General features: G+C 43.6%; 1 protein-coding gene across 4 annotated transcripts; it reads right to left on the reverse strand.

Annotated features, from left to right (window-relative positions):
* Nucleotides 1-2,165: 2,165 nt before the first annotated feature.
* LOC118512434 lies at nucleotides 2,166-42,161 on the reverse strand. Of its 4 annotated transcripts, XM_036056893.1 has the most exons (4): nucleotides 42,110-42,161; nucleotides 41,769-41,960; nucleotides 39,139-39,311; nucleotides 2,166-11,455 (listed from the first exon to the last, which is right to left on the reverse strand). In XM_036056893.1, the coding sequence occupies exon 4, from the start codon at nucleotides 10,358-10,360 to the stop codon at nucleotides 7,766-7,768; it is 2,595 nt and encodes an 864-aa protein (XP_035912786.1). In that variant the 5' UTR covers nucleotides 10,361-11,455; nucleotides 39,139-39,311; nucleotides 41,769-41,960; nucleotides 42,110-42,161; the 3' UTR covers nucleotides 2,166-7,765. The 4 variants fall into 4 exon arrangements, with proteins under 4 accessions (XP_035912786.1, XP_035912787.1, XP_035912785.1 ...); XM_036056894.1 differs by having other exon boundaries at nucleotides 41,939-42,155; XM_036056892.1 differs by having other exon boundaries at nucleotides 41,769-42,155.
* Between the last annotated feature and the right edge of the window lie 29,928 nt (nucleotides 42,162-72,089).

The raw sequence follows: 72,089 nt of genomic DNA on the forward strand, positions 1-72,089 counted from the left end.
TTTCGCCTGTTTGCTGCACCAAAAGCGGACAGGCGTGCTGTACATGTTCGTGGGGATGAAAAGGTTGCTTACCGTAATATCAGTATCCGAAGTACTGCTAATTCCTGAAATCTTGTTAGCAAAGCCGTTGAGATCCGGCCACAGCTGTCTTCCCACACACACACATCGTTAGTAGCCGGTAGCGAGCCTTTCTTAGCTGGCTGTGTGTCGGTGTGCTTTCATCATTGTTTGTGCTAAAGATCCGATGCTCTTTAGATAGGGCGATGTATGGGGCGATATGTGCAATGAAGAACTCGTCTCCTCGCCCAACCGCTCTTCAGCCATCCTCTTCCCTTTTGAGTAACTCGACGGAAGCACATACATGGGTGATGAGTTTAATCCTTGCGTTCGCCAGCTTCCTCTCCCTGTTAACCTGCACAACTTCAACATCAAACGAGAGCTTCAAGTCTTAGATCTTCCGATTGTGTAGGGCCTGGTTGGACCAGCTTTCCTGCACGATCATCGCTTCTCTATCGTCAGCTCGTAATCAAATTCATCAACACACAACAGCCAACCAACCTTCGCCATGCGCTCATTGTTGTAATTTATCGTCGTCCAAACGCACGCACCGCATGCGAAAAACCATAAACCCCAACACCGAGCCGAACCAACAGTGTTGCGGTGATTACTTCAAAAGGACTCACTGTTTAGCTTTTCTGCGGCGGAAAAGAAACTCCACGATAAGCGAAACGACGCAAATGGTACGATTGTTTGCGTACGGGTCTGCTTTTTTCTCCTTTCTCACTTTCTTCTATTTAAATCTCGATAGATCTTTACCATTGTCGGAATTTGCTTCCCCCCTTTTTTTTGGCCAGCGGTGATAGAAGAAGCCAGATTGTTGTTTTTGTTCATGATGAAGCTTTATTTGTCGCGTTTCGCAAACGCTTTATCTTTCGCTTTACGCAACCCCATTGTCTTTGTTGATGATTTTTACATTCACTGGTTCCGGGGCGTGGGGGTTTTCCGGTTGATCTGACGCTCGGCAGAATCTGCGCTAGCTCGAAGGCGAATGTCTTGGTGTGCCTTTCCATGGGAATGTATGTATATATTTTATGTCAGTCGAAAGTAGGCAGATTTAATGAGCTCATTTTCTGGGTTTTCGAGGAGCTGGTAGGGCAATTTTTTCCACTCAGTGTCTCAGAGTGGCGTTTATGCTTTGTTGCATCAATTTGTGAAACTGCTGCACGTTTTTACAAGCGTCGTTAGCTTCGAGGAGGAATTTGCTAACCAACCAGTGAGAGAGAGAGAGAGAGAGAGAGAGAGAGAGAGAGAGAGGGGGGGGGAAAGAGAGAGAGATAAAACAATCACAAAAAGACGATCCATTCCGTACAGATGTTTTAAAACCCCTAAATCGAGCTCCCAAAAAAGACAACACTCAGTGTGTGTCTTTGTTTAGAGCAATTTTTTCATTTTTATCTCACAAAATAGCTCTGGTTTCTTCTGTATTCAAATACCCAACCCCGGGGTCGATAAGATTCCCGGAGAGGCTGGCAGCCGCGTGGCTGAGCTCCAGACCACGCAGCACAACTTCATTATCGAGCAGAGGCGAAAATTGAGACATAAACCATCGACGGCGTAGGTATCGGGCCAATAAAACAAAGCACGCCAACGAAACGAAAGCACCAAACCAAAGCTTTTGCCGTAGCCATTTTGTACACTCGATTGCGAAGAATGGGAAACAGATTAAATCGTAAATGGATGCGAATTGGGCGGTTGGAAAAACATCATTTGCCTTGCGGGGAACGCCAACAGAAAAGGCAAATGGCTAAAGCGAGAGAGAGAGAGATAGACAGAGAGAGAGAGAGAGAGAGAGAGAGAGAGAGAGAGAGAGAGAGAGGTACTGCTAAATGATTCTTCCCATGTGGTAGTAAAAATGCGTATAATTTAGAGAGGCAAAGAAAAAATCGGCAGCTTCTTCACGCTTACAAAGCGATGGAAAATGAAAACTGAGGTGGAAAAAGGGAAAAACTAAGAGAGACCAGCTTTTAACGACGAACCGAACCATTTGTTTGATATGGGCATGCGATGATGCAATGAGCAGGTGGGGCAGAGCGAGACACAGCATCCATATAACCCAAGCATAAAAGTGAACGAAAGTGAAATGAAACATTAAAACACGGAAAACATAAAACAGTATTTTTTATGTATATTTTGTTTCCATTTTTTGTGTTTCAGTTTGTCTTTTTTTTTGTTTTCCTTTTCCTTCAATAAAAATTACCTTTGTTTTATAACCTATTTATAATTTGTGTTCAATTTTATCGTTCACTTCTCCGCACGCCACAACATTTTTCTTCCTTCTTCTCGTTTGCTTTTTCTTACTCATCTTTTTTAACTTTCCTCTCTTTTCATTTGTGTATCTTTTTTTTTTGTTGGTTTTCAATGTTTATTTTGTTCTTTCATTTTACTCGGTTTTGTTGTTATCGTCTGTTAGCTGTTTTTTTTTTATTTTGTTAATTCTATGTCCTACGCTTTGCAACACTTTTCAACCGTTGTTCTGTTGTTCATGATTTGTTTTATTCCCCCATCTCCTATGGTTTTTTGGTTTTACAAGTGTTGTGTTTGTCTTTTGTTTGTTTTTTTCTTTCTGTTATTTCATCGCTTAGTTTTACTTCCCTCTCCGAGAGCAGCAGAAACGATTTTTATAACCGTTTTATTGATTTTCCTAAAGTTTTTGAATGTTTTTTGACTCGTTTTTGTTTTTGTTTTCTATACGCGATTGAAACTCTTTTTCCATCGGCATCGAATTATCGTTTCAGTTTCACTTGATTTATATGTGCTTCCGTTTCCCGTTTCATTCCATCAAGCGTTTCCCTCCCTACCCTCTCTCTCTCTCTCGGCGAGCTGTTTGATAGCTAATTTCGAATTGCGTTTGATTACCATCTGCTACGGAGGATTTGACGTTCAGGGTGAGTCTGGGTGTGTGTTTGTGTGTGTGGGTATGGATTTTTGCTTCTCTTTTCGTTTCTTTTTATTTCCTCATTTTCCATCCTCTTATTTTATTACCAAATATATTAACAGTAAGGGATTTCTTCTCTGTGAGTGTATGTGTGTGTGTCGGTGCCAGTGTGCTCGCGCCATCTTTGCAGCGGTTGTTTTATTTTCTTTTCGCTTCATTTTATATCATCACCATTATCAACGCTACCGTTATCGTTACGGAGATCATTCTGATCTGCTTATCCTTTAGCTCGTGTGTTCAACCCCCCGCCAAAACACCAGACCCCACTCATCCCACCTATACAGATTGATTTACCGAAACGAGCGTTGTTTTATTCGACTACCAGCGTGCTTACCGTCAGAGGTCAATTGCTCATAATTTCTGTCAGAATAATAATCAGCAGGAGTTTGAAAGGGAATCAAATCCCGGACAGTGGGTCGATCGAGCTGCTATTCCTTGTGTGTATGTGTGCAAGCAAGTTGGTGAAACTTAAGTGGACCGTAAGTTTACCCCGTAAGCTTCTCGGCGTCGAAAAGGATCGCAATCGGGCATTCGCAATCAGCCATAAACGCCGCGCGTATGTGTGCCTGTGCGTTCGTTTACGCTCGGTACGCATTTATGGAGGACTGTGCTGTGCCTTCTTGCCTTATCCCCAACTTTTTGCCCAGCCGGCGTAATCATTCACACGTAAATGCTGCCAATTTGAGAAGCATTCCAAAAGTCCATATATCTCGTCGGCCCTGGCCAAACCTTCGCCTGCCGGAGTATGCTTTTTTCCCATCTAATAATATCTTTCCACCCTGTTTTTCTTCCTCCTTTTACAACCGTACCAGGCGGTTTCGGGACGAGAGAATCTCTAATCGTACCCGGTGTGCTGTTTTCGGGTTTCGATAGGAAAAAATGCTCCCTGGAAACGCACAAATCAACAGCATGTGAGCAGCTTCACACAGCCACACACGAGTTCATCCTTTCGACCGAGCTCGGAAGGTCATTCGGAAGCGGGGTACTCTTTTACCGTGGCTGCTCCCGGCCCTGCCAAATGTGTGTTCATGTTTTATGCCCGATCCCGGGGTAAGTGCGTTTGCAGAAAGCAATTGGTATCTGCAGCTAACAACTGTCGAACAACCATCGCGCGTTGAGTTGAGTATTTCAGTTGCTTGCACATGGCCGGAACAGCGACCAAGAAACAAACATACGAGCGGTTGGCACAAGAATAAGCATTTTTATGGCAATTGGCCATTTGGTTTGTTTTGTTGGGACCAAACAAGAAGGGAGCATAGAAAGAACTGGAGCTGGCTTTGAAGGTTTCTGTGAGAAAGCAAACGAGCTGGACAGAAACAACATGCTGCGGGACGTTAAATGTTATTAGGAGCTTTTCCAAAGAACAACAGCCCGGTAACAGTTGCGCGAAATTAAATACATTTCAACCCATGACCACCAGGCCCGGACTCTTCAAGGGCCAGTTTAAAAACATACATTGTTTACTGCTGCTGATTTAATGTTCACACCAACAAACATCACGCTATTGGGGTTTGTGTGTTCAGATATGTGTTACGGAAAGGTTTTCCTGAGCCCGATTACAATTGCCAGACACGATGTGTTTTCCATATTTACACCGGTGCGTATTACCCTCGGCGCTGGTACCGGGAATCCTATTTGCGTTAGAATTAGTGCAATAAATCAGCTAAAAGCATTCGCGTTAATTATTGGCAGCTGTCCTGCCGTTAATGACGTTCGGCTTGATGCAATTATGTAGATGCATCGCCGGCCAAGCTAACATCGGTCCACCGTTGCCTACGCAACTAAACATGGCGCACCGAACTGATGGCACTCGGTGAAGCCACCGAACCGTCAACAAATTTAAATATGATTGCAAACCTCCAGCTTCCAATCAAATGCTGTGCTGTGAGCATTATTCCAAATCGAATGCATGTACCTCAATTTATTGTGGGTCTTTATTTTTTCGCTCAGCAAATCAGCCATTGAAAATGTGTACTCATCCGACGGGCACAAGCGCAGGCACCGGTGTGTAATGCTTGCGTATAACAAAATAATTATTACCGCTTAGCACTCACAAACATTAACAGAAACCAAACCCGAACACCACTCAGCACCACTTTCAATCAACATATTGCACCTTTTATGCGTGTGCGGGTTCATGCATTTTAAAAGCCTAAAAGGTAGCACTTTTTTGCTGCTCGCCCGTTTGCTCGCAATCGCATACGGTGTTACGGGTGTTTACTCTAATGGAACGCACAAACAAATCGCTAAATCGCATTAAAAAGAATTAATTCACCCTCCGTTCCTGCCGTGAAAGTGTACCGTGCATGGATGCGTTTAATGATTATCCGTATCGAAATAATATTAGTTTTGCGTTGGTAAGGTGTTTGCGAGATGCTCCCAGCCAGGTTAGCTGGTGCGTATAATAATTAATATGGAATTCTAGTACGAGTGGATCCGGTTGTTAAATAAATTTCCATTTAAAGGGTCGTGAAAATGTGATTGTGAGGTTTGAATCAATTAAAGTCAAGAGACGAAAAATGCATAAAAACTCGCACACATACACACTGAGGGATAGTTCTCAGCTAGGGTTCAGTATTGGTTTAGTTTGCAACAACGGTATAATACCTGATTACTGATACTTCACAGCATGTTATTGATGTGTTGCCTCCAGTATCGAAGCAAAAAATGTGATACTTTAATTAGCGTTTTGTCCTGCAATGCTTAGATCAAAGCTTAATCAAATCAAAATGGCCTGAAAATAAAAACCAAACCATAAAGGTAATTAAACGAACATACTTTACACAATCAACCATCAATTGAGCACTCCAAACAGCAACACATTCTAGGTAGCATTTGAATTTTATTTTTTCTTCCGTTTTTTCACGCAGCTTATCTACAATCTTCGAATCCTCTATTTACAGTCACTGCCATATGCATCGATTCATCGATTGCGCGAGCCTTTCCCTTTGCAAAACCATGCCCTGTCAATCTCGATCCGCATTTTTGTTTTAATAATGACCGATTTTCCTTACGATTATGCACTTTTCCGCTTGCTTTTTTGCTCCTATTCAAACGCGCGCACACACACACGCACCCTTACATTCCTATTCACACTACCATTACACGCAGCATTTCCTCCTCACTTTACCAGCTTTATCACTCACCCGGGGAAAATTCCATAACAAAGGTTTACCTCTCAGTTCGACCTACGCTGCACAATTCCACACGCCTTCCCGCGCTACCAGGCTAAATGTGAACCATTTACATTCTATCGTACGCATTCACTCACACAACCACACACACACAAACCCAACCTCCGTGTACCAGAGAGATCCGTCCAAACAACAGAACCAAACTGTAAACGCAATTTTGTTTTAAATATGCCCCTTTTTTATTTGCAATTTACACGCTTTCGAACGACAAACAAGGCTCACTGTTTTCACGTTCCTTTCCATCCGGTTTCCTATTGGGTACTTCTGCTTTTTTTTTTGCTTTGCTCCGTTTGCCAAGGGTTTCCATTTTGTTGTCAATTACAGGCAGCATGAAATTAGTGTGTGTGGTGGTCTGTGTGTGTATTTTTTTGTTTGTCCCATTTGCACATGTTTTTGTGTGCAAAACTTTTCACTTCACGAAACTCATGTCCGTTTCACCCAGGCAAATGGCTACTTTCAATCAATCAACTTCTATTAAGGACAACCCGCCATTCGGCTCATTTCATACAATGACCCTGTTGTTTGTTTGTTGCCGTTGTGTGGCTTTTTGGGAGCTTTGCATGGTAGCAGAAAATCAGTTTTGTTTACCCACTCCGTCGGATTAAACTGGACACTATCTTGTTCCTTTTGTTTTTCTACCTTGAGTGGAAGGGCGGCGAGAGAGTTTGGTATGAAGTGTTACAAACGAGTTGGTAAGAATTCAACAAATGCCCTGAAAACCTTTTCTTACTGTGCTTTTGTGTGTGTTTTTTTTAAACTAGAAGAAGCTGGACCGTTTGTTCGAAACGCCTGAAACTATGCAATGTATTTTGAACGGAGCATTGGTAGGTAACAACATATTTAGACACAGCTTGGCTCACTTTTGAAAAGGTGTCACAGTTGAGGAGACTTGAGATTTTAAACCTCACATTGCATAATAACAGGCGTAGCGACACAAAAAAAAGTCGAACAGAAACGTAATCTTTCGCTTGCTAAAAAAAATAATAATGGTACATCGTGCCAACATGGTTCTCTCAGCGTCGTATCTCTTCTACAGGGTGAATACGTTAAACGGTTTCTTCCTATTTTTGACATGTTATCTACATCTTTAGTGACATTCCATTGTGCACACAACACACAGCTGCATCGATCAGAAAAACTTTCCCCCCCCCTCCCAAAGCTTCGCACCGATGAAGCAAGTAGGGAAGTGTGGCGCTGTGTGAAACCTGTAGGAAGTAGTGAAAAGCACGACGGCGGCGTGAAAGAGCTTGCCACCATTAAAGAACTGTGTCTCGTTTGCTCCTGGAGAACTGTCTCTGGAGTTACCTCACACTTAACTCATATCAACAAGCACTCTCAATACCCATTTACACCGCATGGAAACAAATATCTTCTGTAGCAGAAGATCGCACTCGTGCCGCGTGACTCTTACTAATTTATACTACAAATGTACAAAACACAAACCGGAAGGATCTAACGCATCTCACTAGTCTTATAACGGCACATCGTCCGACTCGAGCTGCTGGTGTTGGTGGTGTTGTTGTTGGTGCCGGTGGAGCTGGTGATGGTGCAGCGCCGGATCCAGTTTGGGCTGCTGTCAAATGTCACTCGTTTCGTGACTGTCCCCGACGTAACCCTCGTCCGGACTGTCCGCCAGCGGGCCGGTGAGATGCCGCAACTTCACCGCGCTGCCACCATTCTCGTGTTCTTCCTCCTCTTCCTCCTCCTCCTCGCGTTGCTCCGGTATGACGTCCTTGTCCAGCTCGGAAGTCTGCGCACCGACGGAACATTTCTTGAGCGCAGTGCCTGGCTGGGTCTGTGGACTACTTAGTTGCTGTTGCTGCTGCTGCTGCTGCTGCACTTGCTGCGGTGGACCACCGGGGGAGGCCATCATGGGGGAGGCGAGCAGTGCACCATTGGCCGGTGCCATAATGGGGATAAGCTGCGGGTGGAACCCGGGCAGGAAGGTGGGCCACTGTTGGGGTGGTGCGGGCCCAACGCAGAACGCAGCTGCTGCTGCCGCCGTCGAGCTCATGTAGGCCACGGGATGCACCTCCCCCTTGTAACCGTCCGGGGGCGAAGGAAACTGGGTGTGGTCATTCTGCTGACCCTGGGGGTAGCCCTCGGCCGTGTACCGCACGTCGGTCGGGGCGTACATCTGATAGGCAGCTGGTGATTGTGTGCGGCTTATGAACTCGGCATCGTTCGCGTACCGTGCGATCGCCTTGCCCGGACCCGGTTGCTGTTGCTGCTGCTGTTGGTGCTGCTGCTGGTGCTTCTTGTGCGGTAACGTACGGTAGTAGTTGACGGGTGGCCCACTCGGTGCTGCCATCAGGCTCAGATCGATCGGATAGCCGTTCTGATCGAGGAAGCACCCCGGGCTCAGATGGATGTCCACCTGATGCTGGTAGGCCGAAAGGTCTTTGCCGGCTAGGGCTGCCGTTCCGCCGCGCGGTAAGGTTGAGAGTGCGGAGGACGTGAAGCGTGGTCCGCGTAGAACCATCGGAGGATAGTACGCACCCGATTGCTGCTGCTGTTGGAAGCTAGCTTCACTGCTACCGTCCTGCACACTGCTCTGTTCATCCGAGTCTTTCTCACCTAGATCGGAATCGATCGCGTCGGGTCGTGGACGCGTTTTGTGCTGACCACTCTCGGCATCGTTGATCAGATCCGGGTTCTGATCCTGATAGCTACGTGCCGACGGCGGACTGCAGAATTGAGCCATCGCTGTCATGTTGTTGAGGGTGGCCTTGTCAAGCCCGTTCGGATTCGCGTTCAGGTAGAGCACAATGTCCTGTGGATTGCCACCATCACCCAGCGCTAGTGCACCGTTCATTTTGGCCGCCGTCAGTGGTTCACCGATGTCGTTCGTTATCGAGGCACACTTTTGCTGGCTAGGAGCACCGGACCCATGGTCGGAGGGACCCTTGGAACTACGGTTCTTCTTTCCACCGGCTGACGAACGTCGCGATCGGGCACACTTGCACGCGATGATGCAGCACAGCAGACAGAGCAGCACAGCCGATGCGGCACTGGCGGCCACTATCGCAAGGAAGTACTCCTCCGAGAAGGTGACCTGCTCGACGACGGGTTCCTCCTTCACGATCACGTGCAGTGTGTAGTTAGTTTGCACGCGGCCGGCAGAGTTTTCCGCCACACAGGAGTACGTCCCATTGTCGTCTGCGTTGATGTTGTAGATGAATAGTTCGCTGTGCTTCGCACCATCAACATCGTCTATGTAGTAGTATAGGTGTAGGTTGGGCGATAGTAAGCTATCGTTCAGAAGCACCTGTCCCTGGAATAGCCACGCCACCGTGGGCTCTGGGATGGCCGCTATCCGACAGTCGAGCGAGATGTTTCGACCTTCCGCAATCTCCCGGTAGGAGGTTTCCGGTGTCACCACCGGCAAACAGGCAAGATCGTCTAGCGTGAGCGTCTTGACCGTTTCACCCGCTAGTCGCGGTGGTCCGCTACACTTGATTTCCTCCCGCTGCGGCACGTTGAAGCTGTTCAGCCAGGTGTACACGTCCGTAAGGTGACAGTCACAGTGCCACCGGTTGCTTTGCAGATTGATGCCGTGCAGCGACTCGGGCAGTACGTGTGCGCCACGGATGGTGGTGATGCGGTTACCGTCCAGCCGCAACCACTCGAGATTGTCCATGCCGATGAACGCTTCGTCCTCGACCAGTTCAATCTGACAGTTGCTTAGCTCGAGCGTCGTCAGGTACGACAGCTGCTTGAAGGCGTTCGAGCGCAGTGCCCGTATCGGGTTGCCGCTCAGCGAGAGACGCATCAGAGCCGCGTAGTCCTGGAACGTCTCCGTCGGAACCTCCGACAGCGTGTTGTCGGAGAGATCGAGCTCCACCAGATTAGTGAGCCCTCGGAATGCGCGGTCGTGTATCTTCATGATCTGGTTGCGGGCCAGATAGATCTTCTGCAGATTGATCAGATCCATCTTGCGGAACCGTTCGCTCTGCAGTATCGTGAGACTGTTGCCGGAAAAGTTGAGCACCTGCGTGCCAGGATCCATACCGTCCGGCAGATAGTTCAGAAAGCGTCCACCACACTCGACCGTCTGTTTGCCACCCTTCCACTTGCACACGCACACCTCCGCCGGGCAGCCCTCCGTCGAGGGTAGCGAGCTCCAACCGAGCAGCGCCATCAGTATCAATGCTGCGTCCCACCGGGACATACTGGCAAACAGTGGCGCACACACACACAGACACGCACGTACACAAATTAAAAAATAACACACGCACGCACACACATACACTAACACCGAATAAAGCTACTTCTGCTCAATCCGCCGACCACTCACTGACCTGCCCAGCGAGTGTTTTCTGCCTGCCTGTAGCACGTCACCGTTCAGCTATCTTCAACGGAATGCTCCGAACCTAACTGGGCCCTCATCCTACGGGGTAAGCAAGCTAGTGTCCGCGTACCGGCACGCTGCGACACATTCATCGCACAAGATTTTACACTCTCGATCACGGTCGTGTCCCCGGTTCGTTAGAGCCCGGCACCATCGTTTTCTTCCACGCCACGTCCTCGGTCCGACTTTGAAGAAGTAATTATGAATGACATCTCCGGTAGGGACGGGCGTGATTTGCACACTTGGTGCGATCCGACACGTTCGCACACACCACCGTGTTTTGATTCACGTTTGATGCCGTTTTCACTCACACACACACTCGCGCTCGCACACTGGACACTGCTTAAGGATGGGCACGTACCGCGGGTTCACAGTTCTCTGGGCGCGCTCGTCCCCGGCGGCAATAAAGTGATTTTAATTCGTGCACGCCGTCCAATCTCACCACCGTGATGCCTCACTAGCACTGGCAATTAGGCGCGTGCATAAAACACGAACCACGGGAACGTGATGAACCGGAACTCCTCGGGCGTGGAGCGTGGTGTTTCGTTTTTTCGTGTCTATGGTGTTTAATTCCGGTGTCACTCGAACCGTGCCCCCGTCCACCGGATGGCGTGCAACGGTCTGCTCGAAAACATCCCCGGATCCCGATAACACTGCGTCTCACTCCCGCTGGGACTGTGAGTACGGGAAGAGGACGCGCTTTTCCGTGTCAAGAAGCCGCTCCCGGAAATGGTGGGCCGGTGCCGGTGAGAATTGTTTCTGGACGCGATGAAGCGCACCAGCTGGCGATAATTTGTTGTTTGTTGTTGTTGTTGTTGTTTCGTCTATGCCATCATCAACACCCTTCAGAGCAGGTGCCGGCGATGGTGGAGCAAGCACTCCAGAATGAGGTCGAGCTGCATGAATACGCGGACACTGTAAAGAAGAGATGGAGAGAAATGGCGAGATATAAATAAATATTGTGTCAGTGAGAGGGAAAGATTTTTCTGGACCGCTTGTGGAAACCCCCTGGGAGGTGAAATGATCTTTTTGCGACCATTTTAACACCCCAGGAAAACGCGGAAATGAGTGACAAAAGAAGGAGGAAAGTTTTCCAGGTCACTCGGCAGTCGGATTTGTCGCCTGGTCAGGATGTCGCCAACATTCTGGTGTCCAGCCAAGTACGAAATGCTAAAGAATATGTGCCACTGAAGTTGGCAAGCATGAAATTAAGGGGAAAGCATAAGAATTCCATCTTTGTCCGAAAACTCGATTAGGGTCGAATTTATTTACACTGGTTGACAGCTTTCCACCGCTGAATGGGGGTCGTGGAATTGCTGAGGTGTTGTTTGTGTGGTGTTGTAATTTGCTGTGGGTGGCAAATGTCAAACGATGGCAAACAGTCTCGCCCAAGATCGTTTTCGACCCTTGGAACCAGCGTGGGAAGTGTTGGGTGAAAATTCAATTCCATTTAGTAGTAGGAGGTTTTCAAGAGCTACCTGCGCGAGTGTGTTGGTGCGTCCCGTTGAGTGATTTTCTAATCAGGAGTAATTTTCTCATAATAGTAAAGCTTTTGTGCGTCGGTAGGATAATTACTTGCGCTTCCATTTCCCATTCTCTTTACGGTTGAGGATGGTTGGGAATCGATTTTAACGGATCAATAGCTATAAATCCCCCCTCCTTTTGCTCTGTTGCGAATGTTTGATTATGCGACCTTTCGATCACTGAGCCCGGTGCCGGTGCCTCCTGCATAAGCACGCAGCCACATGCAATCATACGAAGAAGTGATAAATTTTCCCATTGAATGCTGTTCACCATGGCACAAAGTTCTATCCACATTAGTTACAGTGCATCGATAATAGGATTATTCGGTGCACTCACACACACATGCATAGAGTTGCAATTTGGTACGTTTCGAGGGTGGTCGAAATTGTTGCACTGGAAGGATTTAACGCATTTGACCTGCCAGAAGGAAAGGAAAAATGTGGCCCACATACGATGCAGTGTCTATGCACCAAAAGGGACGACGTACGGCGTCTGTAATCGATACTCGGTGGGGTTGCACCAAACGCGCGCGTGTGTGCGTGTGTGTGGGTTGCACCAATCGGTAATTGTTATTAAGAACGGTGCAATAAATAATCAATCGGATGTGAATAATGGTATTTGCATTGAAATTGGGTTACTTGCGCAACAATGCTTTGTGCAGCGGACTTACAGCGTGGTATTGAACTGAATAAATTATGGCTAAGAATGTGTTTCAAAAATGTTGCACCAAAGAGTGCCTGACATTCCCATTAATTTTAAATAATTATCTCCACTAGAATCTGGTGCTCTTCCAGCTCAGCTCTGGCAAAAAAAAAACCCGGGTTCTTTCTGTTTGTGTCTACTGCCGAGCCCTACAAAACTCATTACAGCAAACCGGCTTACGCTTAATCACCTCTTCACATCCTACTCCGAAACCGCTGGATGCAAACATGGATGGGCTCGTTAATTGAGTTAACTTTAATACGGAGTTTCTGCACGGTACGGCACATCGCTCGGTAGCAGTGCATTAGGCAGAAACACTTGCACACTAGCACCAGTAGAGCCTGTGGAACACGAGATTCTTACGGCTAGACGTAAATCTGTACGGTACCGTAATTGTGCCTTCTTCCATTACAAACGACATTGCCCAACCGGTAATTCTGTGTTTGCGAGAGCGAAAGAGAGAGAGAGAGGCATAGACAGAGCGAGCAAAAGAAAGGGGAATATCAACCTGAAATGAGGACACAGACTACCGGGTTCTACCATATCACAGGATACGCTGACTTAATCACGCAATCCCATTATCGACATTTGCATCTCCTGTGCCCCGGCGCTCGAACACCGGGCACAGTGTGTTTGAATGCGCGTGACATGTGGGTCGCCATAACACCTGCATATCCACCTTTCACTACCGATTTTGGGCCGAAAAGCTGGATGTAGGTATGTGTACGGTCGAGGTTGGTGACATCAGAAGAGGTTTTCCCCGGTAGCCAGCATCGAACGGCGTACGATAGTGATGAGATTCACATAGAAACAGTACACCAACCAAGCTGAACTACTCCTGCCTGAAGTGACTTGAAGTGGAGTCTGGGGTGCAAAAAATGTTTTCACCCAACACACACTTATACACCGACAGACAGACGACCGCCTAGCAACACACAGGTGGCAGCAGTTCGAAATCTGGTGTTTTTGCACTGCATTCTCGATTCGGTTCGACCGCTTCGGGGTGATGATGGTTTGTCGGGAAAAGTATCGTTGTCCAAACGTCAAAAGCAGACGATCGGGCACACAGAATGTAACGATAAAACTGAGCCGAGGTTGGAAGATTTTTTGTCCCTTCCAAGCTGGCTAAAAAACGCGCACGGAGCGCGCGAAGGATTACGTTAAACATGTACGCTGGGCCTGGATGCATATAGCCGGTGGATTGGGTTGAAATCGATAGTGCGGACATAGGCACTTCCAATATGCTTATGGGTGGGGTTTTGAGAACACATTTTTGATACTCTTAAGAGATTGAAGGAAATTGGTCTTAAGACCTCATTGAGTTGTCGTTTTGGAATAATAACTGATACAAGCGATTGTTTAACACAAATCTTAAATAAAATGGTATATTCTTTAATACAAGTTAAAATACTTAGTATAAAATCCCGAATGTGATGAGTTTCAGTTTTGACTCGATTTTTTGAAAAAAAAAATCTGCAACGTACAGGGTGTTTGGGATTTATAAACAGTTTGATAAGCGAAAAGAAAATCTTCTTAGTAAATAAAAATCCTCACTTGAAATAACTACTCTAAGCCCGGGGTGGCCTGATGGTAGTTGCGACTGCGGCACCGGTCTTAACACGGCAGCACTGGGGTTCAAGTCTCATCTGGGCCGTTCCCTCAAAGTGAGGACTGAGCCAAAAATGGCAGGCATGAAGTTAAGAGGTCGTTAGATCAGAAAAGAAGAAAGAAGAGAACCACCACTCTTAGCATCGATCACAGCTTCTATCCTGTTTCGCAAACACAGACAACAGTCTGTCGGGAAAAGTCCTCAAAAACTATTGAAATTTCGTTCATGCACTAGACTTTTGCTTTACTGAAAGTGCAATTAACTTTTTTTAACTGCATTTCAAACAAAATCATCCATGATGTTGTGGTGTGAGGAGTTGGGAGGGCAAGCATTTCAACTGGTGAAGTCTTAACTGTACATAAGACATGTCTACAGTGTTAAGCAACGTCAGCTTTAGGACATGCATGTTCAAAAACCCCTAACAGTTTGGGAAATTTTATTTGGAATAACGCAAGGAATGTCCTACCAAGTCTATATTTTTGTTTGATTAATTTCCTGAGAGCATATATCTATTTTGATAGCCGGCAAAAATCATCATGACACACCCAAAGAAATTTAGTATTATAAATATGCAATATTTATCTGGATCATCCTGTATTAAGTAAAAATCAATAAAACAAAAAAGCAACTAGCATGGTTTCAGTATAAGTGAGAAATGTCTAGTGGTTTTATCTTGGAAAACATTCATGTTGTTAAAAATGAATCATTTCAGTGTTGTCAAAAGCTGTCTAATGTAACCAGGAACGAAGGCATACCATTCATTGCGACATCTTTCCGCCACCGTTAATCAGCTTAAAATGATTCCTCATAATGCGTTGCAGAATTTTCCCGCTTTTTGAGCTGAATAAATTTCAAGACACTATTCAACGCTACAACCAACCACACACAGACGTGTCAATTACTTCATCAAAATCGCTGCTTTTGACGCCATTTCTCCACGGTTTATCCGTTCCAAGATGCAAATTGCATACCATCCACCGTTCTGCGGGTGTGCACTTGATATTCAACCAGCCATCTAGCAAGAATGTCATCGGCACGAGTGCAAAGTTCATTTTTACACTGTCACTGTTAGAAGACAGTTCTAGCGCGGTGTACACCAAGGGCGCTTGCTCTTCGCTGCAACCCGTGGCTGGTGGATAGCAGGTTTGTCTGGGCATCGTTTCCGGTAAATGGTGAATGAAAATATGAATACCTTTTCTCTTATTAATAGCGGGATAATCTTCTCGACAAGCGCAACCACACACACACACACGCTCACAAAACCACAGCGACACGGATACGGACACTTCGACCGAGGATGGCTCCCGTGCATGGAGGCTCCCACCTGGGTTAATGGGATGTTGGATCGTTCCTCGCAGCACCTCCCTCGCAGCACCTGCATCAAGGTGTACCGTGCCGTGGGAAATTCTACCGAAGAAACATGAAAAATGTTTTGCATCATTTCGGTAAAAGTGCACCCACTCATTTTGGCTCGAAACGAAGCGGCAAAAAAAGGAAAACAAACTGCTCCATACATTTCCCTTTTTTACTGCACAGAAAAGGGTGCAGATCAGATATGGAGCAAATGCTGGATGCTGGCACAGTGAGAAGAAAATGCACCCACAGCAAATCGCACACGATGAGAATGGTGCAAATGGCTTTGCTCTGCGTTTGTGTGAGCGGGGAAATGCAGCTCCAAAAAAAAAACAAGGAAAACCCCAGGCCAAGGCAATGGACGTTCGCCGTTGAAGGCTTCATCTTTTAGTCAACGACCCGAATCGTTGCGAGTGGGCCATCAAACAGCCGTCACTGTGAGCGAAGAAGTGCATAGAGTGGCAGTGTGAAGGAACTGAGCAAAGCAGACACACACACACACACTAACAAAAAAGCACAGGATCCACCAAAATAGAAGGTGCCGTTCGCGAGGATCTTTCATCTCGTTAGAAATCAACACGTAAGGGACGAGCTGCCTTGGAGGTTTTGGGGGGGAGGATGAAATCCGTGGTAGAAAAATGTGCCATGTTCACCGAAAAATAGAAGAAAAGACTGATGTTCTAAAACCGGGAGACGACGGAGTTTTCGCCCAGTTTTTCCACCCTCACACGCACATGTGCCGGTTTGCACCCGCCAAATGTTTGCTGTGGATGAGTGGGAAAAAATTGAGCAAAAAGTGGAAAGAGCTAGCGCAGAGGCGAAAAAACACAGACACACACACCTCGCAAGCAGGACGATAACCCAGAACAGGAGGACACTCCGTCACGGTTGGTGTGAGTGTAGTGGTGTCTCTCTCACCGGGTGCTTTTTTTTCTGTTTGCCACCATCGTTATCCCGGGAATGTCTTTGCCATGTGATTTTCCACCAGATTTCCATTTTTCTTGCCCCATCTGGATGGGAAGGGATTATGTTCCGTAGCATGTGATGTTGGCGTACCGTGACGTGATTCATACTGATTGCCGCACCTTGAAAACTCGTCGCGAAACTCACTCACACACACACACACATGCTCACCTTCACATTAGCATACAATAGCGGAATTTGTCGGGCGCACGGGTTTAGCGGCCCGACATTCTTGCGCTGACGGTTACAGTGCAGCAAAGGATTGGGCACATATAACATGCCGGCCTTCCCGGAATGTGCTGCCGTAGTACAAGTTGGAAATTGCATGTTTTGCTTAGGTTGAAATTTTGATTTAACAGCACCGCGGACAAGCGCAAATGGCACCCGACTCCGTTGTACGCGAGGAGGCGCTTGGGATAAGCTGTTTGGCGCTTGGCTGCACAAATGTCCTTGTGACGGTGGTGATATTTAAGTATTCTATTGATGGTTGGCTGTGCGGTGTTGGGAAAGTGTTTTGATTAGATTTGATTTAAATTTAGTGCACAGAAAATGTCAAAGACCGTAATAACGAAAATAAATAAATAAAATGTCAAAGTATGACAATTTTGGCAGTGGCGAATGGGAACATTGTATGAGATTTAACACATAAAATTAATCAAAAGACTTATAATAGCGTAGAGCTGTCTCATCTGTATGACACTTTCAGATTGTTTGTACAATTGGTTTAGTTTTGAACTACATAAGTCCTGTAGTTCAAAAAAACAAAAAAACTACATCTGTTTTTTTGTCAGTGCCGAATTATGATTCAAGATGGATGATGTTTTGGAAGACTTCAAAAAAGAGACACCTTAAGTAAATAAGTGTTTATCAGCAAGGTCCCTTCTGGTGTCACCACCATTTTGATGTTCGCCTTCGGTTATCTTCTACCTGAGCTTGCTGCCGCTTGCTTTTGCTCCATTGAGAATTGTCCTCTAGAGATAGTCTTAAACCAAGCTTCTGCTACATAGATGAGCCTCAAACCAATTATGTTCATGTTTTCTGAGTATACTAAAATTTAGATTTGTTTTACTGCGAATGGTCTCCGAAGCTTTTAAATTTGGATTTGAGTGATCTTCTTTATCGCCAGATTAAAGAAAAGTCCTGCATTAACCCTTTAGGCCGGCTCTTGATGATGGCAATCCGACTTCACCTGACTAGTGATGTTGGCCATTGTCATTTTAACGGACCTGATGAGCTTCACTGGGATTTAAAAAAAATATCTTTGCGTGGTACGGTTTTACCCTTATTATGCTGTCCTATGCTGCTTTAAAATCGCAGAAGAGATGGTATGAGAGTAGCTACTGCTTCGCTATATTCTTCAAGATTTGCCACAAGCTCGGTCTGTCAACATCAGTTCTGTTATGGTGGTTTTAGGATCGTTTGTGATAGTTTTGAGATGAACGTAAAAATTAAATAGCACTTTTAACGGTTTCAATTTTTTTAAGGAAAAATAGAGGATTATTTCTGAATTCCCCATGAACTCTCTTGCGTATCTAATTTTTGATCAGAAATATCCCGGTTCTTCAACATTTGCAATAGAAAAAGTGCGTTTTGTTGCAGAAGTAGATAAAAATCAAAGTTAGCAATTTCAAATCCATTGCTCAGGAGAACGTATTTGAAGGATTCAAAACTTAATTTGAAAATACTTTTACGGAAGTCATTTTTATCCCTAACGTAACTACAGGTTTTCCATCCACTTTTAAAATTCAAAGTAGTAAAAGACGACCTACATTAAACAAGCCTTGGTTAGAGGATAAGGATACCTCTCCATTCACCATTTGTTCACCACTAAAAAAAATGAAATAAAAGCCACCATCTGTACAAAACATTCAAAACTCTTGTCTTAAAACAACACGTGGAACCTATGCAGTCACCGACACGCATAGGAACCCTACTAGAGAAAGGAAGCCCAAACTCTCAAACCATTCTTTACCGTCCTGTCTGCACCTTTTCTTGTTTCGAACTCGAACTCATTCGTAAGCAAAAAACAATAATAGAGCGATGGAAGCAGTCATCCAAATTGTGCCCATCCGGTGCCACCGTCATTTGGTGCGGAAGTAGAAACCCATAACGGCTGGAATTGAAGACACCGGGATCGGGGAAGCACGGACGCGCGGTTCGGTTGAAGCAGGCGCAGAATCTACAGCTTCAACCGGGTACGACAAAATCTTTAAGGACAAGAACGGGAAAAATCCACGAGTTGCAAGGGTTTCTTTTACTGAATGGAAACAAAATTTTGCTGTTTTTCCTCCGGGTTTTTCCTTTTCCTAGGGTAGAGAAAATACATTACACTCACAACCCACTCACAAACCATTCCAATCGAAGCAACGGGGGCGGGTGTCGTGAATCGGGAAAACAGGGGGTGCTTTTTATGCTAAAAGTGAGCTGATTGGATGTCGATCAATATCAATATCGCGCTTGCATTTGAGCAACAAGAGAAAAACACACAGGAAACTGGTGTCTGTGTGGGAAAGAATTGCGCTGGAAATTCTATCAGCATTAAGATACATAGCCGCCCCGTTTCCTGACATCCACGTTCTATTCGACATTTGCACGTATTGTTTCCGCTCGGCTCCTTCCGCAATTTCTTCTCAATTATTTTACTCCTCCGTCCGTGTGTCTGCAACACCATACGGATGGGGAGCATCCGCGATTTCCATCGCCCATTCGCCCGGTAACGCTTAAGAGTCTGGTCCCATTTTCCGTTTATGTCATAATAGAGCCGCCATCTATTTACCGTACATTACTTCACGTTTCAACAATTTGTATGGAAATTGTTATGTTATTGAGTTCGGGCACTTCGGCACCATTACGACTACGGTGGCAAACCGGCGGCGTGTGGTTTCGTTGGGCATCATTCGCATCGCACGGACGGGAAGTGCAACACACTGTTCTAGCGCTGAGACGCCAGCCGGCTAGACATCGTCAGCGCCGCAACGAAGCGGATGCCATACGCCACGAATCCGTCTCCGGCTGGCGACAGCTCGCAGGCCGGGCCAGGAAAGGCAGAATTCCTTGTCAGAACGATCCCAACCGTGACGGCACGATGCATTCCGTGTAGTGGCGTCGTATCAGCTTCCGGGATCCACCCAGCATCCATCTGCAGCGCCGAAGGTGCCGAAACAAAACACACAAAAGGGGGCTTCTGGTAAAGAATTCTGGGCGGGATTCGGTGGTTATTGCTTCCGGTGGTAACATCACTCGTCTTGCCTGGAGGACACATGCTTGTACCACAAATCGAGTACGAAAGCCTTCTTTTGTGCAGCACAATATTTGTCTTTCGCTCCACCAATTGATAGAGTATTCAACTGCTGGTGCACCGGTTTGCGCCGGGCATCGGGAAAAGATGATTGCGACCGTTGTCGACCGGTCGGATGGCCCGGTGCTGCCCTATTGCAGATAAAATTCGCCAACCTATTTGCCAACCAGTCGCAAATCGATCGATAATAATGCCCTTTGCCAAAAACATGCTCCACCAGCTTGGGAGGGAGGATGGAGAACGTTTAGGTTTTTTTTTTTCAGTCTGCCACCAATACTTCGTTCTGTCCGAGATGCTTGCCAGATAATCGGATCGAGGTCCTGCATGGGATGCACACGGAAAGCTCACCAAAGCTCGTTATTTGCCTGCTGATTCCGGTTGTGTTTGTTGGGAGTGGATTTGGTGTATGGGTGGCCATTTTCACGTCCTCATTTTCTCGCTGGTGGTAAGAGGTACGATAACGAGCGAATCGGCCGTACATGGGCCAGTTTATTTTACACTCCGGTTGCCAGATAGCATTAGTTTATTTTTTTTGTTCTTTTCTATATTCGCTTTATAACATTATGCTTCACATCGGAGCGATGAAGTTGAGTGTGATATTACAGTTATCTGCTTGTATAATCTGGAGGTAGGATATATTGAGTGGATTAGAGGATTTTTCTGCAGCTTGAAGGTACATTCATGAGGTTGTGAAGCCTTTAATTAATTCATAATGAATGTTTATTTTGACTCCACTTTGTTGCTACTCTTGAACCGAAACGAAGGAAAACTCTTTTATAATTAAAACAATAATGAATCTTCGAGTTGTGTTTGAGATTTATAAGTGATTTTTTTCTGTTAGTGTATTGGTTTTTAATTGAATGGCATGAAAAATAAACAAAATTTACATCTTTGTCAGCATATTATAAATAAATAAGTTTTTTTTTATAATGCTGTGCGTTGAAGTGTGATTGAGAACGCCGGCCAGTCATTAATAATGACGCATATTATTCCCAATAAATGAAACCCAATCCTAGAAACCATTACAATTGAACGCAAGTTATCATTTACGGGTTTTCAGTATCGTAATGATGTTTGTTTTTCTTTTAATTAATGTAATTAAAACGGGATCGATGATGATAATATGCTTGAAATTAGAGACACATATACACATCAATAGCTAATTCTTCCTCACTTGAAACTTCACTTTTGTTGAAACATAATGAACCAGCTATGAGATAAAAATAGCTCGTTGGATATTATAATGGTTCGTGCTGTGTAGTGCACGTGATGACGTACAAAAATATTAATTTAAAAAAGGCGAATTACTTTGATTCGTTATTGATACAATTTGAAAAATGAGTGCCAAAAAGAGAAAATTATTGTTTATAAAAATAGGGAGTTGAAGATGAGACTAACAAACTACCATGAAAGAAAAGAGAGAGTGAAAACATACAACTTTTTGAATAATTGGTTGCACCTTAACGCATCGAAACCAAATTGAGAAGATTTAAACAAAAGCCCAGAAACGGCTTACGTTGATCAGGAAGATATACAATTCTCATATTAAACTAAGTTTCTCTTTAAGGCTATATAATACAAAGAAGTTTTATTAGTAGTAACTTAGAGCAAGGATGTACATTTTAAATAAATGTTAGCAAAGGTCCTCTCAATTTAACAGCTCAATCCAAAAAACAAACAACACTAGAATATAACAAATATTGAAAGCTTTTGTGAAAGAATTGTTCGGCATATTTGAAAAAAAAAAACAGTTATAGTTTTTTATTGCAAAATAATATTAAAAATCATAGTCAAAAAAATTAAAGTTCCACACTAGGAATTATTGTACGTTAATTGAACCGGGGTGGTGGCCGAGCTGAGTACAGCACCGGTCTTCACACGGCAGGACCTAGGGATTATGGCAAAACATATTTTACAACATATGCATGGACTAGAAATAGAAATTTCATCAAAAATAAGCTCCATAATATACAAAGTGTAAGACAGAAGACGGCTGTGGTATTTGAATATACATGAAGTCTCTCAATCATTACCTGCGATAAAAAGAAAATCAAAATAGGAATAACATCAGTTGAATTTTTTTTTTATTCATAAGGAACGGCCTGGCCGTATTGCTTAAAGCTAAATTACAAAAATAAGTACAATTCACGATGGTTTGGAAACATTCCCTTCTCCAAACCGTGAAAGGGCACCTTATCCCGGGTGAGCTCAGTTGATCAGTTGAATTTTAAGCAATAAAAAAGCGGTTCGAACTAGGTGGATTAATGAACAAACAAAAATTTAATCATAAACACAGATATTCAAACAGTGTGAAGCCATCTAAATGAGAATAACTTATCAATCAATAGAATAAACATTATATATCATAGTTGAAAGGTACAATGTATAAAATGCGGAAGTCAGATAGAAAGCTGGGGACATAAAGACATCGAATGACTTGAAAGAGCGGCTTTCTCAATTAGCTCAAGCGGGAGTGTCGAATATAAAAATGATATACTCTACAACCCAGCATGTACTCTACATTTCCTATTGCCTACAATATTCCGTCGTGAAACCTGTGGCATTGAAATCGTTGAACAACGGCAAAGAATTCTGTAGCGATAAGAGTGAATTCTCTTTAAAAGTGTTAAGGGCTTGAAGTGGAAAAATTACTCTTCCCAGCTTGCAATCTCGACCGATCGCCGGACTTATCATGCTACCCTATTATAATTGTTTGTATTTTTGTATTTTCTTTTCTGTTTTTACTTTTAATTTCAGAACCCTACATATTGTTATCAATAAATACATTTTCATATTGTTATATTGGTAACGTATGCTTTTTTTTTTTAAGCAAACTATGTCAAATATTCAGGTTAAAAAAATCTATCCTAACAAACGCAATTCCAACCAAAACTTTTTTTCATTTATTAATCGAATTATTCGATAGCACAACGGAAACTAGTTTAAATACATAGAATAACAATTTTTTTCATCTCAAAAACCGATTGGGTTCGACAATATTTGCCTATGCTTGCTGTCATTTACCATGCCACCAAATTAATTTAAAATCCTGTTCATTACTTTCCATTATTGGATTGCGTTTTGTATCGGATCCCGCCCATAGCAATGAAACCAAAGAATGAAAAATAATGTTGTGAATGAAAAAACGGGCCATTAAATCGGCACTGAAATACATTTTAATGATTATTTATCAATGATTCATAAAATGACGCTTTGCAGTAAACAAACTGACACCGTGCGTTTATCCTCGCCTCACATTAATTCCCTTCGTTTAATAAAAATAAATAACTTTCTCTATCAAATTTCCCCACCGTTTGAATTGGTTTAAAGCGTGTGAAAATGCATCAATCCATCGTGGCAAAAAAGAGATCATCAGCGGGTTTTTTTTCGTTCTAGAACTTGTGCAGCGTTTTTTTACGATTTTCCCATCAGACAACGGTCGTCCCACAACGGATTGATAATGGTATTCGGATGCGAGAAACTTAAATCGATGGAAAAAAATTAAAACGCCCCCTAAGCGACACTGAACGAATGACTTGTACTCCGCAATCAAGGATGGTGGTTGTTGGCCAACAAAGGAAAGCAACAACAACAAAAAAGTCACCCAAATGACCACCTTTTTTATTTTATGATGCCAGCCCACCGCCATATCGCGTCATAATCCGCCGCTTGAGTAATCTATAAAAATGGCTAATTTTTATGTGCTAACCAGCGTAAAATGAACCACCGACGGGATGCGACCATCAGAAGACCGGTCATTAGGAGATGGCTGAGCGAGGGAAAAAAAGAGATGCCGCCCACCCGAACCACCTCGTCGACGGTTATCTCAATTTCCACGACCATCATTAATTTAACCGCAGGCTACAAAAACCAATCGATCTACGTTTCTGAAGCGTGTAACGAAAGCAAATCAATTCGGATACCCCGCGTCACCGCAACCAAACTTGGGTGGTAGGAGGGTGAGGCGAAGTTAACGAAGTTTAGTTTACAGCCGGTACACTACGGGAGCATCCAACGCCCCCGAAGCCGGACCGAGGACGGAAGCAGGTGCACATCGCGCACATCCGGAGATTCGATCAGCGGTGCGGCTTCGAAGTTCTCATTTACGAAGTTGCCGCTGATGAAGCGAAATAGAAGTTAAATACGATTTTCCACGCTCGGTCAAACTCGGGGGGGCCCGCTCGGTTTCGAGGGAAAATCCTTCGGACCGTTTTGCGAAGAAATTACATTTCTCTAACGAGCACATGATTTTATATAAATTTTCGATCGTTACCAGCGCTGGAATGGAAATGGCAGCCGGGCCGGGTCGAAATGGCAGGTTCGATTGGTTTTGCGAAATCGTGCAGCCCATGCTCGACCTCGACAGTCGATCAGAAGATGGACGGAGCACCATTTTGCGAACGATGGCGATAATAGCTGCAATTACCATTGTCATCAGTATCTTCATCAACGTCATCGTTGCACTGGGACGGTCAGCTTTGCAGCGTGAGTTCGCATTTTATTTCCTCCGAAGCAGTCGAATTGTAGTCAAAATTGAGCACTCTTGATCATTGCTGTCCCCGGTCTCCTGTCCTGTTCTGCCCTTCAGGACATTAGCCGTTCAGCTCGAATGCCCAGTTTCGGACACTTAATTGACGGCTCTATATGGTACGAACGCACGCAGAACGCAGAAGCGTACTGCGGCGGACGAAATGTTTCACATTAACGTGTATCTCTCGTTAGCTTGCCGATCCGATCAAAGCGTTCATGTTGCGTACAATTTCCAGTAATGAATTCCCATTTCGGAATCGATTCTATGACCGCACCGGAGGAAGAACACCGGGACGCAATCATTACCCGTTGGACTGACGTTGCCTGCTCGTACCGAGAAATCTAGCAGCGGCCCTGGCCGAACGGTTCGAGATCGGAAATGGATTTTAGTTTTACTGAACACTTAAGCACCCTTCACAGTGAACGTGGGTGTGTCTACGAAACCCGGACCGACGAGGAGGAAGAAAAGTTTTCCCAAGCAGCAGCCAACCGATCCACAGTTGCGCTGTCGCAACTCGGAGGCCTAGCGTCGTCAACCGCGCGCGGATGGGTTATGAGGAAGCGCTGAGTACACTTACGGGAAATCTCGAAACGATGAAGTAATATGATAATATTTGCACACTGTTTTCCACCGTTTCCACCTGCTCGAGTGAGGTTTGCTAGAGGAGCTGAGTGAGCGAGTGGTGGAAGAGCCAGCTTTTCATCAGCACTCGCTAACCACACCCGGCCCGACAAATCCCGGTCTCGATGGTGGTGGGAGGCTTTTAATGAAAAAGTTTGCAGTTTGCTCGGTTTTGTTGGTGAAGTGAGGATTCTACGGAAAGTTTTCCGTTTCGGCTAGCTCGAAAAAAAAGACACACACACACACACCGCCCATTCATTGCTTGGTTTCGGTTTTCCTTGTGAGTAAGCTGTGAGCGAAAGTAGGATGCGTTTGCTGATGCCACTGTCTGTCGGTTGGTTGGATGCCGGGAAGCAGCTCAAGAAGCCGCCGTGAATGATGTGCACCTAACTTTTCCAATCGCTCTCCCATATGGGTTCTCTTTGTAAATATATCTGTGTGTATGTGTGTGTGTGTGGGAATGGTATGAATGGAAAGTGATTGTGTAAGTGCCTGTTTTGCAGAAAATTTTCCCATTTTACGGAGGAGTTTTTCGAACGTGCATAGCACATTTTATGCTGCATTTGAATGATTCACCGATTCGTCGGAGCAATAAGGGCCAGTTTGTTGTTTGAATGGGTGTATGGAAAATTGAAACCTTAGGAATTGAGTTGAAATGATGATGACGAAGTGTGTTTCGTTTTTGGGTTTGTTTATAAACTTATGTTTGATGTCCCTTGATAGTCAGGTATATCGTCTAGGATCATTCCGCTACAAATGTAGTTGAATATTTCGTTGGAACAAAAGAGGTGCTTTCTTCCATGTTAATACACATAGGTTATCGTGTCGGGAAACTTTTGAAGCTGTTCTAATAATATCAATAAAATTGTTATTAGTTTCTTGAAGAATATGATGTGTAATACAGTCAAAGGAAGACTATTTGACGAGTTGGCATTGAGGGAACGAATTATCAAACCCTTCTTGTGAAACACAGCAATCTTGAGTTTATATTTGTTGGCATCTTCCTAGTCTCAATTAGTAACTTTTAAAAATTCTTCGTTTCTACGCCTAGGTCTACAAGTAATTGAACAAGAATATCCGAAAATGTTGGCCATTTTCTGCTAAATAATGGATAAATCGTTCAGCAGCTTATTCCGAACAATTGAACTCTTTATGAAGCATTACAAACGAGCCCATCCAACAAGTTTTTTGCTTAATATGACTTCAACTACGTACTCTCAATAACGTGAAGAGATTTCTCTTCTTAAAAATAATGATTCGTTTTGGTTTAAGAATTCCTTTCATAAATCGGTGTTTTACAATACCCAGTAGTCGTAATGTTGTAAGCTAACCGTATAAACACGAGCTGCCGCTGTCATTGCGGCTCAATGTTGGACGTAACTGTCGGAAGGGAGATTGTGGGAAATATTATCTGAGTAGAGGGAGCGTGACTGTACTGTTCAGAACATTTATAGTCCCTGTACTCACATACGTCCCTGCGACATGGACTCTGTCCAAAACTGACGAAGCCCTGTTTGCGTTCGATAGGAAGATGCTCAGAAGGATTTTTGGCGATGAGTATGAGTCACGTCATGAGAATGACACTGGACGACGGACAACGGATTGGCAGACGATGGCGCTAAACATTGAGCGGTATCGAGGATTGTTGCAGCAGCAGACCGAAAAACGGTTGTAGCGCCTGATAAGTGTGCAAGAGAGAGCGAGAACCGGTGAGAAGAGAGAGAATTAGGAGAGAAATAGTGAGAAAACGAAACTGATAGAAGGGCAAGGATTCGTGAATCAAGCCCGTTTTAGTAGAAAAATTTATCGAATAAAGCAATTAAATTTTGGGATCGCGTTTGGCCTCCTTAAAAGACCGTTGTTTTCACAAACACATTGTATTCACGGGCAATCTTCCTCTTCTTCCTTGGCATTACATCTCAGCCCGCAATTTTCTCGAGAGGTCTCTGCCTGCAACTTCTGGTTTTCTGTGACTTGATGTTCCCCTTAGTAAAGTGGTCATCTGAGAGGCGGCCCAGATGAGATTTGAACCTCGGTCCTCCGTGGTAATAGCGCTCCCGATATTTTTGCGGTAGGATGGAATGTCAAACCCTATCACGACCGTCTACCCATATGTAGGGCTGGTTACTTGATACCAAGTTACGGTTAAACTTAAAAAAGTTCCCCGGAAGTGGAAGGCCTCGATCAATCGAGGTTGTGGTATTGACACCGGGTTGAGACATTGGTGTTTATTGATAATTCTCATGTTTTGCTTGCATTGAAATTTTTTTTCTCTAAATACTCAAAATACAGCAAAGCATTTCAGGAAATGAACCATTTTGCAACCACTAGAACATCGACGAAAACATGTCCGAATATTTAACCAACTTGAATAAAAGCACCATGAAAGTTCTCTTGCGGACCACTACGTACGTAGTAAATTTATGCATGATACATTATCGCTCCTCACCTCCAGCAAGCCTGCTCTCACCACAAACATGCTCATACACACATCACACTTTTGCACAGGCACACATCTTCCAACTTTCACAACCCAAGGCCATGTCTGACCTGCCCTGAAAATGGAATGTTTCACCACAACCAACTCCACCCAACAATGGTCGTCCCTACGTCACACCATCGTTGCGAGGCAGAAAATAATACCAAGAAGAAAAATAAGCAGGAAAACTGTGCGGAAAAGTTTTACCATCGACATGTTCCATCGACGTACGCGGTGGCACTATTACTTGTATAGAATAGGGGAGCTGGCAAGAACAAGTACTTCCCTGTCCTCTGCTAGTGAAAGAAGTTTCTCCAAGGCAACACGGAAACGGTTACTGCTGTTGTTGAAATGACTGAAATTTCTGGCATGGTTTCGATACAACACAATCCCCCTGCCAGCACTTGCCGTTTGCGGAAGTGTAAGTTTTGCTGCAAACGAAATCTTGCCCCGATACGGTGGGTAGTAAAACAATTAGTCGAATGGCCATCAAACAAGGATTATTGCAATCGATCTAGCTGTGTGTTTGGGGTTTGAGGTTGCATCGTAACAAGGGACCATTAACGCGTTTCGTTTATTCACACCAAAGAAACGGGTGAATTTTATGTTTAAATAATGATATAAATTTTTCTTTAGGAGTGTTGTAGCTTCATTCCTCCCTTATTTCATGAAAATTGGCAAGAAATGCTAGCTAGAAATGAGACTTCAATTTGCTCGAACAACGGTATTTTGTGGCTTAATTCTCTCAAATTGGTCTAATTACTTGTGGCATGGAGGTAGCTTTGGGACTCTCATTATGAAAGACAATCTGTTTGACCTATTTCCGACAATGTGGCTTCGGATTCGCAGAACAATGGTCTTCCAAGACTTCCCTTAATCTGACAAATCTTTTGTGCAGGACGCTCCTACCGAGAAATCTACCGAGTTGTTTGGATAACGAAGCTTGATGTATTAAATTAGGTGTTCCAACTTTAAAATTCAACAGCAAAACAAGTATCCGAATACTATTGATCCACTGAATCTTTTTCCTCTAATCTACTTGAAATCCACAACTAATCATTCGTGTACTTGCGTCAAACACACCTGAGCACACCTGATGGTTTCCTGCGTAAAGATAAGAAAGGACGCATGTTTTTGTAGGCAGTTAATTAGTGAAACCATTGCAAAGCCCGCCAACTCTCGAACTTTCTCTTTTCCTGGGAGAAACCCCAATCGCTGCCGAGGGTTGTTTGTGGTTACGCTTCATTGATTCGCGGCATCATCGCGGTTTGCAGGAGGGAACTTAGCTTTCGGGAATGTCATTTCATATTCGAGGCACCACACTACCAGCCAGCAGAAGCTGTGCCGTGGAAAACTCTCCCAATAAATCATTTGCAATCGATGTCCGATGATTAGTGTCTGTGAAGCGTGAAAAGGAAGTCAACTGCCATTCGGAATTGACCATAAATCAATTCCCGTCTGGTGTGTTGGTGAGTGTGTTTGTTTGGAAGGGTGGTAGGAAGTGGAGCTTATTTTTCCTGAAACGAAATACATACACACACTGACACACAGGCACACACATGAACGTGTTTGTGTGAAGCAAATGTATTTTCCCTAGTATGAAGTTCGGTCGGTATTTAATATTTTTTTCCAAGAGAACAGCCATTTTCGATCGAGTGTGCGTTGGCTCCGCGATACAAAGGCAGGTATGGAGAGTGACGGAAAATGGTGGTAAATTTAATTTCCCTTCACTTCACATCACATGTCGGTGCATGGTTTCACTTTCGTTTGGTGTACAAATTTTGGCTCGCGGCGGCTGGGCTGTTAAGGGAAAAAAAGCGAGCAATGGCGAATATAAAACCCCTTCGGTGAAATATTTCCCATGAATTTAATTTTGAAGCCATGCGGATAATTCGTATCGTATGAGGCCGCTTATTCCTACGCGGCGTGCTTAGGCATCCCATCCCACTGTCGGTGCCATCGAGGAGCTTGAGGATCCATCAGGCCGTCAATTCCTACCGGGCATAACGAACGCGCACACTGCATGGTGGCATTCCAGCAACGGGCTGGATTTGGTCCAACCGGGGCGGAGTGAAAGCAACCTCCGACCGTACTGTGGGTGGTTAACGCGTGCGGGAGTTATTTTGTTATTTATTTCCTTCCGTCACCACCACCGTCTGGCTGTTTTCGTGATCGCACAAGTGAAGTTTGTGGAGAAACGGATGTTGAAATACGCCGCAGCAACAACAAAACGTAACAACGCATCAACATTCTAGCTCACATGTGAAAAGTATCCCTTCGGATTCAAAAACAAAACCAAAACACTCACGAGCCTACGAACCCAGGCTAAACTACATCCTTTGCCTTCTGAGCCATAAGCGAAAAAAAGGACGTGAGGGCCCGTCACGTCAGGCACGTCGACCCGGAGAGACAGAATCGTCTGGAGTGGCATGAGCGTGAGTTTTGGAGGAATCATTTAAATGTCTCTCCCCAGCTTCAGCTTTGCAACGGACATACCGGTTTTGTTTTGCCTTGTTGAAATGAGTGCAAAGTTAGTTCGTACCCGGTTACCGGTAGAATATGTGTGCGGTGCATTGAGTTTTGTGCTTTTTTGCAACATGTTTTTAGCCTGTTTGCTTATAGAGCGGCTCGTCGTTTCGGGAGCAAGAGTTTGGGTTTGAAAAAACCGACACACAAACAAAAAACAATCTTTTGGGAAAGCAAATGGCAAAGGCCGGAATGAAGATATCTCTCCAATGACTTCTTTCACTTGGGAGGTCCCGGGACAATCATGTTGGTTAAATCAATTCTGAAGTTGGTTTGTTGCCACTGCCGTTTTCTTTGGAGAGCTTTTTTCGAAGAATGTTTTTCTATAAAAAGCTATGCGAGATGAAAGAAAAAGTCAGACAAAACAGACAAGGAAAAAAATTGGCGTGTAGAATGAGACATTTCCGACAGTTAGATCTATCGCGAGTTGTATGAGGGGGATTTTTTTGTGTTCAAAAATCGTAAACTAGAATCTATTAGTCAACAACTTGTTATTCACACGTTGTAGCTGCCTCATGTGAAGGGATAGAAACGCCTGTTAACTACCTTATGATTGGATTGAAGCGTTATAATAACTGGATATTTTATGAGTTGAACTAAGTTGAAAAGTCACTTGAAATGCTGAAATAAAAAGACATTTTCCATTATTTCCGAGAAGGACGAGATCTTAGCGTAAAAATAATGATTCTCTGAATAATGGTTAAGGGGTCCTTCAGTTTAAGTGATCTTATTTTACAGCAACAAAAGTTTGTTTATAAATCCCAACGATTATTTCAATAGATTCCTGCATTCGCTGAACTAAGTTTCTGTCATTTATTTTATGCAATTTGCTGAAATAATTAAGCACTTTAGTATTGCTGGCTGAAGAAGTGTTAATTGAAAATATGAACCATACAATTATACAATTTTTGAAAAAACCTGCAACCGTCAATCGAAGCCGATAGACAAGGCAGTAAAAGTGTCAAGGTTCTACGTGAAGTACTAGGCGCCTCCATGAATAGAGATGAGGGAGCTTCCATTCGAGTTGACCGTGCTTGTTTTTCCTTATTTACTTTTTTCTGTTTGAACTGTTTGAAAAGATGGCACTCAACGAATACGAGATATTCATTAAGATATTCAACAATAAATTAAAATAATATTTATTGTATAGTCATGATGTTTCCATGCATCGTCAATGATTTATTAATAACTTTTTACAACTCAAGACCAACATTCGAAACTCTTAAAAAATTCCTTCATTCAATCACACACAAACACATGCTCCATCGGTAACATGTTGTCCCTGTTCTGCTAATGCACTTCCGATGTATTTCCTCCCGAGGTGAGCAAATATTTTCCCGCACGTAAAAAGCATCGTCAACAAGCGTTCTTAACATAACCCCGGGCTCGCGCATATCTCGTCTACCCGACCGCACCCGGGACTGACATTAGAAGGCCAAACCGGTGCCAAGATTGAAGACCACAAATGGGATCTGCTCCGGCGTTCTGTATCATGTTGCAGATGATATACGATATACCACGCGCTCCTGCATACCTTAGCCGGAGCGCATCGGCCGACTTGTATGCATCCGGCCGAACGTTATACGCCGGGATTCCATCAACTTCCAGCACTATCTATCTTCGGGCATGCACGGCAACATGATCCGAACGCCGTCACCATCGCTGATCCACCGGACGTGTCTGAGTCGGGGGTTGGTCTGAGTCGGTATGGCAGGTTGAGCTGCATAAATCCATCACAAAAACAGATTAACTTATGACGGTGTCCGTCTTCTCCGGGGCTCCGGCGTCAGTGTGTCAGCCCTGGCAAAGTTACCCACACACACACACGTGAACAAACGCAAGCGGCTCCATGGACATGGATATACGTAGAGATAAAAATGGACTTTCGTTTCTTCTGTTCGACGGTTAGGTTGCCATGTTCACAAGAACACTGCATTTCTGTTGGCCACTCTTTGGTGGGAGGTTTAGTTACCGTTTGCGTCTTTTTTTGTTGATGTCAGGGTCATCATCACCAGAAGCACACAGTGTGTGCATGCTTACGCCTGGTTGATGGGACAAGGTTGAGATATTATTTCAAAAATTCACCATCCCAAAAATCTCGTCACATTGTGGCCTGAGTGATAGTCCATCAGCTTCAACCCATAGGGAAAAGCCACCAACGACCGTTGATGGTGTTTCTGGCGGACCTTGTTGGATGACTACTATAAAGGAACGTTTAAATACTGCATACACGTGCACGTTGTTTTCGGGCTTGATGCTTACAATTTCTCATTTAAAGAAAGAGCATGATGGGATAAAGGAATGGCTGTTTGATGCTTAAAAGATGATTTAAAAAATAGTCTGATACTTTTCCCTTCAATACTGATGAAATTTTGAAGTTTGAAACAATTAAACCATTTCTTATGACATTCTCATTAAACTGCCGTAATGTTGAAAGCAGCAGAAAGCATTTCTCTTTCATTTTTCAAAAGAAACCATTCATGCTGGCTGAGTCAACAAAAAAGTGGCCAGCTGCTTTGTTTAAATATTTCAGGCCACAAGCCTACACGTTTCCTCACCACCGCCAAATTGTCGTGTCGATGACCTAATTCACTCTTACTGAGCAAATATACGGCACGGATGGCGATGTCGACAACAAAGACAACAGAGAGTTTCTTCTCCCAAAACTTAAGACCATAAGCGAGCGAACTGTTAGTAAGGAGGAACTCCTTGCCGGGGAAGTTTTTGACTTTGGTTTTTGGTTGCCAAGCCGCAAGCCTACAAGTCACCAACAATTCGGAACGATCGAGCGTAACGGTGTGCGTTAAAGCACACAAACTACACGAAAAAGGGCCTGAGAACTCGATTAAACATTTACAGGTGGTCGTTAAGGCCTTGCTGGCCTTGGCTACGACGATGCCAGAGCGGTGTGTTCTGGAGAATGTCATCAAAAATTCAACAATCACTAATTAGCTTTGTTGCGGAAAGTGGCAAACGTGCTACACAGGGTCTGGATTCATGGCCAAACGAGCAGCCAGCGAGCTTTGGTGTGGTGATCATTTTCTAGAATGTGATGGGCCTAGTGATGGAATCATTCGCGATTGGATTACATCAACCATTTAGTCCCACCGCCTTCAGTACGTGTCCAAGGAACCAGATTGATTTCGAGGAAACGTTTTGCACCTCGAAGAATCTGGTGTTAGAAACAATATGTTTAGTGACAAGTTTCATTGTGCTATGTTTTAGATATTATTTCAATAAATTACCGAACTGATGACAGAGCTTTGATGCTTATACAGCTTATGTTTGAAACACCATGCGCCTCCATTAGAGCACCAAAAAACACTAGGCGCCTCCATCGATTGAGATGAGTGGCTCGGCGCCTCGATGTAACTTTTTTCCATGTTAGCTTTTCATTATTTACCATTCCACACTAATTGCTGTTTCGCAACAGCCCTTACTAACGCTTCCAGAAGTCGATAGAACACAGCTCCCGGTCTCTTCCCAATCAACCGCTGCAGTGTGCCCCGTGGGACGTTGTCGACAACGAAATGAAGCTTCTGTTAGTGGTTGCGGCAGGGTGAATAGCAGCTGATAATGACTCCCACAGTGGTTGAACAAAACGGTTTCCAGCAGCAACAATGGTTATTAAAAACAAGGGGAAAATATGGCGAGAAAGGCAAACAGAAACCAACTCGGGGGAATATCTTTTGCAGTTGCAAATTTTCCACTTTTCCATTAAACGCAACCCACACTTGCCAACACACTCTGAGAAAGGGAAGCAAAAAACCAGCACAGTGAAAAAGAAACCAACCACACAATACCATTCTAAGTTAAAGAAAATGAGAGCCAAAAAAAACATAGTGAAGACAAATGAGAGATTGGTAAAATGATTGCTGGAAAAAGGTTGCAACAAAATGATGGTAAAGAAGCCCACCGAAGTAATGTATTGCACAATGATGGTAATGGTTGGTGGTGCTGGTTGTGCGATGTGTTACACGTTGATTGTGGGAGCTCACAGCACTAATACCGATGCTGATGATGGTGAAATTGGTAGTCTTTACGATGGGAAAGTGAAATCATAAAAGAGCGATACAATGGGGGGATGGAGAGATTTTTGTTTTTCCATCAGGGCAAGGAGCGAAACCGAGTGTTGCTCGTGGTTGGACAAGGTTTTACGAGCACTGTAATACATTCAATCGCACGCACACAACCACGCAGGCTCACACTTGCTACCATCCAGTTGGTCGGTGAGCGGTTCTTGGTGAAGGAAAAATATAAATTGGAAATGATGCGTGACAGCAGCAAAAGGAACGGGAAGCTTCCGGTGTTGAAATTTGCTGCCGCTTTTTTCTTCACTCGGTTCCTTTCACAACCTTTTGCTCAAGCTGTCTCTTTACCTTTACGTTATTTGTTTCCTCGTGCTGTTTTGGGGCCACCCGGCTTCTCTATCGGTTCGTCGCTCAATGCCCACTCAATCGATGCTGCCGATTCAAATCGTACGCTTACGAGGGCGACGACTGTTTGAATTCTTCACCAAACGCCATCGCACGAACGTGACGGCATCCACTTTACGGGATTGTGATAACGGAATAAAAAAGTCAATCAATTCTGAAGCGATGTGTCGGGCAGAAGGCCCGAGTAGGCAACGGCCAAAAAAGCTCCTTCAGCCTTGGAGTGTTTGAATCGGAAACAGAAGCGCATAAAGTCAATGATGGGCTCGAGAGCTTCAACCAGCTTTTATGATGTTGCAGGGGTCAGACAGATGCGATTGAATTTGGGGCAGCAACCGACCGACACATCCACCACAGTCGAAGCCGTTCGTCCCGCACGAAACGCGCCCATCCAAGAGTCAAGATTTGGTTTTTCGTTTTTCAACTCTGACGCACTCCCACCAAAAAGCAATGCGAAAAATGGGCTTTACGCTGTATTGAGTCATTCAAGCTACTGTTCAAGCATTGAATAGTTTGTTCCTTGAATCGAATCATGTATGATTGATTCAAGCACTGCTGGGCGGATGGTTTGAGTCGCAAAGCTTTGACAGTTCAATCTGCTGCCAACGAATGTGGGCAACGGGAACGGAAAAACACGAAACCAGTGCAAAGATGCTTCACTTTATGACTGGCAAACGTTTACACACAAAAAGTCGTTTCGATTGCTTTGTCCACTGCTTGACTATTTTGCAACCAAAGTCCGTACGGAGACCGCAACCGTAGTTTGCAGACGTCACACGAAACGTGTTTGGTTCGGATTGCGAGCATGGAAGAGGGATTAGGCCCTCGAAAATGTCCTTTGGTTGTCACAAACAATCTCTTGAACTTTCCAGTGTCTTCTCTCTCTCTCTCTCTCTCTCTCTCTCTCTCTCTCCCGTTCTCTCGCTCTCTCTCTTCTTCTGTCAAAAATCGCTCCAGCACAAGTCTGAAAAAGGGTTTCGAGTAGATTTAAGGCGCCGCTGCCATTAGAAAAAGTCGTTTTCTGCGTAATAATAGAGTTTCCTTCTGAGAAAACAATTGCACGAAACCTCTTTTTTCGCAGTGAGTGAAATCGAAACTGAACCATAGGGGTTAACAGTTTCGGGGCCAACACCAGATGACAGCAGGTTCTGACAAAGGTTTTGTTTCAAAGAAAATTTGCTTCACCTTTGTACGGTGGGCGTTCTTGCAGCTGCTAGCGTTTGGGCTATTGGTGAATGTGTAATCGAGAAGTGTTCGAGTGGAAAACAAACCATACACACACACACACGCACACAAATTCCATCCTTCGTACCCAGAAAATGTGGTACGTGGGAAAGTTTGTACGGGACAGTTTAGTCGCACGTGCTGACGTTGGATGTAATGTGTTGGAGGAGCAGCATATTGCTTGGCTGTTGGAGGAATGGTGACTGTGTATGATACTATTGGAATTAAATTAGCTTGGGTTTTAATGTTTTGAAAGTCTTCCTTTCTTTCAATCTCATTTTTATATTTAAGGAAGAATCTGACTCTTGATGAACGTTTGGTTTGGGTTTAACTATACTCATAGTTTACTTGGTTGCACAAATTAAAACCAATTCCAGATATTGATATTATCCCCTTTTTTATATTTTTTTAATGAAATACTTTTTGATACGTTTCTTGGTAACATCCCCAGCCCAGCCCATGAAACCATATCCTGTGCTGTTCATTTAAGGCTGGTGTCATAGAGTTTACTTATTATAAAGAATCGATGTAGAACCATCCTGGATAAATAAATGATTGCACTTCAATGTCTTTAGTGTTAGGCTATATCACGAAACAACTAAATCTTCTAATGAGCAGACTAGTTCGTACAAAAAAGCATATCGTAGTACTGGTTATTTCAGACTGAAAAGTAATATTACAAAAATTATAACTTTTGCTACAATCTTTTTCAAAACAATCAAAACAATCTGCTGACAGCATGCTTTGCATTCTTGATGTGACTCATCGCTGAATAATCAGAATGAACAGTAAGGATGGGGTCGGCTACGACCCTATCTTTAAAGTAACCGAGGATATTACCACCACACCGCAGGACTACCTAAGATATGTGCCTTATCATTTTTTCACACAATCTTGTGATAATGGCAAAACATGTTGGTGTTCTGAATAATTCCATTGAATCATGCTTGAACCTTTAAGTTTATTTTAATTATATTGACATACTGCCAATACTGGAGACATTCATAGTTAGCCAATCGTTAGGTAGCCCTGCCATTGCTGATCTTCAGTTAATCCATGTCTTTTTTAAAGAATATAGCAAGTAAGTCTTCGGAACCACCTTAGCGACGTCGATCTTCTCAGGACAGAGCTGGGGATCAAGAATTATCCAGATCGCTTCCACTTACGCAGAGCTGACTGTCCAGCTGCGGGTAAAATTAAGTCAAGGTAGCCATTAATGACAGACTGAGACCTCTCGGGAATGTAGTACACGAGAAGAAGAAGAAACGAAGGTAAGTATGACATGCGTACTGGATATCAGTATGAATGAGAAAAAGCATCTTAATTGTAGTGTTATCCAGCTACCTCTGGGAAGTCTTACATATTCATAGAGAACATCATAATATTATCAAACATATTCTAGACCAAATCGTTGTTGATTTTTATGGCTTCCCTACTTAAAACATTTTCATTTGTTTAACCTTAAATCAACGACGATGCAGTTGAATTGAAGCCAGACAGTTAAAGCTGTTCACCTTTAGTGTAGGCTAATAGATGATAATGCTTCGAACCTCGCTTTCCTGCATGTCACACTAGGATGATCGGACTTCTTTAAACTGCAACAGACTAAGCATAAACATACATTACACTAAGTACAACTTAATCAACTATTTGTAAACGCCAGATTGAATTAGGGAACGCCATTCATGCAATTCAGACTTATTTGTCTTGATTATTCAAATAGCATAATAGGCAGTCTTGTCCACGGAGAGAAGGTCAAACAGGGAATTGTAACTAGATTCTGCAATTGATTCCGAACTTCAACTTTATTGTGGTTAATATTTATGTAATGATCTTTCCATTTGCAGCTATCAACCTTATTGTTTTGAAGAATTTAACAAAGCTCCACTACGTCTTTTTCTGTTTGACATTTTGACATTCATATTTTAAGTATAAAAAATTAAATTTTATTTTATTTTCTATTCCTATCATCAAATCAATACACTGGCACTCTTCCTGCTCAGGATCGAAAAAATCTCTCCCTTATAACTCAACGATCAACAAGGGTCTTCATTTTAACGAAATGAATGGTTTACCTATGCCTTTACCTCCCTGCCAAACACTTTCAATTAATAAAACAAAAATCTCTGCCATAAGCAATCAGCGTAATGGATGTTATGAACTTTTCAACGCAAGCCCACAACCTCCCCCCCGAAACCAGATTACCCTATTTGACCACGGGAAAACATGGTCCCATATATTCCCTGTTTCGCAAAGTTACACGAATAGTTCATCCAAGTAATTTCATATTCTGACCAGCTTTAATCGACAACTGGGTTTTCGGGGTGGCACGAGTGAGCGTAAGAGAGAAAGCGTTTTTTACTTTGCTTTTTTGTCTATCACTCGTTTTCCTTGCCACAAAACATAAAACATTTTCCTAAAACGAGGCACGTATTGACAACACAGTGCGATGTGTGTAGTTTGGGTGTCCAGGGTGTGTATGTTTGGTATGTATGTAATGGTTTGGAACATGTTTTCAAAGCACTGTTTTCAACACTCTCGCATCAGTTCCCCCGTCCCCCCAATTGTCTCCCCTTTCAAACTCATCCACTTTGATCGAACCGATTTATCCATCGTACCGGGTCGTGCCAGCGCCGGGGTTTGCCTGACGGCCAAAGTGTAAAGTTTTCCCAATTATAACGCCCGACTGTGTACCAACCCGACTAGGCTGGTACGGTGCCAAAAACCGCAAAAAGCTCAGTGAGCATTTTGCCACCTTCGACTCCGCACTTTTCACCCGCAATTCCCATCCCTCCATCTGTAATAGCGAGCACACTTTTCGCGGGAAAACAGTGCTTCGGGTGATGTAAAAAATACCAAAAAAAAAAAATGGGAAATAAAATAAAAGTGCTACCCGTAGTCTGTGGGCCGTTTTTGGGGTGGAGAAAGTTTAACCAGCCCGTGGTCAGTCGTGGGACCGGAATCGGTCGGATCGGAAACATTGGCTGTGGTTTTGCTTTTAACTGTCAACAACCCCAGCGGGGGCTTAGCGAGGTCGGTTAGCTTTGTTTGTGTGTGTGTGTGTGTGTGTGTGTGTGGGTTAGTTTTTTTTGAGTGTGTTTGTTGGGGACAATCTCTCCACTCTTAACAGCGAAAATGGACACTTTGAGTGGGTACACGAGTTTGATGCTGTGCGGATGCTAATTTAGCCACTCGACCCTAACAGCGGTGCTGTGATAGGCATTGAAATGGGGAACTGGTAGAACGACCGGCGCAAACCGTCATTGGTTCTCGTAAGGTTTGCGGCAGGATCTACCCCTTGCCCCTAGAGGTCAGTTTCAGTCTGTTTCACTTACCTGTTTTTCGTGGCGAGCAATGTGATACTGGCTATTGACTGGTTCTGCGACTTTTCTCCTTTACTTCACTGTTACTCGTTGTTTCCACTAGTTTCTTTTTCTCTGCTTCAGTACACTCTCTCTCTCCGGTGAGGTTTAAATAAACCCTTTTTTGTCAATTGCCTTGGACACAGCTGCATCGGTAAGGTTAAGGACACGAAAAGAAGAGGATGTGAAAATGGCAGAAAATAAAAAGAAACAAGCAAAAGAAGTAGCAAGTGAGGAGAGTGTGCTGGTTGGAGGTGGAGTTGAAAAATGATCCCTTCGGGAGGTTTATCCTTTTCAACACGAGGTAATGCTCATTTTTATGATCCTTTCGGTGCTTCACCAATCAAACTGCCACTTAAACAAACAAACACACACACTCCCATAACCACCCACCTAGACCGATATTTTGGAAAGCTTTTTAACGATGGCAAAAGCACACTCGCACACCACTGCACACCTTGAATACAGCCCTCGAGTAGGAACGATGGGTAAACGGGTCTAAAAAACTGCTTTTTAATCCATTTTCAACGCACACCGGCGCGTACGGGTTGTCGAAGCTGTGTCGATGAAGCAGGAGTAGGCCTCCTTAATCCTTCTTTATTGAGCGATAAATCCTTTCTCGCTCGTCACACCGATCGTAGAAGGGTGCATACACACACTCACACACACACACACACTCACACAGCTCTATTTCAATGGGAATCAGATAGAAACAATCGGTTCGGTGAACAGCTTATCCGTTCGGGTTGAATTTCCTTTTTTTCCAGGAAGCACTATTGCCTCTGATCACTTTCCATTCTTTAAGAGAGGTCACACAGTTTGTAATAACGCTTTAGAGAACTTAAACTAACACAAGCACATCGTTTTCTGGCTCAACTTTTTTCCTCCTTCTTATGCATCTTTTTGTATGTTTATCGTAAGTTTCCTCAAGGTAGCAGTAAATTACATCAGCACTTCCTCACCAGGCACTTCACACAAACGCTTTCTCCCTGCATCGAGGCGGCCTGAATCAACATCATCCATCAACATCGCTGTAAGAAAAACCCCCCTTGTAACCGTAATGTATCTTTTACAACCGAGCGAATACATCGCCCTGGTACCGAAAAAAAAGGCGACGCTCTCTCTCTATGATTCTATGATACACCCGAAGTGCGTGTGCCAATCATCAGCATGCTTCTTCAGACACATCCGACGCACTTCCCATCGGAAGCAAATTATTTCACACAGCGTGTCGTAGGTGACGGGGTGTCTGCTCGGCGATACACAAGGATTTACTACTCCGCAAGGCTTCCGCGTCCCCATCGTGATTATCGGGGCCCGGGATGAGAATGGCTCCTGACGCGAATCATCACGCTGGGATAATCGTGACGTATGAGGGATGATGGGTGGGAAAGGCCGTTGGGATGGAAATTGAATTATCATGCGGAAAAGGGAACAGACTGTTACCAGGATTCCGAAAACGGGCACCTGGACTTGGAGGCGATGCTTGGATTTAGATACATCTCGAGCGACACTAGTTTGCTACCATGAGGCTGAAGAAAAGTCTAGCGAAGGGAAGGCCTCCTTTTCTCCAAAATCGTTTCGAATCCCATGCCGTAATACACGCAATCAAGGGTAAAGTAGACGAAAAGTAAGAAATAGGGTGATTTATTCGCAACAGTCAGCATTATCTGAACCCGGCTTTTTCGTACATGTGCGTTCATGCAGAAATCATCGTTGATGGAAATCTGAACCTGAGAGCACTAGTGTTAGCCCACGCACACACACAGAAACACACCCGCTTAAGGATCTAGCGTTCTGATGGTTCTCGATTTTTCTTGGCAAGATTTTGCTTCGATATCAAAATACAACGCCCAGTCGATTGATTTTCGCCCGAAACGGCATGGAGCATCGCATCGCAATCGCCGGAAAGCGCTGTGTACTGGTAGAGTGGCGGGATGCTAGCAAACAACGAACTACACACACAGACGCACGCACAACAGGCCAGATGCCGTTTCCGGTACGTCCCGGTACACGTTTCCGTTTTTCCTTTGAGTCACGTTTTCACTTTCCAACTTTCCACTTGAATGCTTTTCTTTGCTTTCTTGCACTGCCTTTCGTTTCGGTCGTCGTTCGCTCACGCTGTACGCTATTCTCTTTACGCAATCGGTAGCCATCCAGGCGCCGTTTTTCTATTTCACACTAACAAAAACACACACACACGGGCATCTACCCACACGTTAGCACTCGGGGGTTTCCTTCCCAAGGAAACCCATTGCGAATGGCGAACGCGTGATGAAGAAAGCAAACATCAAGCATCACAAACACACACGAGAACGGCTCGGTGTTTCAGTGAGGTGAAACACGCTAGCTGATAGCTTGCAGCTGGGCTCTTCACCCAACAATTTCTCACTTTTCTCACTACCAAAACATCCCACCCATGCCAACGATCCACCTACGAACACACAAACACCCACGGAACGTCACTCCTCTCGGGGTGGAGTGTTTAATCGCTTTCCTCGAAATTACTCGATTGTGGCATTCCGATGCCACGATTGCCCATCACACACAGATGCGTAGCTGTGCTGATAGGATGCTGTAGCGGAAAACAACACGAAACTCACCTCGATCTCACGCACCACTCACTGTCACAGTACCAGCAACCCTACACACAACACCATTCGTTTGTTTGCACTGGTTCTGTTGAGCCCATGGGATACACTTGGCACTTGAGCTGTGTTGGTTAATCCTTCACCGCGTTGAATTATTTGCAGTATCCTTCGCCATTTTTTACCGAATTTGTGCAGAAATCCACGCTGAGAAATAAATGAGATTGAAGTTTTTTTCTCCTTCTTGTTCAGGTTCACTGCAATTGCTCCTTGCTGGTTTTAAGTTGCCAATCGCGCTCGACACCGCACTAGGATGACGTGCCGGAACCGGTCGCGGGCTATCGACGCGTACACACCTCTACGTTACAGACACAGACCGTGCCGTCTTTCGGACCGAATGAATCTGCAAGAACTGGTGCCCAACCGGGGGACGGCGCTATGCGATGCTGCACAGCAGCACCCGATGCCGAACAGTGCGTACCACGAGAGAGACAGAGAGCGAGGGAGCGAGACTCGGTTCGCGTAACATTCGGCAGCGCTGAGTCGGGAGAGTGATTTTCCGCCCTTTGCTTGCTCTCCTATCTCGCGTGCTCACTCTGCTCGAGCGGCGTTGTTGTGGTGGAAATTCGGATGCGTTCTTGAACGCATGCGTTTGTTTGGGTTATGGTGGCGCCATTGTGCTCAGTGGTGGGAAATGTAGGAACTAGCACAGATGTTCCGATGCTGCGGTGCACTGTTTTTGTGGCGGATGATGGTGATGATTGGATTGCTTTTGAGAAGGTCGGTGCAGTCGTCTGGAAACGAGAGGATAGCAATCAACAAAAAGCGAGAGGGAGAGAAAATAAAAAGAGTGATAGAGAGAGAGAGAGACACGAACAACAGCAAGGGAGAGAAAGAGAGCGAAGGTACGTGTGGGCAGAAATTGTCAATGAGAGGTGAAGGGATGAAAAAGGGTACGGTTATCCAGAACGGGTAAAAAAAAAGCAAATCTCCCTCAGCTTTTCGATGCTTTAATGTGCTCAAATGTTCCATGCTTTAAACCATCGTTAAGCTTTTTTTCTCAAGATTTCGGAAAGGTACGTTCTATTTTTCAAATAATGTATTCTGCGAAGGGTCTAGAAGCCACTTCATTTAAGCGTGAAAAGTAAGTTCATATGGAAGATTAAACTATTTATAAATTAAACTACATTAAACACAAAGCAGTCCAATAGGTCAAAGAAATGACAATTTTCAAGCATCTTGTCAACAGCGTTTTTTTCCTGCTTTTACATTTGGTTTACTTCATGTACATTTTTTCTATGACCTAATATTTTCAAGAGCTCTTAGCCTTCCATAACTGGCTTTCTTATTATTTCGTTCATTATTTTATCCCTAACTGAAGAGTCAAATACGCGTTCTTAGGGATGTTCTAGACGAGGCCACGCAAACATTAATAAAAGCCATGACCAAATCGTGTTCTTTTTCCGTGAATAACTTTGCATCTTTCTTGAATATTATTAAAATTATTGATAAGGATATGCTACTCTCTCGTGCGAAAATGCAGTAAATTTAATATTATTTTCGTCAAACGAACAATTATTTTGCTGTTGGTCTTATTTCATGCAACAAGCCACTGTTTTCTTTGCATATATTGAACTCATGCCACCAATATTTTATCTATTATATTTCACATCTGATTTTAGGATGATCATAACTCCGTTCATGGACAAATAGGCTATAGAGTCAATTTTGAACACATTGTCAATATTGCTTTGAATGTTAAAGATAATTTGAGGAATTGAGGTAAGAAAGGGTTATATTAGATTATATAAGATAAAGATAGATATAGGAAAGGGTTATATTACATTAAGTAGATTATATTAGATAAAAATATTATGTAGGATTATTACTTGAATACAGGCAGCTTAGCTGGCCCCCCACTACCAGCGGATATATCTCGTCCAATAGAATTATTGTGCAACAGACATATGTTCTAACATTCACAAACATTCGATAGAAAACCTCAGAGTAAATACTTGCCAGAAGGAATCTTGTCAATATGTTCATAACCAACCAATTTTTTGCATTTAATTTTACGGTCTGATAAATTCTTTTATGTGTTCTTTAAAATAATTTATTTTTATTTATTTTATTTATTTATTTATTATTACGGACTGATGCCGTATTGTCACCACCGCGTGTGGTGACTGTGAATTAAATTCACGAAAACAAACAATGAAAGAAAATTGACTAGGCATTTCCTCCTAGTCATTTGCCATATCCCGGGCATGCTCGGTTGTGTAGTGAAGATGAGTGGTTGTTGTCCATTTCTATTGTTTGTGCGTGTGTGTGTGTTGTAGATTTTTTAAAATAATTTATATTAAAATAAATAAAAAATCTCTCAAAGATTTGAACGAATTAAACCCATTACAGGCCTTTAGCTTGTGTTGACCAAGTTATTAACCGAAAATGCATCAAATATTATGGTAAATTGTTAATAAAATCTATAAAATGTCCAATCTAAAACCCATTTGATGCGTTTAATAGTTACCATCCACAACCACTACAACTCCAACCCGACGCTTTTCCTAATGTTTCTCACGCAGCCGTTGTCAGGGTCATTTTTGTCCTGCAACTCTTCACGGCTGGATGGCAACCGACCGGATAATAACAACGGTTTAACCGACCATCAGAACACAACTACCGTATCCTTTTATCCCATCCTTCTCAGTTCGGAGCGGTGATAAAAGGAAAAACAAGCAGCAGAAAAAAAACAGACGATCCGAGAGGACGAGGAAAAATCTAGGGGTAAATGTTTGGTAAAAAACGAGCTTTGAAATTTTCGTCGCTAAGAATGCTGTTTTAGTGCTCCATTCACGTGGTGTGAGGGTTGGTTTGTGTGTGGGTGGGTGGAGTGTGTGTATGAATGTCCACAGTGTGGAAACTGGAAGTAAAAGTCCAAGAATAGTAAATGAGTCGTACCATGATCGTTACACAATGGATGGACTTTGACTTATGCTTTTTACGAGCTTTCCCCGCCCGGTTCGCTCGCTTGTGGGTTGGTTTTTTAGCTGGTGATTCTATTCATTCAATTCCAGATTTAACACAAAAATCTCCTTCCTCTCACACACATACAGCCCAACGGGAGCGTTCAAGCAAAGTGGGATGACTATTTTTCATCCCTTTTGATTGTTCTGCGCACCGATCCACTTAGTCTCGTCTTCGTGTGCCAGTTCACAAGGATGTCTGCCTCCCGGAGAGTTTCACAGAGCAACAAAAAAAAAGAAACCCAGGGAAAGTCTCCATTGCTCCTCTCCTGTTAACCGAGGAGAAACGGGAATTCGGGGTACAAATTTTTCACCAGCGAATGTATGGGTGGAAAAAAGCAAAATCAAAAGGGAACAATGCGAAAGGATCACTTGGTGGGGGGGGGGAGTTCTCGGTTCCACAGCGTAAAATGGTCAACCGGTCAACCGAGCGTATGAATGGGAACAGTAACTAATAGATGCACGCCACCGTGGCATCATCTCCAGCGGTGACGAGCAAACAGAGCGAAAGAGAGAAAGCGGTAAGGTGGTGGAGAGTGAACGGCGTTAGCATAAAAAATTGTTCCGGATTCAAAAGCCAAAATATACGTCCACATTTACACACGACTTACGACCGTGAAGCTTTTGTGAATGAGTGTCCTTCGCATCCTTGACGCATCCGTCTACGCTTGGAATGATGTTTCGAGTGACTGCAATCGGTATGTCGTTCTGCTGAGATGGGGAATGTTAAATCTGCAACTGCAACGGAGTAGAAAAGAGGGTTTATCTTTACAAGTGCAGTGAACAATTTTCCGCACCCTTCCCCTGGGAAAATGATTCACGCCTCTCTCCCTTCCCCACTCTCCACCTACGAATCAGGATACACGGCAAAAGTTATTACCTCCATAAACATTGATCGGACATCGTAAAACGGTTCATGGTGGGATGTTAAACCTTCAAGTGTTCGAGTGTTTTTTTTTTCTTATTGGGCCAATCTGCATGGGGAGGAAAAAAATGGAACGAAAAACAATAAAAAACTGGAATAGAAGTGCACCGATGCACGCAAACAGGCTGCAACTCTTTTTACAAACCACCATTTTGAAGGGAACGGATGGATTTTAAGAGATGGACGAGGTTGCTTTTAAGATAAATATTACAAACGCTTTTTGAATTTATGTCAAAATCGTCAACATTATCCGATGCTTAAAGGGTCGAGAAGAGCGAGCAGCACTTGTGTGCAAAAGTGATTTTCCACATGAATTTCTTAACGGATTCTAAGTATTGCTCGAGCGATGTCTTTCATCGTGCACTCCACCTTGAAAGTGGATGGTGAATGTAAGCTGCTGGTTGGATTAGCTCGTTGAAAGAATGGGGTTTACCAGTTTTTACTGCACACACACACTCTTACACCCTTTCACAAACTTTTTTGCTTTCACATTTTCTCGCTCATTTTACCTTGCATCTCGATATGCGCCAAAATTGGTATTATTTTTTGTATTTTCTTTCTGCAAATCAATAAAGGTAACAATGGTGATGATACTGTGCGCCTCGCACCCGTTCCATCTGCTTCGGATTTCTCACCTTCAACACCTTCCGATAAATATCTTCGATACGCCGAGGGACAAGGGCACATCCCAAAAAAAACGGGGGAAAGCAATTTCAACGTAGTACATCATTTGACAGATATCCAATTACGATGCCCATTGAAGCATCAAATAGAGTCGTCTTGTCGGTAGGAGTGAAGCCGAAAAAACACACTCACACACACACTCGCACGCTGCGTACATTTACCTTACTAAGCTGCAGAATGTTACTGTGTGAAAAATTGACTCCTCCCGAAATCCCGATGTGTCTATCGGAACGCAACCCCCGTACGAAACCCCGCTGTCGGACGGCAAATGTCACAGAAACATTTTTCGACTGCTAAGTAATCGATTGCGAAACAAGGGAGGAAGATTCCTGCCAGCAGTCAGGAGAAGCTGGGAGGTTGTTCGGTTTATGAGTGTCAAATTACAGCCAACAGTGGTAGCAGCAGCATCGTCAGGTTAGGTTATCGAGGGCAGATGAAAATATGTGTGATCCTATTGAATAGATTCGAGGAAAGATTTATCATCACGCTCGCTCAAGCTCTCTCTCTCTCTCTTACTTTCCCCACAAGCTCAGAATCGAAGCGTTCGTCTGGAAGCAGTAGCAGCTAATACACTGCCGGTACTGCCGGCTTGTGCCGGCTAATGAACGCCTTTGGCAGCCAGTAAGCCATCAACAGCCGAGCAATGGGTGCAATGGGAAGCACAATAGTGCTTCATCATCTTACTCAGGCATGCAGTGTGGTGTGCTGTACGTCCAATATCCACATAATCTTGACGATACCATTTTCAACACTTCTTCAAACTCGACATACACGCCCGGTGAGTAGGGTATCTCTGAGCAGGAGGGACCGTATCGAGCTCTAACGCAAGACATCCAGAACGAACCTTCTCGGGCGAAGCTAGAAGATGAAAGAAATGGGGGAAATTTGCTTTATTGAGCTTGTGTATGCACTTTTCGGGAACGGGAAGCTTCTGCTGCAGGGCAGGAAAAATGCTCTGGCTCGAAGGCTGTAAAATTGTATAATCTCATCTAATTGCTTCTTGTAGTGGTGTTTGTGGGTTTGCACACAGTACTGACGCTTAATATAAGAATGTTTATCGTTACTTTTGGTTTTGATCGCGTGGGTTTGCTTCATTTAAACCAAGATGATGCTTTAATTGCATACATTTAGGGGTTTTAGTTTGGTTTAACAGCTGTCATTACATATGTTGTTGATGTGGACGCTATAACAACTGCTGCCTTTCTATGACTGTAACTCGAAGCAGCTGCCAATTCTTGCCCGTCTGAAAGCTTTTAACGAGAATATCCGGTGAGTATGGTGATGGTTTGAAGACACACTCTCTCTCTCTAACTTGCCTTCACATTTCAAGAAGTTTTCGCGTTCCTTTCAGCAGCGTATGTGCGAGGCTGGGAAGAAACTTCATGTCCTCCAACGAACAGGACTATTCATCCTTCTGTTCCTTGAGCACACACACACACCATACGAATAATGACTAGCATATTGGGGATCGCCCGGGAACTTCGCGAGCTGTGTGAAGTTCTTGTGTGTTTGTTGAAGTTGGATATTAGTACTGCTAAGGGCGTACACGACGCTGTACGATGACAGCGCAGTCAGCCGCCCAACGTAATAGGCAGGAAAGCAGAACCAACAAAAAAAGAAGCTAACTACCCATCCACCAGATCCTTCTCCGGCAGGGGGCCGTGTACATCCGCAACCGCAAACTCTCGATGAGCAGACCCGATATAATGATGATATATGTAGAAGAACCGTTTACTTAGTGGTATGGTTTCGCATAGTTTCGGAAGATAAATTGTACACGCATAATTTACTCGGACCCCTTTACCCGGCGGTCCAGCAAAAAGGTATGAGTAATGGGAGTTGCTAGTTGCTTACGGTACATCCTGCCTTTCTGCAGGTCCCGGCTTACCGCTCGCCCTACCCCCAGATGTATGCCTTGCTGGATGTTGGTGTCGCTCGGGACTCAGGAGCGTACTTTTTCATTAGTCCGTTTGATGAACTTACAAACAAACGATTAAACGCACCGGGACGGGACGGGTGGGTATGATGTGACCAAGAGCAAGAGACCCCGAGGGTTGACAGCGAATACAGGGTTCCATTTCTTAGTGCGGGGACGGTATGGGGAGAGGGCACCTTCCACTTCCAGAGGCACATCTGGATCGAGTGCTTTTGGGGGCAAAGCAAACGGTCCACCGTAATCGTAAAAGGATTAGATTAATTGAACGAAAACAATCCGGCAAAAGCGGCTAATTAATTGACGGATTAAGCTTTAGAGGCGATGTATTTGTGGATACTGTTTGCTTTTTCCACTGCGGCGCCATCGGTGTGTTTGTGTAGGAAATGCAACGGAAAGTTGGAAGATTATGGCGAACGATGGCTACCGAACGCTGACCTGTTCCTAACGAGCCCCACATCAATCAGCTTCGAGTTATCCAAAGAAAATGCGGATTTGGTCTTTGCTACTTACGACAACACTACAATGACACTTTTGCACTGGGAAAAACGACGACCAAAACTCTGGATCTATTGCAGTGTTTGTGTGTGTGTGCGAGAAAATGTTTTTGATTCAAATCATAAATTCCTCGTTCAGCCACTAACTTCAGGCAAAGCAGGACACCATTGTGTGGGGTTGTGATGTGGTGTGATTTTCATTCCTTCCCACAAACCGCACAACCATCCCATCAATATCCTTTTGTTTGTCGAACCGTAAGCAAATGTCCACTTTTTGGAGTTTGTTTTCGACCGGCTCTTTTCCCACTCACTCCTGCGCTGTTGTTTTGTGTTGGTTTATGTCTGCTTTCTATTATTTGCTGCACACCGACGTAAATCAGAAAGGTAGTCGTGCTATCTTTAATTTTTATTGTGCTCCAAGGCACGAACAACAATTGCTGGCACATTTTTCATCTTAATTCGTTTCATGCGAGGTTTAAGCGGGCGAGTCCTTCGCCCCATCGCCGTGAATGAATGGTGTGGTTCAGAATCGTCTTGTGCGTAGGTTTTGTGATAAAAATATGAATGCCAAGCATGGGTAAAGCGAAAGGCACAGTGACCAGATGAAAGCGGCCCAAACATCATTACCAGAGAGCAGAGGAGTGGTGCGTCTTTCTATTGGTTCTTTTTTCCATTGTGCTAGAAGCGATCAAGTTCATGGTTACATGTTGGGTTGTTCTGCTACGTTATCTTCATTCGCATATTATTGTTATGAATGAATATGTATAAAAGTAGCCATTAAATTTGGCTGAATAATAAAAGATATTTTACTAAGTAAATATTTATAAAATGCTCGAAAGTCAAAGGCATGCTACTTTTAATAGCTGAAACAGACGAAATTAGCAATCTTATTTAAAGCACAGTTTATTTTCACAACCTTTCGCCAAATTTCTCTTTATCACGCAATTCACCGTTGTTTGTGTACTCAGATTTGTACGTAGTCTTCTTCCTCGCGAGGACGCGAATAAACGAATGACCGTAGCATAAATCAAAAGGGAGCATTTACATGGTTGTCTTTGTGCGAGCGACCAGCAGGACACAGCATTAGACGACAGAATTCCACCGAGCTTCACAGCTTCGCAGTGGGTGTGGGCAATGGAAAAACAATGGAAATTGGATGGAATTAACCGGAAATGCGATGTCATCTTTGCACACAGATCGTGATACGTATCAGGAAGTGAAGAAAGGAGGCCAACGCGCGAAAACAAAACTTTGACAGGACTTCTGGTCGTCATCAACACCCCCGGGTTGATTCCCGGGGATAGATGCATGCAACGTTTGACAGGATCAGGACAGCGGTCCTTATCACACACACAGAAAAAACATGAAAAACGCAAAGGGAGTGGTGGAAAGGTCATTGCGGGGGTTTAGGATGAAATTAAAAATAAACAGAGCTAATTCTTGCTACAAAAAACATATCACAACAAATGTGCACCGGGATAGTGAGCGGGAGGAATCAGAATAAGGCCACACCGCCCGGGATAGGGGATAAAAAGCAGGATTGAGCTCCTTTTTGGCTAATCCTTCTCTTGCCCCCGCTTCAACCCATCTGCTTTCGGCCCGCTTTTGTCTTGCCTGTAAGGATTTAGAAGTGGGGCAAAAACAGTATCGCCCTACCTCGTTCCCCAGATTTCGAGGCGGCTTAGCGAGGGCGAATTTTCGTTTGGCAAATGGCCTTTGAAATAAAACGGACCACCTTTTTCCCAGCATGGCATCGGAGATGAGACAAAAATGGGAAAAGATCATTATCGTCGCTAGCGTCCCCACAAACTGGTGTGTGGCAGCCACCAGTGGAAAGCATCCACCATTCGGAAAAGCCGTCTGGACAGAGAGAGAGAGAGGGTAACGATCGGAGCACGAGGATTGCGGCGTTTCCATTGCAGACGGGACGCAAAATAAAATACAGCCAACCGACGGCAGGTGGATACGCAGTACAGGCGGTAGTTAATGCGTTTGTGGGTTGGGGACGGTTTTGGCGGAGGAATTAAAAAGGAACGCATGGAGCGGAAGAATGGCGGCGAAGCGAGCCCAAACGCCTGAACGCCATGACACTCAACCTGTGTGTGTGTGTGTGTGTGTGTGTGTGTTGCGTGGAAAAGCACAAACGATGAAAAGCTTATTAAAACACATCAAAGAAGCAACACAGACAGACGCGCTGGTCCGCGTGTCCCACGCCCGGTGCCGGCGTTTCTTGCCACCAGAAGCCGTCCAGGATCCGGTAAGATGTCGTTGGTTAAAGGACAGAAGCAACTCTGTTTCATCTTTTTTCACCGTTCCGGACTCCGGATGTGACACGAGTTGACTTACACATTTTCTGTTGCCACAGCTTCATCCTCTGTTTTGTCGGCCGAATGTGCTTTCCCTTGCTGCGTCCACACCAGTATGCAGTGCAATAAAGCAAACGATACGAACAAGGGCAAATCATGTGGACTAAAGTTAACCACATCATTTACACTCTCTCGAGATGCAGCGTACGTTTGTGGCAAAGATGGCAAGTGAGTGTCTAGCGAAGAAGAATAGAGCTCTAATCAGTTGAGGTTGTTTTTGTTTCAATGTTGTTTGCTACATGAAAAGCTAGGTACAATGCATAAAGCACCGTCTATCGGTAGCTTTTAAATATTAAAATAAAGTGGATTTTGTCATTAACACTCTTAAATAACGTCTAAAATTAGGAATTTCTTACGCTGAACAGAATATTTACAGATCGTTCTTTATGAGTTAAAAAACAGAGTATTTTGCTTAAGACATTCACAAAAATATATTTTAAGATTAAAGCTCCAAAGAAACTTTCTTATATTATCATGAAATAAATTTCTTGCAAGTCAAATCTTTAATTATTTATTTCCAGCTATTCAAAACTCACATAACTCTAGGTGTTATTGTTTTACCAGTACTTCTTCTTTTTTGTCACTGGAAAGCGAATGTCCTTGTCCTGCAATTTTTGGGATTCTTCGATTCGATTTTACCCATAGCAGGACAGTCAGTGCTAGTATGTATGAGCAACCTGGATGGACTTTGACATTACTTGTTTGAACATTTTACTTTCGATCGAACGGAATTCACACTACCGAGTCGAAAGTGGTACCGCTTTTCACATGGTTGGACCCGGGATCAAATCTTATCCAAATCAAACTGTCTCCTCACACGCAAGATTGACTACCTAGCTACGGGTAAGATCAAGTCATAGAAAGCCAGATTCAGCAGGACGAGACCTTTCGATGTTGAAGTGCCAAGGAACAGATATAAGCTCATTAATATACCCAAAGAATAAGGCTTGAGAGCATTGAGATGCGCTTCAAAGCACAATTTTCTGTCAAAGATTATACCCAAGCACTTCACAGCAGACGTTCAAGGAACGCGGTTTCCTTGCTAGTAAATTTGTCTCATGTTGCGATTTATAGGAGACATTTGAATTATGTAATTAGAGAGGCAAACAATATCTTGAGTTTTAGAGCTACTAGCTACAATTTTCGTGCAGTTTTCGACTATTTTGTGTAGGCCAAAATGAAGTCGGGTTGTAAAGCAATTGTTGAGAAGAGGTCCTAAAACACTTCACTGTGTTTTCCAAACTCAGCACAGTTGTTCAGTTGCTTTTGATTTACTTACTGAGCCTTTCTTATGCATTTTTATTTAAATTTGTCACAAGAAAGCATTGAACTCGCTTTCTTCTTTGACACTTACTCCTCAGACGAGTTTGGTATGCCCTTTCTAGCGTGCTTGGCTTTAAGTTACTCAAATCTTGCAAGTTATGCAAGATTATGTCAGATGCTGGAGGGCCTTACGATTAAAGTAGTTTTCAATTTGAGTTTAATTTAAAAAAAAGATAAAAAATGAAATGTACGAAGCTTATGGCTTTCAAAGTTTTAAGTGCAAGAAAAAAAAAAAGATGATGAGCCAGAAATTTGCCCATACTCACTCGTGTTACTGCGCCTTGAATAATTCACACATTCGAAGCGCTTGTACTGCATTGCGCAAACGAATCCATCAGAATGTTGACGCTGCTTATTACTGGTTTCTCACAAATGATACACGCCCGCACAACAAATTAAAAAAAAAAACTCAACCATCCCACACTGGTAAAATTAGACAGAGCACTCCAGACAGCAGACTAGAGCTGCTTGAAGACGAGCGTTCCCGTTTTTCAGCTGCTAAACATCCCTTTGAAGAATGACATTCGAAGCATTTTGTGTGCAGTGAACGAAGAAAAATGCAGTTTGAAATTTTTTCTCCCGTTCGGAATCGTTCTTCCAGGAGGTCTCCATTGTTGACGCTCGGGGGTAGGTGTGCAACCGTGTGCATAGCTCCATCTTACTACAGCTGGTGGCGTGAAGAAGCATCGGTAAGCTTGTCGAAGGTAAGAAGTATTTGCATTTTTACCATGCACGCGCACGTGTTGGGTCATGGCGAGCGACCGTACAGCAGATGGCCCAGAGAAACGTTCCCGTGCCATATTGTTGGCCTGGTGAGTTTTTGCGTGCTCACCGTTTGCTCTTGTGAGCAGTTTTTTTATCTTACCCCAAATAAAGAAGAAAACTGCCAACGAAAAGCAACCACATACGGTGCCTGCACATGAGCACATCGTTCCCGCTCCGTTCGGTTGGTGTTTTGAAAAGTTTGAAATCGCTTAAAAGTTTTACTTTGGTCCGCGGTAGTAACGCATTCGTGTACGCGATGTTTGCGCATGAAGGGTGCTTGCATGCTGTAAATGGTTGCTCGCTAGCACGTAGCAAGTGGGATCCAGGGTACCCTGTTGCGGCACATCACTCTCCTCTACGACGGTACGGAAAGTGTTGAACGAAGAGAAATTGCACTCTTACTGTGCGGTGAAATAAGAATACTGAAAGAAGCCACAGCTCGAACCGATGCATTCTGCTCGATGAGTTATTGGTTAGTTGGAAAAAAAATCTACAAGCGTTTTAATTTTCATGATTTTCTATTCTACTTCAATGATTTATATATCCATCCTTAACACAAAGCAATCTTTCCAATACTGTATGACGGGCTTTCAATTATGTTTCTGCGTGATTTGTGTACCATTTGAAAAGCCATTACATTAGCTGACAAATATTTTGTGTGTAGAAGTTTGTATGCTACACCGAAGAAATAGGCAAATGTCAAACTAATTGTTGAAGTGTGTGTAAAATTATTATTTCTTCTAAATGAGTGTTCTTTATGTAAAATTTCATCTTTATGTTTATCTGTTTCTTAATACTTTTTTGGTTTTTCTTTATTTTTTACTTCATTCACAATAATATGTTAACATTAAGGTTTATCAAATGAATTGCCTTAGACTCTCACATCTTGTAAGCTCTAATGATCTCCAAGACATCCTGGGATCTCAGAATAGGGAAGCATGAGGGAAGGATGAAGAAAAGAGAGGCAAAGGGAGAGTGAAATTTAAAGAGATGGCAGAAGAAGAAAAAAGAAGAACCAATGAAGACAGACATGAAACGGATCATTAAAGCCGGTCCCCACGAAGCGTAACTCGCAGCGCAAACTAGATTTTACTAAGAAATGCGGTCTGTTTTTGATACCTCTCCATACAAAACTCACAGCATTTTTACGCAAAATCGTAGTATCGCATGGAGGTGCGCTTCGTCTAGACCGAACGAAATTAAGATCTAAAAAAGGCTGAAAAAAAATCCTCGTGAAGCAACGTTGCACTTGCTTAATTTTAATTGTCAAGATCGTGGCAGATGGATTCCAATCCACACACGCGTACTCTTAAGAACTACACACTTACTCAATAGCACACCAATTTCAGTCAAATATTCTTGTGTTCTGTTAAGGACTATAAACAGTCTTTACTCAATATAGCAGGTTCTCATCTTACGCGTATTGGAGGTACGCGGATTAGAAAACTACAGTTCTCAGAATTTATTGTATTAATTAAATTAACTTAACATCAAAAAGACCGCCTGGGGCGGTGGGGTGGTCGAGACGACAGTGGCACCAGTCTTCGTACGGCAGGACCGGGGTACAAATCCCATCCGGATCACCTCCTCGTATGCAGGGTTGATTACTTTGCTATGGGTAGAATTAAGTCAACGAAGTCCAGATATGACAGGCCGCGACATCTAGAGGTTGTAGAGCCAAAGAAGAAGAAGAAGAAAGAGACCATTAAATGCAACGTTTTCTTCTCCTTCTTATGGCTATAACCTAGAGCGGTCTTGGCCAGCCGTTTGCTGGCTCTCTGTGACTTGGTTTCACCCTTGGCTGGATAGTTCTGCCATGTGAAGACCGGCGCCGTTGTCTACTGAACAACCGGACGGTAACATTTCACATAAGCAAAACAATAACGATTTTTCAAAATAAATGTTTAGAATTAAAATAGTTACATGAATTCAAATTTGGGTATTATGACTAAGGCACTTAACTACAACACATTAGCACAACACTTCGGACGCTATCGGATTAACCCGCTTAGGATAGGAATGAACTCTTGGATGAACTGTGTGGATTGTAAGATGAACTGGATGGACGAATTAACAGTTGAAACCGGAAAGGCACCCAGCTTGCAAGGATTCACAACGCTATCTTTACCACGAAAAATATCACCAGCACTTCGAGAGTGTTTCCAAAAATAAGTATGAATATCATAGAAAAGAAGAACAAATAAAATTAATATTTCAGAAAATAACGATGAAATTGCAGTTTGCAAGGTTCATTGGAACTTGCACATGTGAATTTGATCTCTTAATACGAAGTAAAAACGATGTGTAAAGTAATCCGCCTATCTTGGGTAAAGACTGTAAATTGAAACAACATTTGTCTTAACAATTGCTCATATGTAGGTGCTTACCTTCAACCATTTGCTGTTTGTCTATTTTTGCAAGTAAATTAAAAAAAACATAGTTAATTTATGCTTTTTTCGATAGTTCGATTGTTTTTTTAGAGCAAAAACTTGTTTTTAAAAACCTCACAGCAACTGACGTCGGTACCATTTTCAAAATTGTGACCTTGAAACAAGGAAAACATTAAAACACCTTTCCATGCTTAAGGCTAACCTACCTGCTAGGAAAAACTTCTTCACACATCCGTTCACTCAAAAGCAATTTCTGTTCATTAAGCTAGAAGCGTTGAAACCATCCACCATCCCAACAAGCATCGAGTTATATTACCTACTTTTGCTACGTTTCCAATTGCCCGGATGCCTGGTGCGCTGTTGCTTCAATTGCTCCATACCAGATTGGATCACCTTGCTGGCGAGAGGAAACAAACTCACTTGCACACACACACACACACACAAAACACACACTACCGATCCGTTCCAACCCAAAAAACCTCGAACCCGTCCATCTATTCGTCTCACACAATATAAAACCAAAACGAAAAAACAGAGCTGCAAGCAAGACGCCATGCATGGAAAGTTACGTTTCGTGTCAGCTCAGGGGCAGCAGCATACACTTAAATTTATTGTTTTCAATTTCCGAAGGAAAACATACATTTACACTTGCTTTGAATGTTTCGTGTCGGCTGGCCGCAAGCTTTTTCCCCACCGGGAGTTCACTGGGACAGGGTTGCATCTACTGTGCGTCTGCAATTCGATACAAAAATCGACTTTTACACGTTTGAGTAGTTCACCTTGCTTACTCAAGGATTTATTTATTCTCGCATGAAAACTAACGTACCCACAAGTCTTTCCTACTGTAATTGGAATTTAAATAAATATTTATTGTGTAATTCAGCTTATATTATTGCCTGAGCCTACTAAGAACACGGGTAGAATATCGTCTTATCACGCCTCGGAACCTCTCTAGTGCATTTTGAATCAGACATCGACCACCGGGATACGTTTCGATATCCGTCCAGCTTTTCTCCAGAAACGAGAGCAGCAGAGGGCCAAAGAAAAGTATAAATTTTCCTCACTCTTCACACCATTCGACGCACATCACTTTCCACTCGGCTACGGTATGGTAAGACGCGATGTGGGGCAATCGCAAGGCGTTGTGTTAGGGTACCAAACCACTAACCCAATCAGACACACACACACACACTTTCCCTTCTAGGAAGACGTTCGTTGGTTGCCGGTTCTCCGAAGCGTTTGGTGCCGGGAAAACCTGCATACATGAATAGCAAAGCGAACGAATCCTTTCCTTGGGTGCTGCTTTGTGCGGCGTTGCCGAGCTTAACGAAGACGCTCGACTGCAACTGTGTGCAGCGGACACACGGTGCAAAAATGCTAAGCATCGATGTTTTGCACCAGTACCAACATCCACATAAAGTATATTTTTCACTCCTTTACGCTATCAAGAACAAAAGTTTAATTCCATTAAGGGTTGCGCTAAGGTTTCGGGTGCGCCCGGCTCATTGGCTCGCGCTTGGCGGGGGGCTTAGGACGTGATGCAGGGAGGGTGTAAGAAGTGCCTCGGTCGCCAGCTGCCTATAGTTCAGTTTGAGTGGCTTCCTTTCGATACGTTCGGGTTCGGGAGCCGGGTTTTTCCTGCTGTCGATCTTGTCTCGCTGTGCGGGATGCCGGAGGTCCGGAAAATCGCCCAGAAGAGCGGTCAGTGAAGGAGTTTGTGGTTTAAGCACAAGACAAAACATAGCGCTAGAAGGAGGGAGGGAGAGAGAGAGCTACCGGGCAAGCGAGAAAGCGACTTTGCTCGTATCGCATATCAGCATAACTCTTTCGGATACTCAGTGGCTTTTCTATCTTTTGTGGTTTTCCGTGTGAGAACAACCGTCTTCCAACACAACCGATTTCCACGGCTTCGGTCAATTTTACCCATCCCCGCCCCACGCAAAACGCTGTTAAGGCACATCGATGTTCGCGCGATGTTGGCGTGCACGGTCGGAGAAGCCAGAGGAAAGCCACACACCGGACACCGGAACCGACACCGAACAAACGACACCGTCCGTCCGTTTGGTCATCCGTTACGAAACCGTAAATCATTTTCCGGCTGTGGCTCCGGAAAACTGGCTCCATTCGATCGGGTCATCGTCGCCAGAACCGGGCGCGCACGGTGCTGCACGCTCTGGTCAGCGCAAAAGTTTTGAATTATTCGTCGTCGACCGAACGACGTCGAGGTTCCGCTGTGGGTGGCAGTGCACGTGGAAAAGGAATTCCACGAATCGTTGAGTTTGCAGTTTTGTCTGGCCATTTCACTCTAGCGGGCAAATTCTTCCAGCACCACCACTGCTTCCAAGAATACTATGAAAAACTCCCCTTCCCTTTCTCTTCCTCCCCCCTACCCCACTGGGAAAGCCACCACCTCTCTCTTAACCCCATGTGTGGGTGGTGGGAAAGAGGGCCCGGTGGCCCGGTGAACTATGTCACCACTTTGATCACCCGGAACCGTACCGGGAAATCGATCTGGGTGAGAGTTTTTGTCATTTTCTTTGAAAATTCGTTTCCGTTTCTGTGGAAGTGGCTGGGCGCTGGTTGGTGGAAGGTGTAGGAATGGGGAATGGCTTACCCCGGAAATTACCGGCTAAACAGATGTTGCAACCGCGTCGTCGGGTTTGTCTTTTGTAAAGCAGAATTGCTAGTTGAGAATGGACAAAAGGATTTGAAATTTCCTGTGAGCAGGCACGAAATTAAATTGTTGCAAAATTATTTTCTACAAAGGATGTGAGCGCACGGGTGTGTGGATTGTGTCCTTTGAACACTGCTATTTTGGGCAATAAAATTAAGTAAAAAAAAGAATACCAGATAAGCTATTGTTAGTTAGTAAAACACTATAATGGGGTTAGTGTTTTTACTTTATTTAAAAAGGTTTTTTTTTCTGTAACAAATAACAGTAGTTTTTAGCAGAGCGTTATTTGCCACAAAAAAAAACAACTCATTATCCGACTCAAATCTCTCACTCGAAAGCAAACTTTTCCGATCCATCTTATTTTCCTTCCGTCTCAGAGAAAATGATTGAGAACTAAAACCTGGGCATTAGGATCAATGGCAGATCAAACGGTGGCCAGAGTAGGTAGACGTCTACGGCACCGTCGTCTATATTAGAACTAATAAGTGCCATACACAAGGTTAACTATAAAGTATAAGTGATCAGATAAGAAGCCTCGTATTTTCAAAATATTATCTACAAGATCTGATAGAACATGGAAAGCTGCACACGACTAAGACAGAGTAGACCCGACTCTTTCAGAAACAACTACTAGACGACTGGAAGCTGCGTGTCATTCACCCAATGTAAGAAAACGGCGACAGACTGGACTTTCCTAACTTCCGAGGCATCGCAGTCCTGAATGTTGCCTGCAAGATCCTGTTCCGCATACTCTTCTGCATACTTGCCCCCCTAGCTACAGGTTTCGTCGGAAGTTACCAAGCTGGATTTGTTGGAGGGAAATCCACGACCGACCAAACCTTTACTCTACGGAAGATCCTTCAATTGTGAAGAAAGCACCAGATCCCCACGCACCTGTTCATGGAATTCGTGGCAGCCTATGATACCATAGATCGGACCGAGCTATGGAACATCATATGGCAGTACGGTTTCGTTGCGAAACTTGTACCGTTGTTGCGGACTACTATGCAAGGTGAGAGTGTCGAACATGATGTCGGAATCGTTCGAATCTCATCGGGGACTGAAGCAAGGGGACGAACTCTCCTGTCTATTGTTTAACATCGCTCTCGCAGGTGTCATGCGAAGCGCGGGCTTCGACATCAGTGGCACGATTTTCATCCGGTCTCTCCAATTCCTTGGCTTCACGGATGACTTCGACATCATCGGACGGACATCTGTTACGGTGTGCGTGGCGTATATGCGACAAAAATGCGTGGCCGATAGGATTAGCTTGAGAATCATTGCGACGAAGACAAAGTATCTGCTTACCGCAGGCTCTGACCGTGATAGGGCACGACTCAGAAGCAGAGTATTCGTCGCGGAGCTCTGCTACCTTGGCACGATCGTTACTTCGGACAGCAATATAAGCAGTGAAATCCGAAAGCACATTGTTCAGGGGAATCGTGCCTACTATGGGCTCCACAGATTCCTGCTCAAAAAGCATGAAAAGCTCAAAAAGCATCAAACGATGCCGTTCTACCTTTTGTATTTGCGATTCCATCCAAACCAAACCTCACCAAAGCTGATTCCCTCCGGACATCGGAAAAACCGATCATTTTTCCATCATTAATCTTTGGCGCATGAAACTTTACAACAATTGTGCGCCGAAACAAACTTCGTCCGGGGCCACAAAAATCCTTCCTTCGATAATACTTTTATTGGTTCGCCCTCCAGTGACAATACGTGAGCCGTGAAAGTTTGTTCCCGGCGACGTGATTAACCGCGTAAGACCGTGTGAGTGGTAGTTTGTGGAAAATATTGAACTTCTTTTGTGATTCTGATATGCCTTTTTGCTTTCCGAAGAAAATACTTTTCCGTAGCGAACGTTGAAGAGCACATCCGATAATCGGTGCATGTGACTCGGTGGACAAAATTTATGCGCTACGTGCATCGTGCCGCACAAGTTTTCTATCCCAGCGCAGGAACATTGAGAAAGATCAAAAACTATCCAACCAACTTATGCACCGGCGCTATCTTGTAGGTACGCGCTTCTTCGTTTCTCGCTAAGATCATAAGCCTTCATGCCTTAACATCCCTAGGCCTAAAGGTATGGGACACGAGGTTGGAATGAGCCAAAAGCAAATTCCTGACGCTACATTCTTCGCACGTCTCACATTTCTTCGAGCACGCTGGATGGACGGCGCGGGACCTGGACAGACCGTAGGGGACCCACTTTCGAGCGCATTAACAGCACTTTGTTATGTGATGTTGCTTGCTTTGCGAGCATTATCTTGCCTGTCCCGGGCGCAGCCACCTTCACAATCGAAACATTAGTAGGTGCGATTCCACCGAAACGGAGATTGATGGAAAGAAATTGAAAATACTTCAATACTCGTCACGAACGTGACGCTTCAATCTGTGATCATTCGCTCGAACCAGCCCGCGGGCTTCGAGCTTCGTGACTCATGGAAGAAAGTTAAACCTCTCGGCGAGCTGTTCGCTGAAGTTCTCTTGAAATGTGAAACAGACCATCTAGGGGCTCCCGAGGCGTCTTTGCCTAAGCTTTTTTGCACCAAAGCTGGGAAGAGAGCAAATCAACAAAATAAAAAACAAACCAACACCTGTCATTTGAGTGTCAAAGCCTTTGAACTTTTTTGATTTATATAAAGAATTCAGGTCGGATTTGTGCCTCAGCGCCAAGGGGGGACGGTCACAGGGAAACGAGGGGTCAAGCGGATTGATCTTTCGTGTGATATGTATCGAAACATTCCTTGGAACGTGTGGTGCAGTGAATTTGAGATAAGTTGTTGTTTTTTCGTCCTCCATTCGAAGTAGAGCGCTTCAACACTGTTCAGCATAAGCATCGTCATAAGAGTAGACTTAAAGCCAACGTCGCCTCCTGCTGTCAATCGTGAAAATGTTATATCATTGAAATATTCATGTATTATTTAAAGCATTTGCATCACGATCAGACGAATAAAAATAAATCTGGCTGTCTTAATAACAGTTTGAATCAAACCTAAGCTAAACTTCTTTATTTGGTGCTTACAACTTAACCCAAGAACTTGTTTTAATATTATCAATATGAAGACCACAACGCAGCAGGTCTATGATGAGAAACGGGCAAACTGCAACTCAATCTCTTCACTATCAAAAGCTTTGTATACCTTATCGATGAACAATGTAAAGAAACTTCTGTAAGGGTTTCCAAATTAATTTCTAGATTTTTTTAGTACATTGTAAATAATAAAATAATATTTATTAAAAGAATAATAATACTTTTTTCATCCATATAAACACGCCAGTGAATTGAGCCTTGATGACTAAACATGAAAATGAATCTATCAACTGAGAGTTGATGGTTCATAATTCAGAGCTTTAATGTTCTCTGAAGTAATTTCTTGATGTAACATCCAACAAGTTAAAGTTTGTTGGAATGATTTGTTAATTTTGGACCATTCTAAAAATTATTTATTGAAAAAGGTATGACTTATTGCATTAGTTCAACAAATATCATCAGCCACTTGCATGGATTCTTCAAAGAACTCTTTAAGATCGCCCTAAGTAGAATTTCACGGAAGAGAAAATCGTTCCCTACAATTAATAAAGAAACCGTCAGCATAACTTTGGGCAAATCCCAAGCTTTTGATCACGAACGCGCTACTGTACCACTTTTGTTCTGGGTTCACCTTCCTTCCGATTGATTGTGCCTCGAACATTGGACGATATGTTTCTTCTAATCTGCCTTAGACGGTGGCACATTTTGTTTTTGCTTTGCTATCCGATTTCTTCCGCCCTATTGCTCTATCCTCCTGAGGACATTTCGAGCACGTACCAGTCTGGATGTCCCGCACTAAGGACCGCGGGCTTCCTTCCCGGCCCGCAGCACATTGCCCGGGCTTTTTCTTCTTGGGGACACCCAACAAACCACAATAAATCCTTTTATCAGATTTAAGGATTAATTATCGTGATTAATCAGAGTAATAATAATTAATTTGGAAGGATTTGGTCACCCCCCAGGGCAGCAACCCGCTTCCGCTGGCAACGCTGGCAAGATTTGGGAACCGAAAATTTATACCGAACGCTGCTGTCGAGCGACGACCGATGCAATGTCGCTTCGGGTCATTTCCGGTTGGTTCGTTTGCTGGTTCACGAGGGGTCTCACATTTCTCGCCGGTCTCACTCGATTAGTGCGAAACGCGTGCAATAGATATTTTAACATCAGACGCTGATATTCACCAGATGGGACCTTCCGAGTGACCGACGGGGACTCCGACCAATGCCATTCGGGCGCTGGTTTCGGGTTTTAGCTAATGCTGATTGATTGCAGCGCACTGTATCTCGCGGCTGTGGACCGCGGGCCGAAGGAATCGATTCGATTAGCTACCCATTAGTATTATTATCATCATCTTCCATTTCCGGTTTCTCGTTTAAGCTCCAGGCCGGGCGCCACTGGTCACGATCAGCTGCGAACGGGGAGGAAATTGAATTGTGTTCCCACGGCGCTCGTCGATACAAACCGCTCGGGAATTGAGGAAAGATTTTATCGACCGAGTATACCCAGCAGCTGTGATGTGCATTTGAAGAGCAATAGGTTGAAAAAGAGAGCAACACCGAAAGGGGAAGGGCTAATTCCAGAATCTTCTCTCCGAAACGAGTGAAAAATATCACCAGATGGAAGCATTTCAACCCTCATCCATCGAATGGCCAGCGAGAATGGGTGCAAATTTCATCAAAACTAGCACTCCCAAGCGTCAGCATATGTCCCGTGAGGGGGTTGAGGCCATTTTTTTCCACCGACGATTATTCTACTCCTAAAAGCTAGCTGAACCATTCGTAATTGCCGGTGAAAATTTATCCCGGAAAGCACGGTTGAATTCGTTTTATAATTGGAACTCTCACGTCGCTCCAACGCCACACAGCCGATGTACGGAATACGGGGCAATTTCAACCGTCAGGACTGCCCGTTTTTTACTATTATTATTACGCCGAAAAGCCCCAATGGTCACCCGCATCATCACGCATCATCGATGTATCGTGACATTCTTATGTGTTCTGGCTGGCCTTCCTTGCCGCTGCACGCCCGCGAAACCGATTTCCGGTCGGATGCTGTTCGGATAATTGATTAATAAATTGAATTGATTTAGAGTGGCAGTGAAGATCGAACGAGCAGGGACAAAATTAATTGAATCATGCTTTGGGCGCGAAACGGAGTGACCAAAACAAGGGCAGCATGAAGTGGATGTACGTGACTATAATTCGTGGAAAAGTATTGACGAAAACCAAACCAACGCCGACAGTGGGCCGGATGATGCGCATGCATGTAAAATTTATGCATACCGGAGCGGTGAAAGGTTTAGAACGTTGCAACGCAGTTTAAATATTGTTGCGTTTATGCAAGGGTTTTAAATAAATTTAATGTACTCATTTTGCTGGGGCGTCGTGTCGTTAACTGATATGTTTTATGATATTTCCTTAAAACATTTTAAATTAAATTTTAGCTCTGGAGCAAAGTGTTTTGAATTCTCTTCTCTAAAATAATTTTTCATTTCAGCCCGCTCAAACAATTTTACTGACAGGAAATTAACAACAGAACAGGTATGAATCTTATGTTTATATATGTTCTAAATCTCTATATGTGATATCTCAATATGTGGGGGAGTAGTTCATCATGTGATTGTGGGATGAGGCTTAAGCTCTTGCGATGTTTGAAGCAGTAACACTAAATTTTTTTATTATGTTTATTATATCAAGCGAAATAGATTACGGCTAAGTAGTGGATGTATTGGAGAAGAGCGTTTAAGATTAAGGAAGGCAAAGTTTATTTTTAATGTGTTCTAATAGAATAAGATTAACGCATAAGAAATGATGAAATTGGCAGCAACTGTGGGGAAATAGAAGGACAATAAAAATAGGTTTTTACTTCTTTTCTGATTTCTAATTTCGAGCAAGGGTTGAAATTAACTCACTTTTTTGTTCATTATTTGCTAAGCTAGCAAAAAGCAAAAATATTTCGCTGATAAGGATTTGTGAGCATTTACTGCTAGTTTAGATTACGAAATATTCCATGAATTTAAATTATCGAACAAAGACGACAGAATACACATAGATAATGTACACACACACTGCTTGACGCTACACGAATTGACAACCAGGAAAATAAGGATGAATTTCGAATGAATTATGTATGTAAAATGAACTAGGACGAATGAATAAACACTTACAAACGGAACGACGCCAATACTGCACGGGTTTCACTTTTCAACGAATTTTACCGCGATGATTTAACCAGTTTCGAGAATATTTCTCACATTTTCGGTCCTTCGAGCCGGTCCTAGTAACGTCCTCTTAGCGTTACTAGACTTAATAATACCGCGTAGTTGGATAGTCAGTCCCTACTACGGGGGAACAATCGGCTTCATTTCTGACTCCCCTCCTGTGGCTACGCACTAGTGCACTATCTTTACATACTAATACTTAAACTAACATTTAACCTTTGCCTATCACTAACTTGAGCTAAGACAGTTAGAGTTATTTTTACACTTCTATGCTCATGCACCTTCCTGATTACCTGTTCATCCGGATGCAGTTTTTGAGCCAATTTGATTAATTTAATGCTCTTCTATCTTGACGTGGCGGTCCGATGACTGAGATGACAGCGGCGACGGTCTTTGTGGAAACGACAAGGCTATTGAGGCTGCAGTACCAAAGAAGAAAGAACAAGACTTGACCTAATGTGAGGAATAACATTTTAGGGAGGACGGAATGTGAAGGAGTCTAGATAATTTTTAAAATCTTTTACGATTCTTTATTCTTCTGGTGATAGAGGAAGAGTGCGTGAGAGAGCGATAGTGAGATACGGGTAACGGAGAAAGCGATAATTTGAAAAAGAGTTAAATTTCATAATTGTGATAAGTATTGGTACAAGGTGGCATGCAATGGTTAGGAAACTATGAATTTGTTCAAGAATTCGCTGTTTAATTTAATGTTTTATTTTAAGAAAGAGCTAAGGCAAATACAATTTAGAAGCAAACATTTTAAACTTTTCCTTCATCTTACTGCGTTCCTTATTTGATATGTGATTGACACAAATTTCCCATTTGCAATATTTAATACCCCAAATATCTCTCATATAACAAAACTATACAATTACATAATTGTACATAATTTTTTACTGGCTTGAACAACCTTTCAATTCTTTGGTATGAACTACACTGGGTGTAAAAAAGGTACATTAAAAATTCAAAACTGTTTTATATTCCAAAACAGCGGTATTCCAAACAACATGACTTCACCTTCACCTTCCTACCAACAAATTCCCTTCGGTACAAGTTAGCCAAACTTGGAAAATAATCCTCTATTCCAACATCTTCCTGGTATCCGATTTGACAAACGATCTATATTGGTGTTTTGTAACCTCGCTCCTGTATGACAAAAACGTGAATCTTCCCTCCTCCATCCTCACAAGCTCGGTTACAACAGTTTACCATGAACCCGTCACAAGCTTTTCCCATCGGTGAAAAATGATTCTTTCAGTTCAGTTTTATTTCCGCAGACGACACGAATGTAAAATGAATGTTTCCCTGTGCATTGTGCACCTTCAGCTGGCAAACGCTTTTGTTTGACCTTGCTCCAAATTGGTGTGTGTATGTGTCCCCTTCATTCATGCAGGGGTGTGCTATTCAATTGTCAACAGTACGACAAACGTGTGTCTGTCTTGACATTGTTACGTATTCCGAGCATGTAATTGGATCATTTATAATCCTGATTTGGATCGTGCTGCATCTGAGCTGAAATGAGATGGTGCGGAGGTAAACATACATCTCCTGCGAAACCTGGGAAAATGGCTTGCCGGAACTGCAGCTGCCTCTGCTTTGTGAGTGATGGTAAAGATGGTCCGATTTTTCGACCCAACGGAAGTGTAGTGTGCGATGTTTTGGGTGAAGTGTTATGGGCAAATATTGTACAAAAAAGGTTTGTTTTGATAACTTTGAGAGGTATTTGGTTATTTAGAAAATGAAGTGGATAAATTTAGCGAAAAAACTCTAAAGTGGCAAGGCCTACCTAATTGGGGTTTCTTTCAATGAACTGGTTCAAATGCTTTTCAACCTTCCTTGCCGTGTCAAAGTTAGCGTAGCGTACGCATTATTTAAAACACAGTTAACTGAATTCGATATCAAACCCCTGGCGAAATGATAATGAGTTCTGAAGACATTATGCTTCATGGTACAATATTTTACCCCGGCTGTCGTAAAGCCGTGCAAAGCAAAAGGTGAATAAGGGTAGCGTTTTGTGGTTCCCAAATTTCCCATACGTGGTTGGCGATGAATGAAAACGAACGGTAAACATTTTGCAGTTGAATTTCAAATTTAAGCTGATTGCTTTTTCGAAAAGAAATCAACGAAAGAATGATGCATTTTAAAAAGCTTTTGATGTAGGCTTAGTAGGAAAGGATCATATCAAGTGTTTAAATAGAAATGAATTGGTATTCTAAATGAATAAGATGTAAACCAAGGGTAAAGAAACTAAAACACTCTCGTCAAACAGATATGTTTTAGCAAGGGTCTTCAACTTACCAATTCGAAGATCTTGAACTGCTACTGCCCTACACCTAAATGCTCTAAAATACAATTTTTGCATTTTTTTTATATTTTATCAGGTTGTGATGAATCTCTTATTTTCAAAGTCGAGTTTACTAACACTTATGCTAGTTGAATGTCCTTAATGTTTCCTTCCATTAAAGAGAAGAAAATCTTGTTTCTTGCTTGAGTGTTTGAAGCACATAGAAAACAATGTGCCATTCCGTAATATTCTGCTCCAAACATTACTTGTTTTAGCATCAATCGATTTTTTTTACGTAAATAATAAACTAAAATAACTAATGTTCTCTTGATGCGTGTAAAAATCGGTTCCCTGTGAAAAACAGTCAGCCAGAAGGGACTAGAAATTACGAGGAACCGAAATATTTTTTCATGTTGAATTTCAGTTGAAAAAACGAATATTTTTTAAGCTTCTCACAGCAATCATGGTCTTATATTAAAATCCATCGCCATATAATAAGTAATAATGAAATGTATACGTTTTTTCAATCTCCTCGTTGACAAAGGATCATATAGTCAAATCCTCTGGCAACCAAAACCAAACAGAAGAGCAACACTCAAGGACCACCCAAACCGCTCACACTTGCAAGGGCCTTACTTTGTAAACAATTTTTGGCGAACATAATCTGTGCTAAAATATTGAAATCTTCATACACTCGTTTACGGGCCGTGTACGGCACGCACTTAAACCGCTCAAGAGGTACAATGTATACTGCCCGCCTGGCCCCAAAACAAAGTAAAACAAAGCCCACCAATCTACGGGGAGCATGAAAGAATCGCAAGGACACAGAAACTTGACGGGAATTTCGCACCTAAAACATGTTTAAGGATGTTCAACTTCAGCTCGGGCAGTGTACGTTGTTGCACACAAAAATAACCAAAAAAAAAACCGCGCGTGAAACAAAAAGCACCAAATCTAGAGGCACGTGTCATCATCATCATGGCGTCCTTTCGCATCGCCTTTCCCGAATGACATAATCGATGGGTCCGCACATGATGACGGGCTAATGTTGTTGTTGATTTTTTTTGGTTCTCTCTCTCTCTCTCTCTCTCTCTCTCTCGCTCTTTCTGTCTGGTTCGAAATTTGAAGAAACACACAGTGAAACGTTCCTGACGTCGGAGGTCTTTGCCAGCTTCAACGACCGGGAAGCAGGTGTCGTTGAAGTGCTTTAAGGGTGGAGAAAGAAACCACACCGCACACTTCCCGCTTCATCAATAACGGTTCGCTGGTCGGCCGGGAACCACCCCGTCCTGGAACCCACCAAACCGAACAAAGCACATCTCGTGCAAGAACGTCACGTCAAGCCGGTCGACAGTACAGTAGCTCTCTCACGCTCTTAGGAAGCTTACTCGGAACGCGCTTGTGTCATTGTCGTTTAGAAGTTTTAATATTTATGAAACAGTCACACCAGGTGTGATAAAGTGTATGCGCGTACGGGGCCTTTTTTTCGGACTTTTGGTTTGACTGCTGTTGCGTACACCTCGGGCAAGGTATGAATTTATGTGGCAAAGCTCGTCTTTGCGGTGGGCCAACAGTCGGGAGAAAGTGTCACGAGGCGGTGCGAGTTTTTCCACTACTTCTACTTTACAAAACAACCAACACACGAGAAAACTGTTGGGCAGTACAGCTTCTTTCCTCTACGGTGGTAAGGCTACGGGAGATGAAGCATAAAATTTGTACCGAAAAATATGAACCATCTCAGGTCCGCCTGTTGTCGATGAAGTTTGTTTCTGTCGAGTTTTTCTGCTCAGGTCGCCCGACAACACCACTGAAACGATGGTGCTTAAAAATGGATACGATAACATTCACTGCATTCGCTGCAGGGTTGGGCGACGCTCAGATCCGAGCTTGGTGGCGTAGTATGAGATATGATGAAGTAACTTAATATTTTCACCATTTTCACTTCACTGTCGTGCGTGGTGCATAATGTGGCTCGTATCGCGTTGCCCGAGTTATCACGATGGGGCTTAGCAATGGCATGCTTTCCACTCTGGATAGAGTAAAGCCACCGGTTACTGTTACACACCGTAGGTACCACTCGAATAGCGAGGCAGCATGCAAATGTTCCCTTTCGAAGCATGGCAGCGCTCACTCGACACGCCAGCAATTGAAATGCATCGAATGCACCATTAGCGGCGCGTTCACCTGCGTTGCAATGGCATTAAAATGATTACCAGTGATTATCCACCGTTCCTGCCAGCGTTTCCGGCGGCCGGAGCAGTTTTTGTGCCACTGCTGTTGCCGCTCTTCGAGAACGGGAACTGATTCGCAAAATGAAACTGGTGGGCAATTGAAGCAATTACAAGCCTGTGAAGTGTCGCCTGCAGGACCACGGTTTGCGTGGTGGAAGTTTTTCACCTCACGCCAGGCACGCCCTCGTCACGTAACTTTCGCTCCTTAGCCGGCAAGCACGAATTAAACTAAACGGCTCAGCATTAAGTCTCTCCACAAACGAGGCGAGGGCTGGTCCGTTTTGCTCCTTCTCCTTCGTAAAATCCGTTAACGAGAACGGGAACACAAATCACAATGGCACTATGGCAATGCGTTCGCTTCTTGAGCAACTTCAAACCACCGTTTTACTGTGGAAAAGGAATGCTGGAGAAAGAAAATTTCTTTCTACACCTCTTGAGCTGCAGACACTCGACCAGTTAAGGACTGAAGCAAGCGGCACGCAGTAGAAATGCTGGCTGAGAGTAAAAACGATCTTAAACTGCGATGCTAACGGGAAAACAGAAGCAGGAAAATGTGGTTATGTGAAGAGAAATTTTAATTGCTCACATCGTTGCTCCTTTCACGGGTTGCACCCAGGAACGGGCAATGGCTTAACTCTCGGGCAAGCTTTAGCGTGAGTTTGTTTTGCATGTGAAAGTTCGTTTTTTTTTCGTTTCGCTAATACTTTAGCACAAGAACCGTCTGAGACTTAAGCAAAGCGCTAAGAACAGAAGATTGAGTTTGCTTGGGAGTAGAATTTTTGAAGGTAGACGCTTTAACTTGCTTCGGAACGTATGCTTGTCCTTTTGATTGCATGCAGTCAGTGTGGTCTATACTCTTCTAATGAAGATAGTTGAAGAACTGCGAAATGGTATGAATTATGCAAATTTTCCAGTTCTCTATACATTAAAGAACGGAAGTCTAGAAAAACCGTAAGAACTGCAGTTCATAAAATAAAACTCTCTGCGAAACCAGCTTGACATGGTAGTTTGGAGGACAATTGAGGAGAATGAAGGAGAATATCGATCAGGATAAAAGTATAGTCAAAAACCACAAAGTGTTTTAGTGTTATTGTTGACTAGACTTACTAGTTGACTAGTGAATAGCCGTGGTCATCATTAAGTTGGGTAAGCCATTGGATATCCAAAATCTTAGATGTCAGTAGGCTTATAAATAGGCTTAGTTGGCCAGGTTTAACCCTTTTGTAAAATAAAAATAAGTTAGTTATGTTTATGTACGCTGATGTTACTTTTGCGTCTGTAAAAGTTGGTTCTGGGAAGTAACGGGTTTTCAAGATGAACTTACAATGTTCCCCCCATTAATGAACTCTGTTAAAAATATTGAAGGTGATTTCCAGTAACAGTTGAACTATGTTTCAACATCATATCGATCATATCGCGTTAAAATGGGATCGCATATGTCTCGCCGCATCAATGCTTCTTCGGGGGTGCCTCAAAGAAGTAACCTTGGACCGCTGTTGTTCGTCATCTTCATCAACGACGTAACCCGGGTGCTCCCTGCTGGCAGCCACCTACTGTACGCGGACGATGCTAAGCTATTCCTACCAATCCACAACCGGTCAGATCAACTCCGCCTTCAAGCCACTCGGTGCACGTTCCAGTCCTGGTGCTCGAAGAATGGTCTTGAATTGTGCGTCGAGAAGTGTGTTGTCATTACGTTTGCAAGAAAACGGTGCCCTTTAGTGTACGATAATGCGTTAAATGGTGCTACCATTGAACGCAATAGCTGTGTCAGGGACTTGGGAGTGCTCCTTGACGAGAAGTTGAGCTTCCACGACCAGCTGGAGCACGTCGTCACTAAAGGCAACCAACTGATCGGTTTACTAAAACAAATAGCTCGCGACTTCACTTTTAGTAAACCGGTTTGCATCAAAATGCTATATTGCTCTTTGGTGCGGTCGGCTTTGGAATACGCTTCAGTAGTTTGGTGGCCATCCGCTGCTCGTCCGCTGGCCCGGCTGGAATTCATCAAGCGCAACCTCACTCGATTCGCTCTGCGCTTCTGGAGGGTGGAGGTGGACTACAATGGACGCTGTGCGCTACTGGGCCTCGAATCGCTGGACCAACGGAACTGCAACGCCCAGAGGCTGTTTGTTGCGGGATTACTAGACAACCGGATCGACTCGCCGGGGCTTCTTGCTGACCTCAAGCTATACGTCCCGCCGAGATCGCTCCGGGCTAGATCGTTGCTCGACGTGGAGGATCGCCGTACCAGATTTGGCGCCTCTGATCCGTTTTTATGTATGTGCCGTGAATTTAACGTCGTGTGTGATCGTCACCAACCGGACATGTCGCGCACCGCGTTTTCAAACTGCATTCGTGGTGTGCGACCCACTCTTCGTTAATTTATTTTGTCCGCGTTTATTCATGTAATGTGCACTTTGTAATTTTATGTTTAATCCCGCTTCAAGAGGGCCTCATGCGGTCCGTTGAAATAAATAATAATAATAAAAATAATAATAATAATAATAATAATAATAATGATAATAAAAATAATGCTGCAGATTCTTAACAATTTCTACAACGCAGTTGACATTTAAAGGGTCCTGCAGAATCGATCCTTACATTTAAAGGATAGTACTCAATTCTGCCCTGACTAAAAGACATCCCTATCTCGAATTAAGGTCCTGTTCTTCAAGTTATTTTAGGTTCAGAATAGGGTTTCGGCTCTAAAATTGCTATACCTAGAAAAACCATCACAGTAAACCGAGGTTTTCCTCCAAAACCTTAGCTACAATTAAAAGCTTGACTCCATGGACGATATGATTGTTTTAGCTTCAACATCATAATTTCAAATTTTAATGATATGTTAAAGAATTATAAAATATCTCACTCCCGTGCCTCACAAACAAGTTGCAGTCAACTATTGCCGGAAAACTGATTGATGTGCGTGTGGTTTTGTTGATTACGGTAGTGCAGTATGACAAAATTGATCCAACTGA

This window comes from Anopheles stephensi, chromosome 3 (genome assembly GCF_013141755.1).
Source record: "Anopheles stephensi strain Indian chromosome 3, UCI_ANSTEP_V1.0, whole genome shotgun sequence".
NCBI classification, from domain to species: Eukaryota; Metazoa; Arthropoda; class Insecta; order Diptera; family Culicidae; genus Anopheles; species Anopheles stephensi.

What these genes read in the sequence shown, in the direction of transcription:
- LOC118512434 (XM_036056893.1), bottom strand. Translation starts at nt 10,360, where the DNA reads ATGTCCCGGTGGGACGCAGCATTGATACTGATGGCGCTGCTCGGTTGG.